Source organism: Camellia sinensis, chromosome 14 (assembly GCF_055761805.1).
Source record: "Camellia sinensis isolate YWXY chromosome 14, ASM5576180v1, whole genome shotgun sequence".
Classification (NCBI taxonomy): Eukaryota; Viridiplantae; Streptophyta; class Magnoliopsida; order Ericales; family Theaceae; genus Camellia; species Camellia sinensis.
The window spans coordinates 89,286,610-89,358,698 of NC_138974.1; the positions used below are offsets into that span (position 1 = coordinate 89,286,610).

The following is a 72,089-nucleotide window of genomic DNA, read 5'->3' on the forward strand; positions in this document are numbered from 1 at the left end:
GTACCCCCATTAATGGCAATGATTTCATCAGCACAGGGTTTAACATACTTCTTGATTAATCAATTTTTTCAAAGCCAGAAGAATTTCTTCCTCTTCGATTTCATTAAAATTTTGAAAGTCCTGGTCAATGCAATAAGTAAGCGGCATAGAGAAGTACTCAGAATCTGCGAAGTTCTCATTCAAAAGTTTCGACTCCTTGGTTACTATAGACTCGAATAAAAAAGAAAAGGAGGACCTAGACAGGACCTTGGCATCTGGGTTACCACCCCCAAGAATGCCAGACTCAAACCCCTTAGACTAACTTGAATCTGATTCCAACCAAACAAACTCAGTAGAATCAGATTCTGGCTCATCACCCGATTCAGAACTAGAAAGATAGCCTTCCTCCAGCTACCAAGTAAGACACGGTGCCTTTGATGCATCCAAAATACCAATGGCTGGGTCCACACCCGGTTCTTCCCCAACCATGGAGATAGTAAAGTTATCCCCCAAGTTCTCTAGGTCAGCCGAGGGATCTGTAAGAAAATTGGCCAATGCTGCTCCTACTTCAGTTTCACTGCTGTCTGAGTCCTTGTCTGTGCCCCGATTAGCTTTGATGCTTGGTTCAGCCATTTCTTCATCACTATCCTGCAGCTGATGGTCAAAGAAAATATCGAACCCAGGAACCCACATCTTCGAGGAATTTATCCACAGCTAAAGAAAGCCACAAAAAGGAAAATCCTCTCCTTCTTGAACAAAACGGCCATTCAGCGTTCCTTGGATTGGCCTATGGACAAGCTCATAACGCTTCCCAGCTCTCTTGGCTTCGGCTCTACCCCTCATTTATTTTCCTTTTTTGATCTAGTCCTCTTTGGTGGGCACATAGCCCAGTCCAAAGGCGTGCGGGTTGTGTGGCACATCCGCTAGTGCTGTAACACCTTTCCGACCACTCGGTTCAAGCCCTATGCTTGGAATGTACCGTAGCTTGTCCATGAAGTAAACAGACCAGGCACTAACATACATGCCTTTGTCCGTGACCAGAATGGTCTGTATAACTCGGGCCTCAGCCAGAGTGAATCCTAAAAGGAATACATCTTCATCCCCATGGTTGATCTCCAGCACTGGCGTAGTTACCTCTGGCGGTGGATGGATGGATGAATTTCCAAATACAGTTGCTACGCCGCCTTCATGAGGATATTTCAACATTTGATGGAGGGTAGAGGACACAACCTTCACATGATGCAACCAAGGCCTCCCTAATAGGAGGTTAAAGGTAGTCGGTACATCCAGGACATGGAACTCGACCTCTTGCTCTGATGGGCCCACCTGAACTCTCACTTTCACTGTATCCATGACCTCCATGCATGTGTTGTCATACGCTCGTATCACCTAGGCGGTGGGGATAAAGTCTGCCAGTTTAAGGCCAACCGTATATGCAATGCGGGAAGGACAGATGTCAATGGCAGAACCAGTGTCTACTAACACCACCGGTACCCACTTCTCTCTGCATTCCACAGATATATACAAAGGTCTGTTGTGAGCCGAGCCTTCCGGTGGCAGCTTTTTGTCAGAGAAAGTGAGCATTGGTTTGGCACCACCCAGAAAGACCAAGCCTACAAGTTGTTTGGGCATAGTATCAATGGACAATTTAGCCTTGTCCATTGCCGACAACACTGCATGTCGGTGTACCAGTGGAGCCATAAGTAGCCCCTAGATGGAGATATCAGCTTGGATTTTCTTGAGCTGCTTCAAAACCGACTCCTCCTCCAGCTACTTCTCATTCTATTTCTCGACCTCCCAGTCCTTTCCTAATGGCTCTGCTTGATCCAGGTGTGGCGGCTTGAAGTACTGTCCACTTCAAGTGAGATGGTCTATTTCCTCAACATACCACGTGTTATCCGAGATCCAAGCTCCCCAGCCTTCGTCAGTATGGACCAGACACAAATCATTGTCATCCCATCACTTGCCATCAGCTGCCAACAAACAGTCGTCGGGCTTTACTTGAATCATTTCTACAGTACAAGTGTCCCCCTCGGGGCGACAGACAATTGCAATTCTGTCTTCAAGTCTTTCTCTCTCAAACTGTCTCAGTGCAGCTTCCTGTTCGGTATCTACAGTTTTCACAACACCCACTTCTTGGGTGTGTTTCCCATACATATGCCCTTCGACAGTTTTCCTTTCTCATCAGCCTTTCCGACTACTGCAGCTACCTCTACTTCATTTCCCTCTAGCTCAATTACAGTTTCTTCTTCCTTGTATGGCTCATCACTCAGCCACCCAGCATTATCAGTTGACCTGCTCAAATCAAACCACCCGACATGTACATCCCCCTGATCTTGCTCGTTAAAGAACTGCAGGTTGTCAAAATCTTCCTCGAGGTCTACCAGATCATCCAACCCTTGGTTCGGGTCGTGTTCTCTGACCACATTAACACCTATCGAGATTGGTAGTGCCACATCAGGCTTGGCTTGATTGGTTGGCACAATATAGCCACTCGGGTCATACACTTTGTCAAACAGGTCCTCAGAGTACTCCTATGACAGATTAGTACCTCCTTCCGAGGCCAAAACTTTCTTTACCACAGGTATTGTCACCACATTGTGAGACTCAGGTTACGGATTAGATGTGTCCATCATGCACAAGTCTTTGCCCTCAAGAATGAACAACATCAGTTTTGATAGGTAGGAAAGAGTAATATATATGTCAGGGTTATAGGAGACAGGCAGTGTATGGATGAGGTGCAAATTTTGGGGTGGGGGGACTTGATTGTGGACTGGCAATGGGTTGGTAGTTGTATTTGGTCTCTACGGTGGCTGGGATGAAGCGATGACCTTGTTGTCGATGAGATCCTGAATCTCATAACGCAAGCGGAAGCACTGGTCGGTGTCATGACCATGCTGTTAGTGAAAAACACAATACTTTGCAGGGTTGTGCTTGGATGGAAGGAGATCCGGAAGTGGGCGGGGTTCTAAAGGCTTTAAGTGCCCTTTTTAACTAGCACTTGCATGGCTTTGGACAGGGTCATGTATAGTTGGTTTAAGGTCCTTGAGGTCAGGTAAAGTTGGATGATGTTTGTGGGCCTAGATGGTTGGACCTAAAAGAGGATAAACTAGTCACATTAAAGAATAAAATGGATCAATATGGTACTTGGGACTTGGAAGATGATGCTAATACTATATGGAACTCAATGCCCAATTATATAAGGAGAATCTCAAGAAAAGTTCTTGGAAAGTCGAAAGGAAAGGGACCCAACTTTAGGAAAACTTGGTGGTGGAGGAAGGAGATCCAAGCAGTAATAAAGACGAAAAAAGAGAGCTTTAAAAAGTGACAGAATAATAGAATTGAGGAAAACCTTAAGTGCTACAGATTGACCAATAAGGAGGACAAAAAAGTAGTGAGGGAGACTAAGTTGAAAGCCTATGACGACCTATACACTAGAATAGATAGTAAGAAGTGAGAAAATATGATATAAAAACTTGCTAAGATGAGATAGATAAAAACATGAGATTTTAATCAGGTTAAGTGCATCAAGGGTGAGGACTCTAAGGTGTTGGCGAATGATGAAGAGATTAAGAAAAGATTGAAAAACTTTTTTGAGAAGTTGTTAAATGAGGAAAATGGAGGTAGGTCAAAAGGGGAGGAAGTAGGTAGTAATAAGGAAAACCAGAACTATAGGTTCTACTGTAGGATTAGGAACTTTGAAGTGGAGTTTGCACTTAAGAAGATAAAATCGAATAAGTCTCTAGGACCTGATGATATACCTATTGAAGCGTGGGAATGTTTGGGTAAGAAGGGGCTGTTTGGTTGACTAGGTTATTTAGCAAGATTTTGTTGACTAGGAAAATGCCAGAAGAGTGGAGGAAGAATATTTTAGTGCCAATATATAAGAATAAAGGAGATGTCCAAAATTACAACAACTATAAAGGAATCAAGTTAATGTGCCACACAATGAAAGTGTGGGAGAAAGCGATGGAACGTCAATTGCGAGATATAACAGAGGTATCAAAGAATCAATTTAGATTTATGCTTGGTAGGTCAACAATGGAAACGATTTATCTTTTAAGAAGAGTACTAGAAAAGTATAGAGAAGAAAACAGACATTCATATGATTTTTATTGATATTGAGAAAGCATATGATAGAGTACCTCAGGATATAATCTGGTGGGTGTTAGAGAAGAAATGGGTGACAAAATGTTACATTAATGTGATTAGGGATATGTATGAAAGTGTAGTGACCACTATTACATCACTTGCTGGAGAGACGAGTGAATTTCCAATTACTGTAGAGTTACACCAAGGATCAATCTTAAGTCCTTATCTTTTCGCTTTAGTTATGGATGAGTTGACACGCAATATTCAAGATGATGTACCATGGTGTATGCTTTTTGCGAATGATATCGTGTCAGTGGATGAGACTAGAGAATGAGTTAACACTAAATTGAAGATTTTGAGAAAAACACTTGACTCTAAAGGATTTAGGATAAGCAGAACTAAAACAGAGTATATGGAATGTAATTTTAGTAACAGTCACAATAGAAGTAGAGGAGAAGTGAAGATTGAGAACCAAAAACTGCCTAAGAGTGAACATTTTTGTTATTTAGGATCGATTATCACAATGACTGGAGAGATTAGAGCGGATGTGGTCCATAGAATTAAGGCGGGGTGGCTTAAGTAGAGGAGTGCGTTTGGAGTACTGTGCGATAAACGAGTACCCATTAGACTAAAAGGAAAATTTTATAAAACGACTATTAGACGAGCGATGTTGTATATGACGGAATGTTGGGTAACTAAAAAATAATATGATGAGTGTTGTTAAGATGAGAATACTTAGGTGGATGTGTGGCAAAACTAGAAAATACGGAATGGGTAGGAGTAGTACTGATAGAAGATAAGTTAAGATAGAATAGATTGAAATAGTTTTGGTCACATACAACTGAGGCAGTAGTGAAGAGATGCGATACAGTGCCGATAAATGGTAGTGTTAGGGAAAGGGTATATCTAGATTGGCGTAGACTAATGTAGTAAATAGAGATATGAATCTCTTTAATTTGACTAAATGAAATGGCCTTATATAGAGTCGAGTAGAGAAAAATATTCATGCAGCTGACTCCATTTGATGGGACTTACGGCTTGATTTAGTTTGATTTGGTTATATAAATTTAAATATATTTATGATATTACGGTTCGATCCGATTTGACCCAATAGTTGAACTAGTGACTCATCCACCCAGCTCATTTTCCAATTTGATCATCGACTCAATTTTCAAAACATTGTACGAAAAGATCAAAAATAAAATCATACTTATTAGCTAAGCTAATTTCTTTAATTTTTCCAGTTATCAAGCCAACTTTCCTTAATTTCAACCAATTGCATTCAATATATGTAAAAATTCATCAAATTTGTTACGAATTCAAGCCTTAGATGACGGGCCAATTGATCGACACACATCAATTGGTCAACCGAGCAATACTATTTGAAAGATCTCGTGGAACAATTTTTGTGACACCTTCATGTGATAGGTATAACATACACATGCATGTAAACATCACTTGATGAGAGGTCGGCTCGTTTGAAAATTAACTATTTTAATTGATTTTTTATTTTTTTACAAAAAATATATAAAGAGTAAAAACAGAACTATGACAACTTATAGGGATTTTTTGACTACAAACCTAACTTTCACTGTAGATAACCAACCACCGAGTAAATATGTTATTACCTTGTTTTGGACTAACCCAGGTTAGTGGAGAACAATAAGTCAAAAATCAAATCAATGGTATGACACTGATTAATTTGTCCTTAGCTAGGTTTTCAATGGAAGTTTCAACATTTCAAGATATGAGATTTTCAAGTCTTTGTTCCATCAAATAGCTTCAAAGACTTGAATCTTTCTTTCGGTTTACTCTTCTTACCATTGGTCAAACTTTTATAGTATGAACAAAAACATAAGCTAACATTTACTAACCTGTTAATGTCTTAACCACAATACATATACAGTCCTAAGAAGAAGGATGTCGTGTCAAATCAGGGATCAACACAGGATTTAATTAAAGCAATGCAGAATTTAGTGAAGAATGTGAGAGGCAGCAAACCAAGTGCAGTGTTGATAAAAAGCTTCATATGCGCTCCAACCACCCATGCCAGATCATTCGAGGGCTACGCCCATACCGGATCATTCAGGTGCCGCCTACACCGAGTTGGGATTGGTGTGACTCAGAAATTGTAATCGATGTTATCCAAGGACAATGTTAGCAAGAGAAGTGATCGAAGTATCAATTCCACAAACACAGAAAAAACAGTGCTGCCATCATCGGCAGTCCAGGTTTGGGAGAGCTGCAAAGCACCCTACAGACCGTATTAACAAGGGTGAACATCCTATTAAAGTCTTTTGAATTTTTCTCCAATGTTATGACAAAACAATTGATGGCTGTTCCTCATAGGTTTATTAGTTATTCTTTAATTGTTTTTTTTCTTTTTTTTTTATTAATGATCAAGGAGCTGAATAAACCCTAAAGCTACAGCTAAACACCACCTATGTTTTTCTCGTCTTTCTAAATGTTCTTCCAATTTCATTCTTCCAATTTCTAAGCACAAACCTTCTGCACATGGCATCTCAAAGTACTTCTATGGTTAACCTGCGCTAGGATTGTGATAAAATGAATGGATTGAAATAATAAATAAAAAAATACATATTGGGTTCCCCACTCCATAAAAAACTTTCGGCATCGATAAAAACAGGACAATAATAGACATGAGATTTTACAAAGATCAGTTCACTAATGGGATTGATAGCCAAATGTATAATATTAACAGCATTCAAATGAACTATGAAGCTTGCAAAGCACTGACTCGAGCAGTCAGTTCTATAACTTGATTCCACAAACACTCAGGATTGCAGAAGTCGACAAATACCCGCCTCTTGTGAATGATGTTTTACGATCTGCATTCCAGAAGCATTTTGGATGAGTTTGCGTACACAAATACATGGCGATCATAAATGTTAGGGTCACGGATTGATGACTAAGGAAAGACATCAATAGCAAATAGCAACGACAATAGTATCAACTTTATGTTGCCAAGCAACCAATTTGCAAACAAATAAGTACAAATTATAACCCCAATCAATGATTGAACATCTTAGAACTTAAAAAGCGATTCAGAACAAGAAACAAACAAGAATGGGTGAGAATTACCTCACACTTCTTGCAATGATCAAGCGTTACTTCTTCAACTGCAGCGGATAGTTTTGCATTGATCTTTTCCAATTCATCCAGCTCTTTCATTAATAGCTATAAGGAACTTGAAACAAGAAGCCCAAAAGATGTCTCAGGGTCGATTAGATGAAAAGGGAGAACATAATAAAAAGACTAAACAGGATGTGAAAGAGGATGTTGGAAAAGAGTAAAGAAAAAACAAAAAATGCATTGGAAAAAGATGAAATGCATACCCAAGGTGTCAGTATTGGTTGACCAGTTGTTGATGACAAAAAAACTAGTTGCTGCAAACTTTGAATAAGAGTGCACCTAGCATATAAGCAAACACAAAATAAGTGCTCACTGTAAATTCTAAGTTTCATACAATATCAGGATTTGATCTGCAACTCAGAAAATGAGAAGTTCCTGATTATCATTTTCTGTAGTAGGCATGATTTTCATGTTGCCACAACCTCATCATTGGTCTCACAGAACGGCAAAATTATATAGTTACAAAAACACATCCTGTTGCTGATATCTGGGATGTCTGGTAAATACACTACTTGCAGAGAATAAATTATTTGCTTTGTGGAATGAAGGATAACTCACAGCTCATTGATACATCTATTTCTGTCCTCAGGAAAGGCATTCTCTAGGTCGGACTAAAGGGTCATCAAGTCTGACTGAAAGCAAGACATCTGTTGAAAAGTGCCTTGTGCCGATTGATACCTATGTTGACAAACCAGCTTGAGCATCTACCAGAATTAAAAGAAGAGCAAGCAACTTTTTATTTTTTCTTCAAGATAGAAGATGAAGAAGAAGAATAATAATATGATTGATTAAGGAGAAGTCAACATGACAGTACCAGCAGCTCCTATGACACGGTAGAGTCTCAGACTGGGGCACATTGAAGAAAATGTACTGTCATTACTTGCATGAATACTCAAGAGGTATCTAAAAGTATCCAATGCTCCTTGTTCTTGTACATCAATGCTAGGCAACGACCCTATAAAAATTACAAGACAAAAATAAAGATAATAACAATTAAAGTAAAAACAAAAATGATAAAAAAATTACTAGGGAAATTCAACTAAATGATCAGATTTTTCTATAATTAAAAGCTCAATGAGTGGTTTCCGAGAACCTTAATAAAGTGCCCACATACCACTCGGCCTTTGGTTGCTGACAGAAATCCCTGCAGCTACTCAATAACTTTAAGCAATGAATAAACTCCAAGCATGGTATTCTCTTCCAACTGACAAGCTATCTTTAAAAACAGATGCCTTGCAAGCTGATTAACCAGATGATTTATGAACTGCAATAACACAAGTAATTAGAACTTGGAAGAAGATGTGAACTACCACCGAATACCACAATAGCATTGGTGCAGCAAAATGGAACTCACTCCACAACCTAGCAATGCCAACATTAGTTTGGTTTTAACAACATATAGTCCTTTGTGAACATGGCTGTTTCACACATTAAAAAAAAAAAAAAAACTATATGCACAGGGTCAAAATATATTAACCAAGAAAAAATAATGGCTAAAACCAATCATGTCTAAAGTACTTGATCTAACTTGTAAAATTCAGATTTGGATGCCATGATCAAACCACTCAAACCAGTAAGGTGTCAAGCAACTAATTAAGGCAATATTAGATTAACAGACCAAGAATCTGGTTTCCAACCTATTGCTAAGAATTACAAAAGTTCCATCTCCAAAAATAGACCATACTAACCTTTCTTGTGAGTAGGCTTTTATTATCATCAACATCTCTCAACAAGAAAACTTTTAATAGAAATGTGCTAAAAATTACATTATCATGTAGCTAAACACACCTCTTTTTGCAGATTAATATATAGTATTCTTGGCAGATGACCTTCAAATCATAATCACCTGCATACTCGAGAATAAAATTTACATATATAAAAAAGAAAAAGAGAAACAAAGATCAAGTTTTTAGCTTTACAAGCCAAAACCATTATTTCCGATACCTTGCAGAATGTATGTGTCTTGAAGCTGAGCCAGCTCCCAACAAAGATCAGGAATAGTCTGGGAAAATAAACGGCACACACTCACAATTAGAATTTATACAAATTATCCTCACCCAAAAGCCTGCAAAGACTAGGTAAAAAAAATTATAATTACAGAAATCAGGGCTTTTTAGAACAAGTATCAAATTTGTTTTATAGTTATTCGTACACCAAAACAACATATAGTTAATAGTCAAAAGATGTCAATGACCATTCCTGAAGATACAAAAAAACATATAAAGGAAAATTCACAATTTATTGCTCAAGAGTACCAGCAACTGAAATGTAATCTGACCATGTGCAAACATCAGCAAAGTGACTAAGTTACCAAGGAATTATAGTGGAAATTCCCATTAAAGATGCCAATAGCAAACATCATGTTTATAATATGGAATAAGTTTATTAACTTAGAAAGAACAAGTATTGATTCTATGCGCCTAACCAATTTATGCTTTAACTTGGAATTAAAAATAAAAACTGATAGCCAACAACAGAATCAACATCCAAGACACATCACTGCAGAGAAAGAATCAAGCATTCATATGTTGCTGATAAGCATGTAATATATTGAAAGCACATCACAAATAAGAAATTAATGGCTACAACCACTAAAGAATGGAGTCATTTAAGCATGAGGAACAACTCATAGAGACTTTAGGTTATAACAAGCAGATCGTAGAAATCAGATACTTGCTGAAGGTTCATACCTCAGATAACAAATTCACTTCTTTGTGATAAAGATTTGAAAGTTCTCCCACAAGTTCAACATGCTTTCTCCTATTCATTAGACAATCAAAAATTTAAACATAATTGCACAAGTAGTTTGTTAATTACCAAAGAAGTTACTGTTCTATTAAAAAGAATTTTATGGTAAATTACATATACAAGTTCTTCCGTAATAGATATTAGAGTCATCAGAGCATTAACTTGATCATATAATACATATACATGTTTTGTTTTGTTATCAAGGCATTATACCAAGTTCACGTTATCCATTTGAGAGGCTAGCTTTTTCTTAGGGCTGCTCTAAAAAAATATACTTCCTCTGTCCCAAAATAATAGTCCCTTTTGGAAAATCTAACTTTTTTTGATAGTACAATTATTGCATTTTGAAAAAATTTATTTTCCAAAATTACGCTTTGATAGTACCTTTTTTGGGAAATATCAATTGTTATGATTGTACTTTTTGGGTTGTTAATAAATTTAAAAGAAGGGCAAAATAGGAAATTCATATTATTTTAATCCTTGGTTTTTGAAAAAGGGACTAATATTTTGGCACAATGAAAAATGGAATAAGGGAATACTATTTTGGGACGGAGGGAGTAAGATTTACTAAAAGAGAGAATAATTTCTTGGGCTTGAAATGGCTAGCCCATGATTCAGCCTCATGACGAAACAATGAAATGTAAGGTTTCAACTTCACTGTTTACTTTGAAAGGAACATTTTAACCTTTAGCATACTAGTCTCACACTCACTATTGCAAACAGTTAACAACATACCATAGAAACAAAGCACTTCCAAAATACAAAAAAATGTTCATAGATCAAACACTGTATGAAAAGGCCAAAGCTGTTTCATGCCAAAACTGAGTTTTTAATAACAACAAACTTTAGAAACCTCATTATCAAGCATGTATAAGCATGGTATTATCATGCCTAATGCATCACACTAACCCAATCACACTATGATCCACGTCCGCTTTAGTATAAAAGTGAACTCTATAGTTGGTATGGTAGGCAATATTGGTGTGGCAGTAGATTATGTCAGTTCTTAAAAATGATGTCACTTGGCAATATAATTGAGAGCTTGATATTTGTACTGTTGATCAAGGACACAAGATAATATATAGGAAATAAGTGCTTTCAAGTAAAAATACAATAAAGTGAAGAGCATGTAGAGGTTGCAAGCGTTCCACCTCTCGAGCATCGTTCTGACCTTTTGAGCTTCACCTAACCAATTACCTTTAGATAAATTAGAAACGTTTTTACTCCACAGATCTATGCAGTATATTGAAAATTACTTTCTGCTCACAGCCACCTCAAATCACATCCATATGAATTTTGCATTGAAGAGCTCCACAAGCCATTGAATGCAATGGCAACTTTTTCATGCATATCATTTCAGCTCAAGTAATACATCTTGCTAACAGGATTGAGAAGGAGCTCAACGAACAACTAGAAATCTAAGTTCAAGAATAACAAATAAAATAGAGATCTTCTACCCAAGAAAATGAAGATCAAGATGTATGTGAGCTTCATCTGACGTTACTTGAGCCTTAAGTGCCATGAGAATAGCTTGCTGCTTAACTTGAGCTTCTACCGTCTTTCACTCGTTCCAAATCTGTCACAGTATTGAACAAGTATAAAGTTCTTTTTTTTTTCTTTTTTTTCTTTTTTTTATAAATATTGGACAGCTAAACATTCAGCACAAAGTCATAAAAGAAGGACGTTAAAAAATGTAGGTCTTGTTTAACAAACAACTTCTAACAAAAAATTATTGAACCTGATTGCATAATATGCTGAAGAACTTGCATATTAGATGTTCTCGTGACAATGTTTCAGAAGTAGGATCAATCTAACACATCTGATTGTCATGTGTATAACAATGACTCATGAGACAGAGAGAGGAGGTGGAGGTCTCTCACAATTTAATTAATAACAGAAAAATCACAACAGAACAAGATATTCAAATTATATCACCCCACAGAAAAAGCATCCACAATAATCAAAATGTGACGAATAGAATATTAGAGACTGTCATAAAAGGACTTATCAAATTCATCATATTCATTTTTTTCTTTATAGAAGATAAACTGCAGAAAGAGAGGGCAGAAGTAGGATAAATATTAAAAGGGAAAAAAAAATAATGGAAAAAAAAAAAAAGTTGGGTTGATGACAGAAGATTGTCACATCTCACAGCACGTACCAAACAAAACCTCTTTAGAGAACCAGATCATAGTTACCATTGACCTTGGCCAATATTTTTTTCTTCTGCAGATTAATACCACCTACACATCTCTTTCCAAACTAAAACTTGAAAAAGCCATCTTCAACTAGATTATAATGTCCTTCAAAATTCCATAACATTGAAACCAAACACTTACGATGCAAAGAACCAAAAACTTCAAAAAGCTGCATAAGTAAAATTACATTCAAAGAGCGAAGCCGTTGCAATTCATATATACATTGATGACGTGACGTCTCTAAATCTGCTGCATCAGCAAAGGGAGAATGATAAGTAAAAAAATTCCTCTTTTTTTTTTTTTTTTGATAAGTAGACTTGATAATACATGCCCTATACAAATCAAAATTGTCTGGACATGTATACGTGGGTTGGTTTGTGTCAATGCCTACAAATTGACAATAGGATTTCTCAAAGTGTGCCAAGCTGCAGAAACAAATATAACCAAATGAAAATATGTTTTTTGTATACTTATTTGGATTAAACTACCTACCCATTGCAGAAGTAAAAAGAGGCGGTGGTTGTGTACAAGAGCAAAGTGGGTGTTTTGAAAAATATTTTTGGTTAAAGTTAACAATTTCCGTTAGTCAACAAATAGTTGACTCATGGATGGGTGGGATTGATAGGTTAAAATCACAAGTGAAGGAGGTCAGTGATATTTCAATGAATAGAGCAGTGACAGTGATTTCAAAAGAATTCAAGTGGTGTCAATGTAGTTTACCCATATATCAAATAGATAAAAAGAACTACAGCGGAACATCAAATGGTAAATATATAAGCATTATAAAATACAAAGAGTTCTTAACATCAACCAAGAGATGGTCGCTGACATGAGAGCATAACATCATTATAGAAAGACTACAAGACAATTTAAGCAATAGAAAAAAGAAAGAAGACTACCTCGTACTACGATATTTGAGATGTCATCAAGACTCACCCATGAACATTTAGCTCTGCCCTCCTCAGCAACTAGTCAACAAGGACCCTGAATCAAATCATAAAAAAGGTTAGGGACCCTGAATAAAATCACAAAAAAGGTCACCAAAACTAACATGATACAACTTCCACGAGGAAATATCTGAAAATTTGCACTCAGTATATGATATATTTCATCATAACTTCCAAGAAATGCAATTCCAAGTAAATACAATAAAATGAACTAACAGTTCAATAATCATACAAACCAATGATTCAGCTCCTTCATACGAGACGCATCCACAATCAAGTATGGATGAAAGTTGGAGTAAGCTAAGTAGATGCCATTCTCTGCATATAAAAGAATTCCAAAACTCATTCAAAAAGGTATAAAAGTAGTTTAACAAAACCATGTTGTTTCATTTGTTTTTCTCATTTTTCTCGAGCAACCCCAAAACTCTCTACTTTTTGTACAGAATGTCAAGCCAACGTAAAGCATAGGTGTTGGAAAATAACATACAACCAAGATTTGTTTGACATAGATGATAATGAGTAAATTGAGGTGTGGTTCGCTGACGTCCAAAGCAACCAACCTCAGACTAGCTCAACAATAATCAGGTCAAGAACCTCAACCAAAACCCAGTATACAAGGTCAACCCTTAACCAATTAATCTAGCAAGTAACCTTATTAATGAAAAAATATTAGAGCATTCAATATTCAAAACCCAACCCATCTATGTTTGGATACAATTCAGATCAGTGTTATTAAAGGCGATAGGCGCACCAATGTGCCAAGGTCTCCTGAGGGCTAGGCTCAAGGCGCAAGGTGAGGCGCAGGCTTCACCGAAGTGAGGCGTACCTTGTACGGAAAAAAAATATATAATTTAATATAATTAAATAATTTAGTGGTCAACATAAACAAAATAAAATGTTAAACATTTAGTGTTTTTTGGAGATTAGGAATTAGGGCTAATTTTTCTTCTATCATTGATTTTGGGTTAAATGCCCAACGTATTGGCATCTTTAATAAGAGTAAGGATCTTCTGTAGCTGCACCATATTAAATCAATAGTCAAATTTTAAACAAAACAAATTAAAGCAACAACAAAAAAAGTCCTCAAGATATAAGCCTTGGGCCAGTCAAGCGCCTTATCACAATCGCCTGGTCTGGAACACAAGAAGGCGCAAACCTTGGGCCTAGACGGGACTTGGGCATAGGCGCACGCCTAGGCGAGCCTTATCGAAGTCGCCTGGCCTGGAACACTACAAGGCGTAAACCTTGGGCCTGGATGGGACTTAGGCCTAGGTGCACACCTAGGCACGCCTTTAATAACACTGATTCAGATAACCATAAGAAATCTTTCAAAGGAAATGATAAAAGTAATTTTATTACATTAAAATTTACATATCACATTAAAATAAATAAATTTGCCAACAGAAATAACCAAAATGATGACGAAAGTGGATGGAAAAGACATGTTACCATCCCCTGAAATAACCAAAATAGGGCACAAATGACAAAAGTGGATGGAAAAGACACGTTACCAACCCTTGAATGATAATGAGCCAACTCTTTAGCCGTAGAAGAAGCCATCCTTCCAAGAACTGCATTCCTCTAAGTTAAAACATAAAACTTCTAAAAACTCATGAAATCAAGCACCAAATAAAGTGCATATACGTTCCCACCAAATTAGAATGTAGGCATCAAAGCCAAAAAAATTACCCAATAGAGATTATTCAAAGGTGAAATATTCATATGAAAATCCATACACTATCATGCAACTAAACAAAAAAAGACACTATAGTTGGATAATCAGTGTTGAGTTCCCTCCAGCATTTACCCTTGCTATCATTCTTATTTGTTATGAAAAATATCATAAAAGATATATAAAAACATAAATCATTATTGCAGCTTCTGATCCAGGAACCAAACCTATTCAAAGGCCTCTAAAAAGTCCAAAAATTGATCCAAAGATGAGTTAACCGCCCCCAAAAACCAACTATACTATACTATACGGAGACAAAACTTCTCTTCAATTTCAAAATTCATACCTCTTTGCCCTCAATAGTTATATTATTTTCTCCCCACAAAAGCCATATAATTGCCAAAGGGGCCAAACACCAAGCCTTCTTCCTCCGCCCTACACAAGCACCTCTTCAAAGGCTAAAAAGTTCCCCCAAATTCCTAGGGAACTTCCTCTTTTCCATTTAAATGTAAATATTCTACCTTTTGGGGTTTTGAAAGAGTGGCAAATCAAAAGGAGAGGTGGTTGGTTACAAACAGGTACACTGGGGTAGTTAACAATGAAGAGTGGATATTTAAATAAAATTAAAATAAATTATATGATAAGGTAAAGTACAAGCGCATCACATGTGACATCATTCTTGTTTGGTCATATTTCTTGCCTACTTTTTGCTTAAAAAAAGTAGATCAACAGCAAACTTGCAAATCCACATACTGGATGTAATCCAACTTGAGATTATTTTTGTCATGTGTACAGTATAAAACCATAGTTTGGTTTTATAAAAGCATATATTCATTAATGATGTTATAAATACCATGTTATAAATGATGTATTATTGATTTGTTTGTATTAATTACAAAGAGTAATGAACTCTCTCTTTATAGAGAGAAGAATGGTACATTGGATACCAAATGACCCACTACCACCGAAAGCATAAAGGAAAAGAGAAAGCTATACAATTAACAATTAACAGCCCCCCTCAAACTCAAGGAGGATAGGTACTAGCCAACTTGAGTTTGGAGAGAGTAACAAAACAGAAAAATAAGCTGACAAATAAAATTAAAAATGGGATAGGAGACACTGTATGGTCGTGTCAGACAGTTTACGGGGTCATGTCGGACCGTTGTAGAAGCTGACCGGAATCAATGTCGGGACAGTTTACGGGGTCATGTCGGACCAATGTAGCAGGACAGTTTATGGGGTCATGTCGGACCGTTGGAGAAGACACTGTGTGGTCGTGTCAGACCGATGTAGCAGACAGTTTATGGGGTCATGTCGGACCGTTGGAGAAGACAGTTTACGGGGTCATGTCGGACCGTTGTAGCAGGACAGTTTACGGGGTCATGTCGGACCAATGTAGCAGGACAGTTTACGGGGTCATGTCGGACCGATGTAGCAGGACAGTTTACGGGGTCATGTCGGACCGATGTAGCAGGACAGTTTACGGGGTCATGTCGGACCGTTGTAGCAGGACAGTTTACGGGGTCATGTCGGACCGTTGTAAAAGACAATGTTGTGACAGTTTACGGGGTCATGCCGGACCGATGTAAAAGCTGACCGGTGTAGAAGACACTGTATGAGTGTGGAGATAGGCTGCCCAAAAAATATACATGGAGATATATATCGAGCCCTCAAAAGTCGTGCCCTCAAAAGGTGTGGCATCAAAAGGCGTGCCCACTTTATCAAAAGATGTGCCATGAAAAGGCGTGCCAATTTGTCGGCGTCAAGAGGCGCGCGATACGCGTGGCTGCCTCGGCTATATAACCAAGACTGAACCTGAGGCTGAGGCAGACAAAAAAAACTTCTGAAAATTCCCTGAAAAACTCTTCCGGTGCTGAGAGAGAGAGTCTGGAACACTCTGTTGCGAGAGATAGTCTGTAATACTCTGTTGCCCAGAAAATGGCTTCGTCTTCCCGCGGGCTGCTTACCCTGTTTCCCGACCTCAACGAGTCCACAGGAGAGAGAACTGGTGCGGTGGCCAGTGAACCTCAACCAAACACCGCTGGGTTTGCTCCGCTGAACTTTCCGATGCGGTCTGTGGAGCAAAAAATGGCGGTGCAGACGGATGTGGAGGCCAATCAGTATACTTTGAAGGCATGTGTGGAGTCCATGACGGCGGTCACAAACCTGTCGCACCGGCTGCAGAGTAGGACAAATGAGGTGCAGCAGTTAAACTCCCAGCTGGCTCTGCTCCAACGCATGTATAAGGATGCGCGAGCAGAGATAAGCGTGCTAAGGGCAGAAAACAAGGAGCTGAAGCGGAAGGCCACCGTGATGTTCCGATTTGGAGGTCCTCCATATGCTGCAGTGGAGGAGTATGGTGGGGTGAACGTGCCCAGTGGAGTGGGAAACACGGAGGCAACACCGTCAAGGGCCGCTCAGGACGGAGGCAAAAAGAAGAGACCGGCGGCAGAGTAGAGAAGAAAAATCCCACCTGTGGATGTGGTTATGTGTTGGTTTGTTTGTTTGTTTTTTTTTTTTTTTTTTTTTTTTTTTTTTTTTTTTTGGTGTAAGATGGTGATCGGGATGAGTCCCGACATGAATAAAATAAGTTCATCGTCTTCCTCTGTGTTGTTGTTGTTGTTGTTTTTTTTTTTTTTTTTTTTTTTTTTTTTTTTTAAGTAAAATGGAAGATAAAATAAAATAAAAAAAAAGGTAAAATGGTGTGGTGGGAACGTGGTGTGGTTTGTTGAGTTCTACGAAAAAGCAAAAAAAAACAAAGAAAGTGGTGTACTCTCTGGCCCACGAAAAAGCAAAGAAAGAAAAATAATTAGAGAGTGGTACAGTGGGAACTTCTTTTTTTTTTTTTTAGGGTTTCACATTTTGATGAGACTTGCCCCCTCCACGTTAGGCACACTAATCCTCACCGAATAAATTTCTAGAGAGAGAGAGCATTCGGGCAGAAAGAGAGATTTTTTTTTTTTTTTTTTTTTTTTTTTTTTTTTTTTTGGAAAAATGAAGAGAAAATAAAAGAAATAAAGTGGTAATGGGACGCACGTTGTGGTTCAAACCAACACATGATGTGCCAGCCATTATACTGAAAGTGGGTAAGGACAGCGGAAACAAATATATTGTAAACAAAAAATAAAATGGAGGTGGGTGGATAAAAAAGGGGCAAAGATCACATGGATGTTGGATTCTGAGGGTGGGCATAAGAATAATAAGAAAATGAATGAGGGGAGAGAGGGTTTAATGTTTAAATAAAAGAAGAGTGTGTAGATAAGAGGAAAATAAAAAGAAACGAAAAGAGGGGGACAAAAGTTGGTGGGTGTGAGTGGGGAGAAGATGCTTCCTGTTGCCTGGGAGAGAGAGAGAGCTTGGTTGAGATTACCATAGACAGGAGTGATGGTAGAAGAATATTATCAGACCAGACTGGAACGGTCTCAATGTATTGCTTCTAAATGCTGCCCAAGCTGCTTTGCTAGACCTTTGAGATATCTGTGCTTCTAAACACAGTATTGAATCTGCAAAGTTTGTGGTAGAAGAATTTGAACTTTCGTAGATGGGTCTTCGTACTCGCCGCGGAGGTTGATGTTGGCCACTCGGCGTGTGGTGTAGGACAGCTCTCAAGTCCATCAAGGCTGCTCGATCCGACGGTAGGCACGAGAACACGGCGGAGCTCATAGACAGCAAGAGAGCTGGGATGAAGATGAGGCTTCCCATTTCTCTCTCTCTCTCTCTCTCGCTCTCTCTACCAGCCCTCGAACCTCTGACCTGAGGCTTGAACAAATCATGATTTAGCCAAACAGATTCAACGAGGGCCAGTACATGGCTGGCAGTTTGATGTACAGAGGTGATGTGGTGCCCAAGGATGTCAACGCTGCTCCATCCCGAGAGAGAGAGAGATGTTGTGGTTGTTTTTGTGTTGGCCAAAATCTGCAACGAGAGCTCGCACGGAAGGACCGAGAGAGAGAGAGATGTCCCTCTGTCTGTGTAATTTTCTCAAGAAAACACAGATATCTCAAACGTCTTCTTTAGGCCACCATTTCAAATCTCACTTTGTACTTTGTATTACACCGTAGACAGAGAGACCGAGAGCCCATGTGTCTTGTGTGTCTGTTTGTATGGCAGTGTGTGGATCAATATGTGATGCTTCTGCTAACTCCGAATCAAAACAGCGGGAGAGAAGGTATGTGTAGAGGTCCGGCGGGCGGCCAAGGCGAGACTGCCGCCCGCCGGTGAAGCAGAATGACTAGGTTGTTAACCTAGCTCTGATACCATGTTATAAATACCATGTTATAAATGATGTATTATTGATTTGTTTGTATTAATTACAAAGAGTAATGAACTCTCTCTTTATAGAGAGAAGAATGGTACATTGGATACCAAATGACCCACTACCACCGAAAGCATAAAGGAAAAGAGAAAGCTATACAATTAACAATTAACAAATGAAATGTATTCTAACAACCACTGAGATTATTACAAATTGACACCATTGCTTAAAAACTTGCTTTTTCTACCTCCTAAAGAAACTGAGATAGGCATTCCACCATGATTGACCAATTTTCATAGAATATATTCGAACTGCTAAAGCTAATAACATAACAACGTTGATTTGTACTGCACACCTCTAAATTTCTTGCTGACAGGCTATCATCTATAGTAGTAAGCTGTCCATTGACAGTAGATGTTGCTGCAACTCATGCCCTTTTTCCTTGGATCAATGCTGAAGCCTGTCCAGTAAGCATATCATACTGAGTCTGCAGTTGCCTAAGCTGTCTCTACAATTCCAAAGTCTCAGCTTTATGTGCTAAAGTAGCATCCCTGGAGAAGAAAGTTAATGCATCAACAGAAGCAAAGAACAAGTATGCATCATCATGACTTATTTCAAAGGAAACAAGGAAGCAAAAATTTAACTCTGCATGTCAAAGGAAATTTACAGGCATTGAATTGAGTGGTGAGAAAAATCATACGCCGTATTGAACAGGGTACAAACCTTACCATTAGCATTATTCACACAAATGCCTGCCCTTAAACTCAAACTTGAATCATTATGTTGGCAGGCCACTTAACTGGTTGGAGGCCAATTATCAAATTTGGAAGCCTAGGGTGAAGCCCGTGGACCCGAAGTCTTTTTGGTCCCATAAATGTAATAGGTTGTTTTTCTTTTAATTATTATTATTATTATTATTATTATTATTATTATTATTATTTAATTAAAAAAAAAATTAGTAAGAGATATTAGTTGAATAGGTTTCCTGCTTTGATTAAGTTTCTTTTTGCTTACAACTATTAGGATTTACATTGTAGTATTCAGTTTTTTAATAATATTATTGATAGTTTTTGGCTGTGGCCGTTCTCGAGTTCTCCTCCCTCTCTTCTCCTATCTCGTTCTACATCAATGAGCTCATTGCAACAACCAATGCTGCCCTCTCTTGACAAAGCTTAGTAAAACAATTTTCAAAATCCATATAACCATACAAAAAATAAAGAGACAGAGTGGAGTATACTAAAGAGAAAAGAATAAGCCTAAATTGATTCCATGAAGTTCTTGTTGGAAAGCTTCATCTGCATTGTTGGGCCCCTTTCCTGAATACTTGCACTCCATTTGGATTGTGAGGAGAGGTGAGAAAAAAAATGATTATGGTTTCTCACCATTATGTTTGGATGAATAAAAGAGAAGATAATGTCACCTATCTTGCTTGGATGGAATAAATAAAAGAAAAGAAAGGAAAGTGTTTTATTTCATTTTACCAAAATAATCTTCCATATTGATAATCTATGTTTGTTCAAAGTGTTAAGCTTCTAGGACTGGTGGTGATCTAATATGGTGTCAAAGCTTAACTTAGGAGAGGTCTTGGGTTCAAGGCTCCCCATTTGCATTATGTTTCTTCACTTGCTTGGACGTTTGCATCTCCAAGTGCAAGATAGGATTACACATGACAGAGGGTGTTGAAGAACTTTATATGTATCATTCGGTCCTTTCCTAAGAGCTTAAACTTTTCGGGGTAGTGGTGATCTAATATTTCTTGCTCCTAAACCACTGTTTAACTCGGTTGTGTTGTGAAAATATTTGTACGCATTCTAGCAAAATGTTAAAAAGTACTAAATGCCAGCGTAACGCAACATCATGAGCTAAAAGTACTCATTTAGAGGCACAAATGCTACTCCGAAAACAAAGGTTACATTAAAAAGTTAAGAACCATTTTCTGCCAAAATTTAACTTAAATATACTTCCAAATAAACAATCATATTACTATACCCACCCAAGCAATAGTCCAGTAACAAAAGTTTGAAAAATATGAAGCAACAAACACAAACTTCCCACATAAAAACAACTCTGACATTATCAAAATAAGCTGTAGAATAAATTAATTAATCACCATCTACTACTGATAGAAAAAGTCGTCAATTAAACACAAGAAAAAACAAAAATGTCGAGTTCGCAAATATGTGAAAAAAAAGCTGTACAAAAAACTGCCTCCTGGTTGTCTCTCCTAGTTGAAAAGGTAGATATGCTATCATAAGCAAAATCTAAGTCTTCCCCCTGTTAAGTCATCACATCATATGCACATGTAATAAGTGAATTTAATCCAATGTAGTTGGAGAAAATGCAGCCAAATGGACATCAATAAATGTTCGATGCAAGTATTCATAGACAAAAAATTTCACTCTTAATTTATCTAAACAGAAAAAGGCAAACAAAGGGCACAAAAAGGTACACAAAAAGTTCACAAAGCAACAAGGTTTCGAGAGAGAGCCTGGTATGGTGACCCCAATATATGTTGTGTACCACCAAACTCCCACTACTTGGCCTCCTGAAAGACTGACCAGTGTCAATATCTTTTTACTATGAATAGAAAAGCAATAGAGATAAGTAACCATGGAAAAAGAATAGTCTAATTCTATTGTCCTTGATACTTCACATTTTCATAGGCCCCATGAGGAAGTTTTCATCCAGCAGATAGAACTTCATAAAGAAACATGAAAGAAGTAAAAAGCATTCATCAATCCATAGAATACAATTCAGAAGAACACTAAAGATGTTGATACCTCCAATAGCTGCCCTTCTCGTATATATTGCTCACACCTAGCAAATGCAAGATAGTTATTAACAAGGGAAACACTGACTTCTTGTTGATAATATAAATAATAGTTATCCCTCTCTCTCTAACAGTTTAAACTTTAGATGAGAACGGTTAACAATTTAATGTGGTATCAAAGCATACAACAGATAATTTTTTCAAACCTCAACCTATTAAATACCAATAAACCTGCATAAAAAATTTGAATTCTGATCTTTACAGTGTAGACAGCAAGTCAACCATGGAGACAGAAATTTCACAGATGACATGACCTTACTAGAGAGAGAGAGAGAGACAGACAGACAGAGACAGAGGACATGACCTTAGCATAGTGTTCTTACTTCTTAGCAAACCAGTCAACGAAGAGAAAGTTTAGTATGGCTCAGTACATCTTGCTCCTAATCCCTTTCCTTTTCATTTTCACAAAATTTTGCGTGATTTGAATAAAAAAACATATGAATCAGCCAAGCACTAAATATACATGTCCCAAAAAATCAAGATTCAAAATACATGAGTTATTTGATTTGATTTCAACAATTCTATGTTAAGGCTTATGCTCCATTTGAGGGGTTTTTTTTTTTTTTTTACCCTCTCATTTTTTGGGGTGACATTTTGTAACGCCCCACTACTTGCTGGCCCAAATAACTTGTGGGTCGACCAACAATACCCAAAAGCTTAAGTCCAAGTTATTTAGTAGCAAGGTAGTGGTGCTATATATGCCCAAGATCACCCATGCAAACTTCCGATGTGGGACAGGGTGTTACAAACTCGATCACCCATGCAAACTTCCGATGTGGGACAGGGTGTTACAAACTCCCCCACTTATAAATCCTCGCGTCCTCGCGAGGGTCTATAATCAATCAGAATACCACGACAAGCTCGTGGCCAGCCCAGAATAAGTGGCCCACATGGTTGTGTGGGACAGGGTGTTACAAACTCCCCCACTTATAAATCCTCGCGTCCTCGCGAGGGTCTATAATCAATCAGAATACCACGACAAGCTCGTGGCCAGCCCAGAATAAGTGGCCCACATGGTTGTGTGCATGGGTCGGCTCTGATACCATTTGTAACGCCCCACTACTTGCTGGCCCAAATAACTTGTGGGTCGACCAACAATACCCAAAAGCTTAAGTCCAAGTTATTTAGTAGCAAGGTAGTGGTGCTATATATGCCCAAGATCACCCATGCAAACTTCCGATGTGGGACAGGGTGTTACACATTTTAAGGAAATAATGTACCTAAAAACACCAAGAATTGGAAGTCCCTTCTGCATAGCAAGACTTCTCTTCATGAGCAGGACCGCTCTAGCACCATCACTCACCTGGGTAGCATTCCCTAGAAAATGCAGCAGTGATAATTCAGGTCAAAGTTCAAATTTATGGCATCAAACAAATGCATGAACTCCAAAGTAAATCATTTTAGAAACACAAAATTATTTGAATACCAGCAATCGTGGATCCATCCTTCTTGAATGCAGGCTTCATTTTTGCCAAATAGTCATATTTGTGTTTGGACAAATTCCATCATCCATGGAAATTGTAACAGCCTTCTCCTCACCAATTTTGGTGTCCACGATCTTTGAAAAATATTTAACAGTCAGAAATGTTCATAGAAAAGATATTAATTATACAAGTGAATTGAAGCTCCTTCAAAAGCCACTATAAGAAAAGATATTAATAATACAGTCAAAAATGTTTATAGAAAAGATATTAATTCACATTTCATCTTGATGCTCCTTCATAAAGAACTATAAGATCACCTCACACATCATTGAATCAGCCTAGTAGGGCGGGGCAACAGTACTTTATGTAAAGTACTTTCCATTGTAATAGCTTGTCTCCTCAATTCGCTTATGTGGCGTGGGAAAGTATACTCAAACAGAATTTGCAACTACTCCTCACAGTCGAGATCCTGCACAATTAAAAACAAAAACTTTTAAAGAAAGAGATAAATACTAAATCATTAAGTGAATATTAAAAACAAAAACTTTTAAAGAAAGAGATAAATATTAAATTATTAAGTGAATATTCAAATTCGTTTTACTGGGTCTTGAAGACGCTGCTTCACCTCATCAATGTGTGCATAGCTCTTCTGTATAAGACCTAAGCAATCTCTTGTTGCATTCTCCTTTTGGACCATTGCACTATAATTATGTTTCCCCTTACCACTACCCTTTTGATGCGTGCCCATTTTCATCTTATATGCTGTTTCAGCAGCTTCAATCCCTTTCTTCAATTTCGATAACTTATTGTGCCTTCGAAATTCATCTTCCCACCTTAATGGATCTTTAGTAAAAATTTGAACTTCATGGTAAATCGGAAGTGGAAAGGTATTCAAGCATTCACAAAGGTCGCATGTGAATGATCTCCTCTCGTCCAATGTCCACAAGACAGGCTGTTTATATAACTCGGCAAAGAAACTACAAAGAAAATACTTTTGCAAGTATTAACATAAATAAGCACAAAAAAAAAATGCAATTATTTGAGAGTAAATTCCTTACTTCTCGTAAGCCGTCTTCAAACAACCCACGAATGTGTGCATTTCTAGACTTCCACACGGTTCATAGTCACAAGCATCATTAATTTGCTCAACTAGCGTTGCCAACAGAACACAATCCATGTTGGGACCATCTATTCACAATCAAGTTTCCGTTAAAAAATAATCTTGCAAATAACTGTCAATTTATTTGTGGTTTAAATATATATATTTTACCTCTAAAATCAAAATCTACTACGGTAAGATGCAGAGAATCATTGTCATTGCTATTGCGCAAGACAAAAATGTTTGTCAAGCTCAATAGAGGTTTCACTTCCACTGTCTTTAGATGCTGACATAATCGGATTAAATCACTACATTTAAAAGAAAATGTTAAAAAATCATAAAAGAAACAAAATAACAGCTTAATTATTTAAGACATAAAATTGCACCACTTACATAAGAATATTCTGATATAGACTGGAAATCAAATGTCTATTATTACAAAACAATTTTTTGTGTTCATTGACAAAATCCTCCAAACTCGTCCCAAGCTTCTCAAAAGCCAGGAAGTAATCATCTTGGCCTTCCACCTGAAATGATTTTTAACCCAATAAACAAAACAAGTAACATAGGTACGGCCTAAAAGAAAATAATCACTCCTCCTGCTTGTGCATCATCTATGGAGGTAAAATATATTATATATTTTACAGAGTACTCAAAATCTCATAATGTTGTTTACCGGTAATGATTGACTACTCGAGCCATTGCAGGTTCAGGCTTACATCCTAGATATAGTCTCAAACTTAACTTCAACTCAATATAGTACATATAATTAATAAGTTTAAACAATTTGAAACTTCCACATAACCAACATTTCCATTTTTTTTCCTTTTCAAAAGCCACACTAGACACCTTTTACTATCAAACAGATGTCACTTGGATTTCCGTTAACCTTTTTCATTCTCATTACAATGCTTTAAGTCACAACATAACCTTAATCCAACATTTTTTAAAATGTTTCACATTAAGTTTTACCCAAAGTACCAATTCTTACTATTTCCACGATAACACTAACATATATGCCCCAAATTATTCATAACCAATACAGATACTTAAATAATTCACTTCACTCAAACTTGACTTTTTATCCAATTTTAAAACAAGAACCAACATTGTCCTTAGAAATTAATCTTGTTCCCAATCAAGCTACAAACTTCTATCTTTTACAAATGCTCCCAGTTTTCCTAGATGTGATCCAAATAATAATTGGATAAATTACAAATACATCCCTAAGGTTTGTCAATAATATGAATTCCAAATACCCTCTAATACTAAAATGAAATTATTATACTACTCTCATTTTCATCCACCCACCACTAAATTCCTCTCTTTACACTATCACAATATTCTCTAATCCTCCTCGACGACACACTAAATGCTTGTAGACAATGACGGTGGTTCTAATCGAGAGTGGGAGATGGTGCGATATTGTTACATTTCCAATGCAATGGCGTTCTTGGACTACCAATAGGTTTGCTAGATTAGCATTCCTCTGAATAAGGCCAACTTTCAAAATATTTTCGACCTTGGCCAAATCAGTGTTCTCAAAATGTTTTCAAAAAGGTAAAAGAGGGGTGTGATTGCAAGCTAATCAATTCCAAATTGCCCGTTCTTCAATAAGAATACCCAAAATCAAATTTTTCTCTAAAAGGTCAATTAGGAATTGATTAAATACACGAGGGGTAGACAAAACACTTAGAAATTGAACTACAGCACAAAGCAAAGTGGGGCCCATTGATCAAAAGGTGCAGCCACATTCCATGGCCAAACCACAAGTCAACACCTACAACCACAAAAACGAGTTCGCAAACATGTGGTCGCATTGACGATGTGCAGCCGCATGTTTTGACCTGAACGCGTGTAGATCAAGTTTTGCAAAATTTTGTATTCCATTCTGTTTATGGCAAGGCGGCACACAGTGCAGCTATGTATATACAACATTAGGATTTTGACCTAATGTGTATATGCTTTTCCCCCAAGTCCCTCGGCAATACACCCTCCTCTTTTAACGAGGATGAATAACTGAGGCAAAAACACCATACTAATCTAACTTCATCTATACACACTAACTCCAAACATCCAACCCTAATTCCAGAAACCTAAAGGTGTCCTTGAGCTGCCAAAAAGTAAAGACATGTTGTACCAAGAACCTTAAATCTGAGGGGAGCAATCCTAAGCCCATCTCTTGATAGTTTACGCTGCATCCTTCAATTTGTTCGACAAACCATAGCTAAACTTCTATTTACCCACTGTTTCCATGTACTTTCATCGTGATTTCATATCTAATAATGGTTAGATAGAAGTCATGCATGTTTCATGATGCTAGAGTAGTTTATCATTTCTTTTTGCTACTTTTGCACTCTTTTGCATTTTGTATAGTTGTTTTAAGATTCATAACATGCACATCATGTATATAGGTCGGGTAACCCACCATTTTTACATGTCAGTTGTTGCGTTTAATTTTGTTTAATTAATTTGTATGGATAAAATCATGTTATAATGCATATTCATCATGGTATAGTGCTTACAGAGTCACTAGAATCTTATATTGTGAGCTTTTGTATCAGTTTCATATCTAGGGTCATATGTACATAATACTAATCATGTTTTCATGGCTTTGGTGCTGAGAATTTTAGTAAGTCTCCCTCTCTTGTTTTTCCATCTATTGTGTGAGATTGCATCACTTCCCATGAATGGCATGTTTTTCTCTTGTTCCATTTGTTATACTTGCTTATCTGTGTCATTTGCATGTTTGAGCAAGTTTCTATTGCCTAGGTTGTTTCCATCTCACTGTCAGAAAAGAGAAAAAAAAAAAATTGTTTTTAGAAACTCTTGGTACAAAGTATTAGGCATCGCGTCATGAAGGATCCAAGCAGCCTTTTTTACGTGTTGGTTGTCGGCTGCCTAACACACAACCCTCCTCCTTTACCCGAGCTTGGGACTGGCGGAGTTGTTAAGCAGCCCCGGCGGAGTTGTTAAGCAACCCCAGCAGAGTAGTCTTAGAGGAAGGGATAGACCTAGACGTGGACAAGTATAGTAAATATACATATGAATCTCCTTAATTTGACAAACGAAATGACCTTGGATATAGTCGAATGGAGAAGAAGGATTCATACAGCCGACCTAATTTGATGGGACTTAAGGCTTGGCTTGGCTTGGCTTGGTTTAAAACTCTTGGTCTCTGTAGGTTTCCATTTTCAAAAAAATTTCATTTTTTGAAACCTTCCTAAAACGATTTTTGGAAGGAAAAAGGGATATACATAGTTGATAGGTTAGTCTAAGGGCATAGGTAATTAAAATCAATTTATAAATTAAATACAAAAATACATCTCTAAGAAAGAAATTAGTATAGACCAATATTTTAGATTGGGCGAAAGGAGTACTCAATCAATGACATTCCCTTTTCGTACCTAAACTGTCAAACCAAGATTTTTAGTAATGACGTATCAATAGCCTAAATTAACATGAAGTTAGGGTTTCCCAGTTTTCCCCATAAAAAGTCGGTGGTGACTCCAATCTTTGTGAATCAATCTATATTTGCCAATTATCCCTTGATATGTCCCTCAGAAAATGAGATGGAATCCAATGACTTGGGAGAAAAACGATGTATTGCCATTTTTAAACCTCAACAATTCACACTCGATTTAAAATAATAATAATAAATAAATAAAAAATAGTGGAAAATCAAATTCAACACATGGGATGGTGCACCCCATGAAAATAGGTGTGGTGCCCACACTTACATCATACACTATTAGTTTAACTTAACGGTTGATTAATGGAGGGGCCATTTGTTATGTGATTGAAAACCTCAAGAGGCGGGATGTAATTTCTCAAACGTGAAGGAAAAATTTGTATTTTAATAAACCTTAAGGGGTGTATTTGCAATTAATCCAATATAATTTTAATACCCAATCTTGATTTTCGTTAGGTAACGTCACAGCAAATTTAAAATTGATGCTTAAAGCTCATACTCTTATAACATGACATACACTTTGACCATAAAATTCCCATTTTTGTCAAGAGACGTCTAAACTCATTGTATGCTTCAGGTTTCACATTTCCAAGTTTCATACACTACTTTAAAATCACAAAACAATTAAAATCAAGCTTAAACCTAAGCCTCAAGATTCATATTCTTTTCAAGGACTCAAAACTTTCACTCTTTCTTTTAAAATTCAGATTCTTAGTAAGAAGAGCTCTAACCTAAGCATGACATTTAAATCAAATCAACTATTCAAGAGGTAAAATACCAACTTCTAAACCTCAAGTAAGACATTCTCAAGGCATGCAAATATGTAGAGACAAGTTTTGAATCATACACTTGATGCTCAAATACTAAAATTTTATAACCTTCACATGTTATCAAATCATGTTAAAAAGCATATAAAATTTATCAAGTATAAATTACAACTTTATCAAATTTACCTAGAATATGACTCCAAAGTTCCCATTCTAATGAACTTATAAAATACACCCAAACTTGCTTAGAATACACCACCATTATAACAAAATTTCCCCTTTTTTATAGTGATTCAAGAAATTCCCCTAACATGGCATCTAATCGAAATTTAATCCCAATAAATATTCACGATTCAAATCATTCAAGCAATTATTTATTACAATAAGATCTTTGTAATTAGAAACTTAAAACACGCTTTCTTAATTAAAATCCCCCAACATACTGTCATATTAGAAATCCCTCCAACATGCATTCTTAATTAAAAAATTCCTCAACATGTTCTTGGAAATTCAAAGCATACTCTTGAGACTATGAACATCCAAAACATGCTTTCTAATATATTGAATCAAGAGTTAGAAATCACAGGCAAAGAGAAAGAGAAATCACCCAACAAGCATCCAAAACCAAGAGGGAAAAGTGAATTGCGAGATGATGTGTACTAGAAAAAACTATGATGGGCAGATAGAAACTCCCCACAAGAAGTATAAGTTGTTTAGAAAGAGAGAACCTCAAAAATCGGAGATAGACGGGGAAAAGTGTAATGCCAATTTCTTTTCAAAACTTTGAGTAATTGGGCTGCACTTTCTTTTGATTTAAATCGTCGGAGGTGAAATTCATTTCCTCTATCTTCAATAAAATAAATTGCTTTATATTGTTCAGACTCAATGGGGCCTTCTGTCTGACACCTACCTCGGAAGGATGCCTTAAAATATTTTTTTTTAAAAAAACAAAAAACAAAAAAGAAGAATAAGAAATTCATTGTATAACATTCTCGAGAGAATATATATATATACATGAAACTCACCATCTTATTCTTCCTGTCATTCGCCATAGCCTTCAAAAAGAAACCACCAAACCTAAATAGAGTAAAAATAAAAGGCGAAACAATTAGCATAAAGAAAGCAACAAAATTAATTGCAACCAATACAAACTCTCATTTCTCACTGTTGATTTTTTAGGATTGAAAATTTGCGCACACACACAAAAAAGAGCAATGAGTCAAGACATACAAGCAAAAACAAAAGAATAAGTCAACACATCACAAAATCACATAATCTATTTCAATCCATCATTGACAATCATTTCACCTTCATTTAACCCTAACACACAAAATTTCATCAAATACGACCGATTCTAGGTCTCCAAATCAAGTCAAAAGTAACAAAAAAAAAAAAAGAAACCACAGATCCAAAAAAAACACATGAGAAGAGAGAGAGAGAGAGAGAAAGAATCGAACCTCAAGTCTGAGAGTCGTGAGGCGGAGATTCTTTCGGCGAGGCCTCAGGAGACGAAGCGTAACCAAGGGTTGATTTCAACAAAAATCAGAATATTAGAGTAGAAGAAGAGAAGATAAGATAAGAGAACAATATACTCAGTCGCTGCCGCCGATCGAAGGATGGAGACAACAATATACTCAGTCGCTGCCGCCGATCGAAGGATGGAGACAGTGCCGGCCGGCGGGGTTTGGAGAGAGAGGGAGAGGTGTGAGAATAGTGTTTGGAATCGCAACTCAAGTTGAGAAAATGAATTGAGGGGGTCTGCTGGCGGATAAACTACGGGCGGCAGGGGTGAGCAGCGGATACACCGATCCGTCAAAACCGACCGAACCGAACCGATCCGTCGCATTTTGGACGGATGCGTGATGACGAGCGGACGGTTGCGGATTGATTTTCTCCAATCCGCCAATTTGGCGGACGGATGGCGGATTTGAGATTCCTTTGGCCGTAACCGAACCGCCTAACCGCGAGCACCCCTAATAATTTATAAGACTTTATGTTTTCAATTTGTTTAAATATTTTGTTTGTATTTTCAATTGAAAAAGAGTTTAAATATTCTGTTGAAAAAAAGTTTTCAACTTGAATATATTTTTTGAATTGAAAAAAATAAACGTATTATTTATCTATATTTTTTGATTTTTAAATTTAACTCTAAAAATAATAAATAGAAAATATGATATATGCTAGTTGGTTTTTGTTTTCAAAAACATATATAGATGTAACAATACAAAGACATACAATCTCTACTACTACCCTGTTCATGGTTTTGGTGGTTTGAATTGTTATTATATTTTAAGAACCAAATATTGTAATACTTTATGTGGATGAATCATGCTGTGATTGTAATATGTGGATGAGCCATACAGTGATTGTGATATTCTAAAGTTTCAAACTTTCTCTTTTTGGATGAGACATACACTAATTGTAATAGTTTTTTAAGTCATTGACTGTATTACTTTCTCTTTTTCTTTTTTTCTTTTTTTTTGAGGAAGTGCACAAGTTGAATTATGTTAAAAATTTATAAAATCTTAAACCGCCAAACCGATTCGCATCCATCCGCCAAACTGCCAAACCGCTCAATCCACATCCGCCGGATTGGCGGACGGATGCGGATTGATTTTCTCCAATCCGCCAATTTGGCGGACGGATGGCGGATTGAAAGTTCCGTGGCCGCAACCGACCCGCGCCCACCCCTAACGGGTGGGTCGAATCTATGTGGTTCATGGGCGGTCCACCTGTCATCCGATTGGTACCCGCTCAATATCGCACATTCATCCATCTAGGACTGCAAATGAATTGAGTTGTTCATGAACAAGCTCGAACTCGGCTCGTTAAGGCTCGTTTAAGCTCGGTTCACTTATTAAATAAATGAGCTTGAGCTTAAATTAAACTCGTTTAACAAACGAGCCGAGCTCAAATTTAGTAATACTCGGCTCGATAGGCTCGCGAGCCCAAATATATATATATAATTATATTGTATATTATTTATATATAATTATATAATATATACATAAATATGATTAACAAAATATTAAACTTTTCAATTTTATAATATTAAACTCTTCAATTTATTTTTTCTATTATATTTGTATAAATTTAATTAATAAAATTTAATCTGTACAAGTTCATAATATATAAACGTACATACACATACATTTTGGAAGTATTTGCTTTTCTTGAGTGGAGATATATTGGGCCATGTCGGGGAGTTTTATAGGCACTCATCCTTGACCACACTTCTCTTGAACCGATGTGGGACTTTCTTGTGCAAGTCCTCTCAACAACAAAACAAGTGTATCAAATGTCAAACAAATTTGTCTCACATCGTCTCCACACAATGGTCTTCAGGTAAAGGGATTCTATTTATGTCTAGTGTAGTAAGCATAATGCCTTCGATTAGTTTGACTTGGCTAACGAGCCGAGCTCGAGTTAGACAAATTTTGTGCGAGCCGAGCTCGAGCCAATACATTTGGGCTCGTTTCGAGCTCAAGCCGAGCTCGAACATTGATAAACTCAACTCGGCTCGATTACACCCCTACATCCATCCAAAACTTGTTGGGTTGGGTAGGGTGGGGCAAGTTGGGTAGGTGGGTCGTCAAGTCCGCTTGGCACCCTATTCATATTGGAAAATATTTAATTTTGAGTGATATTATTAGGTAGCGTTTGGTAACGTTTACGTTTTTTTGTTTATGTTTACAAATATTTTATAAATTAGTTTTTATTTATTCTTAAAAAAACATAAATTACAAACGTGTTTGGTTTGAACAAAATATTTTAAAAAATTTAAAAACATAAAATAAAAAATATGTTTATTCAAGCCTAAAATATTTATATTTATTATTATTATTTATGACAATAGGATCACACACATTATAATTGAAAAAAAATAATTGAAAAAATATTTAATTGGGAAAAAAAATTAATTGAGAAAAAATTAATTAAAAAAATAATTGAAAAAAAATTAATTAAAAAAATAATTGAACAAAAAATTTAATTCGGAAAAAAATTAATTGATAAAAAAATTATTTGAAAAAAAATTAATTGAAATTTTTAAAATTTCTTTTTGCTCTCAAATAATATTAAAATTATGTTGATAAAAATATTTCACTCATTGAATGTACACCCCCCATATCCCCATACCCAAAAAACCCCTCTTCAAAAAAATCCTAACAAAACCCATCAAGAAGAAGAAGAGTTAATGTGATTACTGTCTCTACTGCGTCATCCACCATTGTTACAGTTGGTATGCTCTCTCTCTCTATATATATATATACACACATAATTTCTTAGTTTTCTCGTAATAATTTCCTATTTTGCGAAAAAAAATTATAAAATTGTGAGTTCAACAGAGAACTACACAGTAATATTATCAAAGTTACGCGATGAAGGAATAACTTTTGAACTTGATAATGGATTTGTGCTACTTCCAATAACTTCTGCAAATATTAAAAAAATTTAACCATGTAATGTGTTAAGAAATTTTCATATTTGGACTTATATTCTTGAACATTACTTATTTGTTCGGGAATGTCTTCCTGACCAAATAAGTAATGTTCGAGCCTATATTCCCGAACTTGAAAAAATAAAAACATCTACAAGCGTTAACAATTTTGATCGTTTAATGTGTTAAGAAATTTTTATATTTGGACTTACATTTTCGAACATTACTTATCTGTTCGCCTGTATTCCCGAACTTGAAAAAATGAAAACTTCTACAAGCGTTAACAATTTTGACTGTTCAATGTGTTAAGGACTCGCATTCCTAAATATTACTTATTGGTTCGGGAACGCCATTCCGAACAAATAAGTAATGTTTGGGCCTTTATTCCGCCAAAGGGTTGCCACTGTTACCACTGAAATACTGCCGTCAAAGTGTTTTCAAGGTTTTGAGGGTGGGTAGGGTTTGAAGATGGGATTTGGGGAAGATGGATGGGTGGTGATGGAGGTAGGTGCTCTCATAAACCCTAATTCATGATGTAATAGATGTGTAGATTTAATTGTGAGATTGGGTGTCTCAATATTAATGATGTCCTTTTTAATATTTTTATTTGAGGTTATTATTGTAATAAAAAAAAGTTAAAAATTGGGGGGTCCAAAAAAATTTATGGGGTGCTAATAGCAGCATTTTTAATTTTAACTTGTTAATTTTGTGTACGGTTCAAATTGTATTATCGTATCGTGTCAAAATTCTCACCTCTAGTATAAGATATGCAGTGTACGTTATACACTTTCTTCTTTTTTTTTCCTCTTCTTTTTTTTTTTTTTAAATTACACTAATCTCTCTTGAAGTTTATGATAATAACAAGAACCTCCCCTCAAGTTTTGAAAATTACGTTAATTTCCGTTCTAGTTGCCTAACATATAGCAAATACTTAGTGGTGCAACTTGGGTGGGCTCAACCCGAGTAACCCCAGTGCAGCCCGAATTTTTTTAAGATTTGGACAAACTATTTTAAATTTGGTATGTGGTAGGGACTAGCTTTGGACCCAACATTGGTGCATCACCCACCTCAGCCCAACACACAAGGGATCTATATGGTCGGCCATATAAGGCCTTAAACGGTGTCATACCAATACTCAACTGGAAGCTGTTCTTAAAGGAAAACTCCATTAAGGGCAAGTGCCACTCTTACGACCCCTTAAAGTCAATGACACAACCTCGAAGCATATCCTCAAGGATCTAAATAGTACGCTCGGACTGCTCGTCGGTCTGAAGATGGTAGGCGGTACTGAAAGTCAACCTAGTGCCCAAGGAGTTCTGCAGGCTTTGCCACAACCGAGTCATAAAACGCGGATCTCTATCCGAGACAATAGTCACAGGGACCCCATGAAGTCGAACAATGTCCCTAATTTAAAGGTCGGCTAGAAGGTCTACCGAGTCATTCGTGCGCATAGGTACAAAGTGCGCTAACTTGGTCAATCGGTCAACTACCACCCAAACGGTGTCATTACCCCATTAAGTCCTCAGAAGACCCACAACAAATCCATCGTAACATGCTCCAACTTCTACTTAGCTATAGGCAGGGGTTGCAACAAATCCGCTAGCCTCTAATGCTCGACCTTCACTTGTTGACAAGTAAGGCACCTTGACACAAACACAGCTACATCATTTTTTATCCCCTTCCACCAAAACTGATGACTAAGATTGTGATACATCTTTGTGCCTTCCAGATGCACCGCAAGGCGTGAATGGTAAACTCTCGGAGTACTTTCTCTCGGCAAGACTCTGGTACGAAAAGATGGTCAAGGTATCTAACACTCGAGTCAAAATACACATTCAAGCCCTTCTCTACCTTTCCACTAGAGACCTTCTCCCGGAGAGATTCTATCTTAAGGTCACTCCTCTATGCTTCTATAACTCGGCTCACAAGTGTAGATTGTGCAATTACCAAAAACAAAGAAGCAGACTCAACGGACTCGCCAAGATACAAGTCAAACTCACCAATAGCACCCAATATTTCCCATTCTCGGATGGCAATACAAGCTACACTACTAATCGATTTCCTACTCAAGGCATAGGCTACTTCATTGGCCTTTCCCGAATGATAATGTAACTCAAAATCATAGTCTTCCATAAACTTCATCCACCTTCTCTGCCTCAAATTCAGATCTTTCTGTGAAAATAGGTACTTTAGACTCTTGTGATCAAAAACCACCTCAAACTTCTCACCATAAAGGTAATGTCTCAAAATCTTCAAGGCAAAGATCATAGCTGCTAATTCTAAATCATGGGTAGGGTAGTTTCTCTCATGTGTTTTCAACTGACGTGAGCCACAGGCTACTACATTCTCCTCTTGCATAAGGATACAACCCAAACCTTCCCGTGAAGTATCGCAATACACAGAATAGCCCAAACCCCTCTTTGGAATAATTAACACTAGAGCAGTGGTAAGTCTAACCTTAAGCTCCTGAAATGACTTTTCACAAGTCTCACTCCACACAAATTTGATTCCCTTCTACGTCAATCTAGTCAAAAGTGAGGGTAACTTAGAGAAATCTTTCACAAACAGACGGTAATACCAGGCCAACCCCAAGAAACTACTGATCTCAAAAGCATTCTTAGGTTGATCATAATCTTGTACTGCTTCTATTTTGGATGAATCTATAGCCACCTGTAGCTCGACTTTTTCGCACCCCCTTTTGGAGAGCTCGAATTGGTCCTACAGTTCGGACTCCTATCACGGTTCTGAATCTAATCTCACAAAGTGCAATGTGAAACTGATAAACACCAAAGAGTTCAATCCGGCAAATCATTTTGGAAAATTGATTTTGAATCAAATAATGCCAAAACTGGACTACCTTGCCAAATTATAGAGTCGCCACCTAAATATTTTTGTTTTTGAGAAATTTAGGAAACCCTAACTCGTGCCAAAGGCCACGTGTCCGTCATCACAAAAGTTGCATCGGCTCGGGACCTTGGGTACGAGGGGGGAAGGTCATGAATTGAGCACCCTTACTCGCCCGATCGAAGAATCGGCCTCTACTAATTATGATATGTTCTTTTATAAACATTATATGTTCTTATTCCGGTTATTAAACTAGTTTTACTATGTGACGCACACAATCAAGTATAAACTAAGTCGCAAGACTTGGAACGAATTCAACTCATGTTTGTTTTTGACAAATGGTTTGAATTTGCCACCCTCAAATAGGCTAAAACGCGGATTTGCCATCAAGCATGATGGGCTTAAAACATGATTTGCCGCTTCACAAAGTGGGCTTAAAAATTCACATTCGTTGAATTGTTCCAATTCAAGCAATAAAGCCTTCATCCATAGGCATTCATGCAGTTAAGAAAATATGCACATAGCCTCATGGTAAGTATGCAAAACATGGCAATATGGCAATCGCACTCATGCAAGTATGCTAAAGCATAAAACTCACCGAGTACTCCAAGCCAGAACAAAAGCTAGTTAGAAAAATGCATGATCCTAAACAAAAGCTAGTTAGAAAAATGCATGATCCTAATTATGTAATATGCCTAATGCAACACATGCAATATGAAATTAGTAGGCTCGGCTACTAATATGGTATATGATTTGCAACACTTTGATAACATGCTTTGAAGCACGTATTTAAAGAAGTGTATTGAAATAACAATGCAGTTTGAATGATGCGCCAAGCCTCGGTGCATGCAAGACAAATGAATGATGCAAACAAACAAGCATAAGATAATTGAAAATGTCCCTAAACTAACCATCGAAAGCAGTTAGGTAAAAGGGAGAAAGACGCGGGGTTGGAAGATATGCACACACACATGCACACTTATTACAACATTGAGCCCTTGCGAAGGAGGGTCTGAATGAATAAGAGCTAAGCTAACTAATCTAATTAAGCTAATTAGACTAATTATTACAAATCAAATGAATAACTAGTAAACTAATTACTAATTATTACAACACTTAACTAATTAGCGAACTAGTTAATTAAATTACAACACAAATGTACATAAACTAATCATGAAAAATGTTTAAACTACACCACTTCAGCTCTGCTTTGGGAAGTGGAGGATGCATGCACTCGGTTCTCACCTCGAAAAGCCCTTCGGTTTGCTCTTGAGAGGCTCTGTTTACAGGGTTGACCACACTCCAGGAACTTTCTGCTCTACCTTACTAAATCAATGTTGAGGATTGCACCAGTGGCCTGCCAGCCCTGAATGGTGGTTATCGGCCCCCTGCCGGCCAACAATGGGATGAAGCACTGCCAACCATCAGTGAGCCACTGTCGGCCACTGGTGCTCTGAGTCACCACACTGCAACAGGGCAAAAACAGAGAAAAATTGAGGGTTTTCCAGGGGTTTGTTTGTACTGTACCCCTCCTTTTCATCTCAAAACCTCAAAGGAGTGGCACTCTTGGGTCCAAAACCATCAATCAAGCATTTTCAATGCATGATGGGCAAAGATCCAAGTTGTACAATTTCATTGGATGCGCAAATAAGACTCAAAGGACCACAACCCTATCATACATGATCAAGGGTAATGGAGACTAGGGGGATTGGCTCATTTTCATCACTTTGAGTATGAAATGCTCCAATCTTCCTTGTGTTCAATATAATGTCCGCTTGAACACATGCAATGCAACACAAAATGCTTAACTTGCTCAAGTTTTACTTAACATTTTTTATTTACTCATTTTAATTACCAAATCATTCTTTAATTGATTAAGTCCAAGGTGAGTGTCCTCTAATGGAAGAGGTGTTAACCAAGGGAGGATTTAAGTTAAGAAAGAGATCATGCCTTTGGTTAGTAGAAACCCTTAAAAGATGATTAAAACCATTAAGCACGATTCTCAATCTCAAGCTTAAACACAACCCAAAGGTTAACCAACCCTCAAAGTAAATGAAAAAGTGATAAAATGAGGGAGGTTGCAGAGATTATATGTGCTAAAATGACACTACAACACGCAAACAACCCAAGCAAATCATGTTCAAAAGCTTGAAACACCAAACTAGTGAAGATCACTACACTATAGGAATGCAATACAAGCTCACAAGGTACAAACACTTCAAAATAGTCCTAAAACAGCCTAAATGGAGTCCTAAAACATGCTTGAAGTAAGCCAAAAATAGCTAGAATAAGAGGTCAAAACATAGCATAGGCAAAACTAGTAAGCACATTTGCACTACAAGCACACAAAGCAAGCATCAAGTGCCCCAAGTAGCCCAAAACAAAGCTGAAACATGCCACAATAAGGCCTAAAACATGCTTGAATTAAGCTAAGATAAGCTAGAAAATCAAGCTAATATGTGGAGCAACCTAGGCATGGAAGCAAGACACAAGGAGGGTAGGCCAACTAATATGTGCTAACTAATATGTGCTAACTAACTTAAAATATTAATCTAAATGGAAAACTTAATGGGGCTTCGATCACATGAGTATTGCTATGAGATAAAGTTATGTTCAAATTAAATTGATTGGTGGGACATGTTCTCTTTTGAAAGTTAAAGTCTTGCGTATGTGGTTGTTTGAAACCCTTGAACGGAGCGGTTGTATTCGAACCCTAGGCGGTTTGGTGTGAACTGGGAATGGACTATGCCCTATTTTACCGTCTCTTTTGAGGTCCTCGGTTGGCACTACGCGGTATGTAACTGTCAGTAAGCATCTGGAGTAAGGTCTGCAAAGCAACAAAAGAGTGGGCATACTGAATAATCTGTATCCGATTCTTGTGGTTGGGAGGATGAGATCTCTTTGAGGGATTTCTAGACTACTAACAACTAACCTTGTAACCCTTGTTATTTACTTGAATATCATGTTTCTTTCCCTATTGTTGTAATTGCTATTGTGTATTGGAATGGGAAAAAGAGACGAGGTGTGTGTGTGTGTGTGTGTGTTTACGGGGCATTCAAAGCTCATGGTGTTTCATGTCAGGTATCGAAGAAACATACGAGGCCGACGAAGAGCCAGAGAAATTTAAAGACTTGTGTATGTTTTAGAGAAAGTTAGTAGCCATTTTGCTTATGAGTCTATTCGTGCTTTTATTTTTAGATTGTAATAGTGATAGAACTCGTTTTGTAATTTAATATTTGAGCACTGTAATTATTTGCATTTGTAATCCTATGTCTATCTCCGCGTTACTTGTGAGACCTTCTGTTAATACCTCTTAAGATCTGTCAAAAAAATAGCTTGCTATTTAAGGTGGTTGGACTTAGAAGGGAGGCTATACTGACTCCTTCAACCTTCATAGGATCTTACTTGGCTATCGACAAAAGGACTCTTTAATGATGTTACCTTAACCCTTAAAATAGAATTTGGGATGTCATAACTTGGTATCAAAGCCTAGGTTCAACCCATAGCCCACGCAATCCAATACGTAACTCTAGAATCCTTTACCCTTGTACACTAGTGTATTTTACTGTCACACTATTATATCTATTAAAAGAGAATAACAATTAAAACTTTTACCTCCACCATAGGATGTCATCAGAAAGCCGTCAAACAACTGACATTAGCCTCGACACATGGGGAGCCTTTTGCATGCAAGGTAGGAGAACCCTGTTCGTCAATACCTACTTTAGCCGTTGACGATGTAAATTTTCCACTGAAGAGATGATCATCAAGGAGGTACGGAACTAGAGACAGACTACTCTTACTATAAAAAGGAGCAAAAGAGATCCTTGGTTCAATGTCGGATGCAGTACCTAAGTCGCGCAGTAAAGAGCGCAATCCGTAAGGAGCAGAATGACCAAAAGATGGACACCCTGATATGCCAAGCCTTAGCAAATGAAACACCACCCTGACACCCGGTGCCAGTTGAGAGTGGCGAGTCTCACTACCCTGGGCAAGACAACAGTCAACCAATAGAGGTGGAGCAACAACCAGTGCAGCCAGGAACGACCCTAGCATTTCCAATTGAGGTGTCATCTAGGCACCTTCCCCCTTCACCGATGTATACACCCTGCTCTCCTAGCCAGGCAACTGACTCAGTAGATAAGGATCCTAAGGAAGATTTTGACTGGTCTGGGAATGAAAGTTAATTTAAAGGTAGTAAGCTACGCTTTTGTAAGATCCACTTATAATAAGGATCTTTAAGACATGTGTAGTAACTTGTGACTATGCTGTGTGTAGTGCCTTTTGAATGAAACTTTGATCTGAAAGCCTTTTGTACTGATGTCTATTATAAATATATGAAGTGATAATTTGATCTATATCTGTTACCTGTTACTTTCTTTAATATTTTGCCACACCCTAAAAAAACTAAACCTTAATTTCAAGTATAGTAGAAAGATTACCTCCAACTAGAAATCTAGAAACCAACTTATCCTATACCATGAATAGAATGGTGGATACAAGAGCTAATGACTACTCAAAGATTAGCAACAATGCTAGGAACCACCCCAGAAATCAGCATGGGCCCATAATCGCGGGAGCCAATATCCCTAATAATCTTAGGCATCAATTTCTAGAAGAATTAGGACAACCAAGGAACAATCGACAAAACGAGAGGACTCGACTCTTTTTGTTTCACCATCTTCTTGTTTTTCTTCTTGCTCATCATTATAACTCATTGTAATAAAAATATTTTGATAAGTAAAAGTTTGAGGCGATATCATATTGTTATCAATTTCAAAATCCATTTTTCCTCAATAATGTGATTTTTTCTGTGAGGAAGAAAAAGTATAATTATTGTCATGATGAAGATGTTTTGCAAAATCTTCGTTTGTTATTAAAAGTGTTTGTTATGAACACTTATTTGTATGACATGTGTGTATAATACATGTAACGATGAGAACTTAATTATTCATAATTAAATAGTTGGTTACAATTTAGATATTTAGTCTTATATTTTTGTGTGTATACACTATTTTTTAATTAGATTATTAAATTCACAAAAAAAATTGAAATGAATTTATGAATAATTTGTGTAAAATTAGAGATTAGTGAATAAATATTTTTTGAATATATATATATATTATAGTGCTTGGTTTGATTTATTTTTTCAAATTTTTGTTTTGAATTTTTTTGTTTTCAATGTATTTTTGTCTTGGACACCAATTTTTTTAATAACCTTTTTTTTTAGATTCACTTAATTTAATACTTTTTATTTTTTAATTTTACTTTTAGATTTAGATTCACTTAATCTAAATAGACTTAGAAAATAATTTGTTGTATATTCTTTTTGAAAAAAATTAATAATAATAATAATAATAATAATAATAATAATAATAATAATAATAATAATAATAATAAAATAGTACACGTTTGAGTTTATAAATTTTTTTTACCAATATTTTACTTTTAATTTTATTTAGATTATTAGATATTAGATTTTCATGTAAAATTATAATTTAAATATAAAATATGAACAAATTCTAGTATCTTTAATTACCAAAACTGAGAAAACATGAAAAATCAAAAACTAAAAAAACAGATATAAAAAATAAACCAACGAAAGTGATTCTTGTTTAAAATTTGACATTATACATTGGTTATTAAAGTAACATGTAAAATATTACAGTTCATAAAATATAATTTAAACAAAAAGGAAGTGTATGAAGATAACCTGTTTTTATGGGAGCTGCTATTTCCATTCCATTTTACTTTAAATGTACTCCCTTCTTTATTCTTATTACATATAATTAGTATTCTCACACCACTTTGCTCCAAATACCATACAATAAAGAGAAGGAAGGAAATATATTTAGAGTAAAGTAAAGTAGGAATAACGACTGCTTTTTTATTAGTTAAGTTAAAAAAACAAAAAATTCGATCATAAAAGCAAACATAATATATATATATGAACAAATAAAAAAAAATTAGTGGACCCTATTAACAAATTTTGTAAAATTTTACTCATTCATATGTATTTTAATTGAATTTTTTTTAACTATAATTCATGAAATAGTACTATATTTTTATGGTGATTAATAAAGTAGACGGGTAAATAATGAAAGAATAAGAAAAGTAGATAATAATAAAATAAAAAAGTAACCCTGAGGTAATTACCAAAAAAAAAAAGAGGGGGAGGAGGAGGAGGAAAGAAAGAGAAATAAAATGGTATTTTGATCCCATCAGAAAAGAAAAAATCTTTAATACAATACATTAATAATCTTTACTACAGTCTATAATAGTGGGAGTAAGAAGAATCATTTAATACATTTTTGACAAGTGTCCTAATAAATAAATAAATAAAATAAAATAAAAAATCATTTTCTCAATATATATATATATATATATATATAACAATAGCCTATATTGGATACTGCAACTTCAGATCAGGCATCAAAATATTAAGAGCAATATTGGAGACACAATTATTGAGCACTCACATGGGTATAGGTAACAATTGGGCAAGTTTGAACAAGTCAAAATAGATTATACATTTAAAATAATTCAATCCAATACTACCCATTTAGTAAATAGGTTTATACGGGTTGGGTGAATTGGATATACGTTGGACAAATGAACTCAACTAGCTCATTTACTTCATCTCTTATTATTATTATTTTAAAAATAATAATTTTATTATTTTTTAAAAAATATCTTTGTTCTTTATTTTTTCTAAAAAATATATTTTTTATTTTTTATTTTTTTATTTTTTAAAAAAACTATTTTTATTTTTTAAAAAATATTTAAATTTATTTAAGCAGACTTAAATACGTACCCATGTCTAATCTATGTAAATCCAATTTCAATTGTCGATCCAACCTATCAATTTTAATTGGATTGACAATGAGCAATCCCTTTAAACTTATTTATTGATTTGGATGGGTTAACATGAATTTTAAATAAGTATAATTGGAAAGGGTTCATAAGTTTGGATCAAATTTGGATTAAGTGGGTATTCAGATTCACTTTTTCTACTACTGCAACAAATCAATATGTGCAGATATATACAAATATATACATACATATAAATTATACAATCAAGGAGATAAAGTGAAAGCAACACGGTAAAATCCCCAATAAAGTGAAAGCAACAAGACAAAGTGAAAGCAGCAATGGATAAAAAAAGGATACCTTGAGAGGATGTTGGAGTTGATGGAGCTTTACACCCACTTTTGTTTTTTGTAACCAAGTATAATCTTTGAAACATGTAGCCAAAAAGGCATGAATTAGATATTATTGCTTATTGATCACATGCTATAGATTCAGGTCTTAAAATCAATAAATGTATTAATGCATGTGATACGATTTTGTAACATTAACAATGTTGTTATGATTATAGAATGCTTGGAATTTACTTAAACTTCCGCTTATTGAATGCATGTAGTATATATGTGGAATGTGTTGTAACCAAGGATAATCTTGGAAACATGTAGCCAAAAAGGTATGAATTTGCAATAATTTAGATATTATTGCTTATCGATCACATGCTATAGATTCAGGTCTTAAAATCAATGAATGCATTAATGCATGTGATATGATTAACAATGTTGCTATGATTATAGAATGCTTGGAATGTACTTAAACTTCCGCTTATTGAATGTATGTAGTATATATGTGGAATGTGGAATGTATAGTCCAATTCTCTATGTTTTCGGGGTGTTACATAGCCACATTGTCACGTCCCGCCAAATTACCTAGACAAAATTGCCTACCAAGGGGAAGGCTCAAGGAAGGGAGCCTAATGGAAGATTACAAAAGCTTCTAGAAGACTTGAAAGAATATGATAATGTTGTACATAATTCTAGAACGTACATAGATAGTTCTAAAGTAGGAAATATTCTTGTAATGTGGTAGAAGCCTCCATGACGTATTCTAGAATGTACATAGATAGTTCCAAAGTAGGAAATATTCTTGTAATGTGGTAGAAGCCTCCATGATGTTTCTACACACCCTAATTAATAAGGGCTTTAGAATGTTTCTAGGAATACTAGGTTGCCCTATAAAAGGAGTGAGAGCTCATTTGCCTCACATCCATCCAAAGTGTAAGAGTTCTCTCTATAGTGAATATACAAGCATTCTCTCAACTAATTTGTGTGTTATGCCTAGTCTGTGTGTGTTTGTGTTAGAGCATCTCCAGTAGTGTAGTTAAAAAAAGTGTGTTAAAATGTTTGTTATATGACAAAATGTGTAAAAAGTTAGCATCACCGACTATGTAGTGTGGCTATAGCTCGCAAAAACAATGACCAAACTCCTGCTATTCCCTGTTGCTATAAGACGTTTCAAAAAAAATGATTACAAGTTAGTTTTAATTTTAGTTTTAGTTCTTTTTCTTTCTTTTTTTTTTTTTTTTGGTAACTCGTAACTTCTTTTGTTTTGTTTTTTTTTTCTTTCTAAACAGTCCACCTCATTTTTAAGAAAGACACGAAATAGCCTTTACTATGGTGTGCTATAAGTGTTTTTGAGATTGATGGTATCTAATATAGACTAATTCACAATTATTAGAATCACCACCAACTTTTTATGGGGAAACTAGGAAACCTAACTTCATGTTAATTTAGGCAATCTGATATGTCTTTACTCAAAATCTTGGTTTGATAGTTTAGGTATGAAAGTAGAAGGTCATTGATTGAGCACTCCTTTTGCTCAACCTAAAATAATAGTCTCTACTAATACCTTTTTTAGAGACTTATTTCCGCATTTAATTTATAAACTGATTTTAATCACCTACCTATGCCCTTAGACTAACCTGTCGACCATGTATATCCCCTTTTCTTTCCATAAATCATTTTAGGGTTTCAAATAATGAAAAGTTTCTGAAAATGGAAACCTATCAAAGACAGAGTTTCTAAAAACAAATGGAAACACTCTAACCTAGGCAATACAAACTTGCTCAAACATGGAAATAACACAGATAATCAATTATAACAAATAGGACAAGAGAAAAGCATGTAGTTCATGGAAAGTGATGCAATCACACACAATAGATGGGAAAGAACAGAGGGAGACTTACTGAAATTCTAAGCACCAAAGCCATGAAAACTTAATTAGTATTATGTACATATGACCCTAGATATGAAACTGATGCCAAAACTCACAATATACGATTCTAGAGACTGAGTAGGCACTATAGCATGATGAATATGCATTATAACATGATTTTATCCATACAAATCAATTAAAGAAAGTAAACACAACAGTTGACATGTAAAAATGGTGAGTTACCCAACCTATCTACATAATGTGCATGTTATGAATCTTAAAACAACTACACAAAATTCAAAAGAGTGCAAAAGTAGCAAAAGGAAAAGGAAATTCTATTTCCACACACCGACTTACCTCTATACACATCATTTCTCAGTATATACATTTATTAATTTAATTATAGATTATTGTTCTTATTCCACACACATCATATTCCAATTATACACTAAGTTGTATCCTTATACACACACCACATAAATCCTCCTTCCATACACCTGTACCTATTTTCAATTCAAACCCTCCTTCACACACCTGATATTCAAACTTATGCTTCAAGAAAAACAAAACCCAGAAAATAGTGTATGTACAATGAGATGATTATTTATTGTTTAGTATGAACATAATGAACCGCGACATGTAGATTGAACAATTTGTATTCATAAGAAAGCCCAGTGGAGGGCTTCAAGTGCATATATGTGCCAAGACCAAGAGATGAAGCATTGGAGGATCCTAAGCAGGAAGCACTCTTAGTAGGAAAGTTAAAAGGAACACTTCGTAATATAGTTCCTTCTTTAATAGCATCCATCCATACTGAAAATGATGTTTTTAAGGAGTTTTCTGAGATAGTTCATACAAAAGCTAGTCAGTTCTTAAAAAGAAGTCCCAGGATAAATTTTTGAATAAACTTGTGTTGACAAAGATTCTCGGTAATATTCAAGAGTTCTTAGAAGAAATCGTCAAGTTTAACTCTCCAAAGAGCTTTACGAGTAAGTGCTAAATTGTCATTTTGATTTAGGATATAATTTTCATTAAAATAATATTTCATTAAGTGTGTAGACAGAGGTAAGTAGGTGTGTGGAAATAGAATTTTCCAAAAAGAAATGATAAACAACTCTATCATCATGAAACATGCGTGACTTCTATCTAACCATTATCAGATATGAAAATCATGAAGAAAGTACATGCAAACGGTGGGTAAATAGAAGTTTAGCTATGGTTTGTCGAACAAATCAAAGGATGCAACGTAAACTAGCAAGAGATGGTTTAAGGTTCTTGGTACCGCATGCCTTTACTTTTTGGCAGCTCAGGAACACCTCTAGGTTAATAGAATTAGGGTTGGATGTTTGGAGTTGGTGTGGATAGATGAAGTTAGATTAGTATGGTGTTTTGGCCTCAGTTATTCATCCCCATTAAAAGAGGAGGGTGTATATATAGGCCTAGGAGACTTGGGGGAGAAGCATATACATATTAGGTCAAAATCCTAATGTTGTATATACATAGCTGCACGGTGTGTCTCCTTGCCTTAAATAGAATGGAAAACAAAATCTTGCAAAACTTGATTACGGCTGCACATCATGAATGTGACCACATGTTTTTTCTAATCTGCGAACTGTTTTTGCAGCAGCAGGTGTTGACCTATGGTTTGACCACGGAATGTGGCCTCACCTTTTGATCAATGGGTCCCACTTTGCTTCGCTAGTTCAATTTCTGAGTGTTTTGTGTACCCTCATGTATTTAATCAATTCACAATTAACCTTTTAGAGAAAAACTTGATTTTGAATATTCTTATTGAAGAACGGGCAATTTGGAATTGATTAGCATGCGATCACACACCTCTTTTACCTTTTTGAAAATATTTTGAAACACTATTTTTTGCCAAGGTCGAAAATATTTTTGAAAGTTGGCCTTAATTAGAGGACTCTCTCGATTAGTACTACCGTCATTATTGTCTAGAAGCATTTAGTGTGTCACTGAGGAGGATTAGAAAATATTTTGATAGTGTAAAGAGAAGAATTTGGTAGTGGGTGGGTAGATGAAAATGAGAGTAGTATGATAATTTCATTTTAATATTAGAGGGTTTTGGCAGGGTATTGGGGAATTTGTACTTACTAGAATGTGAGGAGAATTCCTATTTTTGACAAACCTCAAGGGTGTACTTGTAATTTATTCAATTACTATTTGGATCACATCCAGGAAAACTAGGAGCATATGTAAAAGATAGAAGTTTGTAGCTTGATTGGGAACAAAATTAATTTCTAAGTACAATGTTGGTTCTTGATTTAAAATTGGATAAAAAATTAAATTTAAGCGAAATGAATGATTTGTAGTATCTGTATTAGATTTGAATTTCGGACTCTTGGTGACATTTTGACATAGTAACTCGCACCTTATATATCCTTGTAAATTTGTGAGATTTATGTCAAGTTTGCTTGCCGGTTGAATTTGAGTTAGTTTACCAAAATATGATATGTTAGTGTTATCATGGAAATATAGTAAGAATAGCTACTTTGGAAAAAACTTGAAATGTGAAACATTTTCTTGATTGATTATGAATTTCGGGATCTTGGTGACATTTTGACATAGTAACTCACACCTTACATTTCCTTGTAAATTTGTGAGATTTATGTCAAGTTTCCTTGCCGGTTGAGTTTGAGTTAGTTTACTAAAATATGATATGTTAGTGTTATCATGGAAATATAGTAAGAATAGGTACTTTGGCAAAAACTTGAAATGTGAAACATTTTCAAAAAGGTTGGATTAAGGTTATGTGACTTGAGGAATCGTAATGGAAATGAAAGGGTTAATGGAAATCCAATTGAGGTATGTTTGATAGTGAAAGGTGCCTAGTGTGGATTTTGAAAAGGAAAAAAGATGGAAATGTTTGTTATTGTGGAATTTTCAAATTGTTTAAACTTATTAATTCTATGTACTATATTGAGTTGAATATATAATATAGGATGTAAGCCTGTAAACCTGTGATAGCTCATGTAGTTAGTCATTATAGGCAAACAACATTATGACATTTTGAGTATTCTGTAAAATATATAATATATTTTACCTCTATTAATGATGCGCAAGCACGATGAGGGTAGACAAATGCTTAACCAATGCTTATTTTGTTTTAGGCCATGCCTATGTTACTTGTTTTGTTTTTTGGTTAAAAAATCATTTAGGTGGAAGGCTAAGATGATTACTTCTTGGCTTTCGAGAAGCTAGTGACAAGTTTGGACGATTTTGTCAATGAACACAAAATTATTTTGTAATAATAGATATTGATTTCTAGTCTATATCAAAATATTCTTATGTAAGTGGTATAATTTTATGTCATGAATAAATTAAGCTGTTATTTCGTTTCTTTAACAATTTTTTAGCATTTTCTTTTAAATGTATTGATTTAATCTGATTATGTTAGCATCTAAAGATAGTGGAACTACCCATACTCAGCTTAAAAAATATTTTTGTCTTGCGCAATAGCTATGGCAATGACAATGATCGCCTGCATCTTACCGTATTAGATTTTGATTTTAGAGGTAATATATATATATATATATATATTTAAACCACAAATAAATTGGCAATTATTTGTAAGATTATTTTTTAACTAAAACTTGATTGTGAACCTACAACGTGGATTGTGTTGTGTTGGCAACTCTAGTTGAGAAAATTAATGAGGCTTGTGACTATGAACTATATGGAAGTCTGGAAATGCACACATTTTGTTTGAAGATGGCTTACAAGAAGTAAGCAATTTACTCTCAGATAATTGCATTTTTTTTTTTGTGTGTGGTTATTTATATTAATACTTGCAAAAGTATTTTCTTTGTAGTTTTCTCGCCGAGTTATATAAACAACCTTTCTTGTGGACATTGAATGAGAGGAGAGATCATTCACATGTGACCTTTGGGAATGCGTGTAGACCTTAATGCCTTCGATTTACAATGATATTCAAATTTTTACTGAATATCCATTAAGGCGTGAAGAGGAATATCTAAGGCACAATAGGTTATTGAAATTGAAGAAAGGGATTGAAGTTACTGAAGCTGCATATAAGACGAAAAAGGGCATGCATCAAAAGGTAGTGGTAGGGGATGTCAGACGAAACGAAACAGAAGGATAATGCAACAAGAGATTGCTTGTCTTATACAGAAGAGCTGTGTACACATTGATGAGGTGAAGCAACGTCTTCAAGACCCGGTAAAACAAATTTGAATATTCACTTATGACTTAATATTTATCTATTTCTTTAAATATTTTTAATTGTGCAGGATCTTGAATGTGAGGAACAGTTACAAATTCTGTTTGACTATACTTTCCCATGCCACATAGGGGAGCAGAGGAGTCAAGCTACTACAATGGAAAGAACTTCCCATAAAGTACTGTTGTCACGCCCGACTAGGTTAATTCAACAAAAATGATATCCCAGAGCATTAATGATGTGTGAGGTGATCTTATAGTGGCTTTTGAAAGATTATCAAGATGTGTGAGGTGATCTTATAGCATCAACAGATTTCATCTGATGCTCCTTCAAAAGCCATTATAAGATTACCTCACACATCATTGACGCTTTGGGATATCATTTTTGTTGAATTAACCTAGTTGGGCACGACAACAATACTTTATGGAAAGTACTTTCCATTGTAATAGCTTGACTCCTCAATTCCCCTATGTAGCATGGGAAAGTATAGTCAAACAGAATTTGTAATTGTTCCTCACATTCAAGATCCTGCACAATTAAAAATATTTAAAGAAATAGATAAATATCAAGTCATTAAGTGAATATTCAAATTTGTTTTATCAGGTCTTGAAGATGCTGCTTCACCTCATCAATGTGTGCATAGCTCTTCCGTATAAGACAAGCAATCTCAGGTTGCATTATCCTTCTATTTCGTTTCGTCCGACATCCCCTACCACTACCTTTTGATGCATGCCCTTTTTCGTCTTATATGCAGTTTTAGCAGCTTCAATCCCTTTCTTCAATTTCAATAACTTATTGTACCTTCAATATTCCTCTTCCCACATTAATGGATCTTCAGTAAAAATATGAACATCATTGTAAATCGGAAGCATTAAGGTCTGCGCGCATTCCCAAAGGTTGCATGTGAATGATCTCTTCTCTTATTCAATGTCCACAAGAGAGGCTATTTATATAACTCAGCAAGGAAACTACAAAGAAAATACTTTTGCAAGTATTAACATAAATAACTACACAAAAAAAATGTAATTATTTGAGAATAAATTGCTTATTTCTTTAAGTCGTCTTCAAACAAAATGTGTGCATTTCTAGACTTCCATATAGTTCATAGTCACAAGCCTCATTAATTTTCTCAACTAGAGTTGCCAACACAACACAATCCACGTAGTAGGTTCACAATCAAGTTTCAGTTAAAAAATAATCTTACATATAACTGCCAATTTATTTGTGGTTTAAATATATATATATATATATATTTAACCTCTAAAATCAAAATCTACTACGGTAAGATGCAGATTATCATTGCCATTGCCATACCTATTGTGTAAGACAAAAATATTTTTCAAGCTCAATATGGGTTTTACTTCCACTGTCTTTAGATACTAACATAATTTGATTAAATCATTACATTTAAAAGAAAATGCTAAAAAATTATTAAAGAGACGAAATAACAGCTTAATTTATTCAAGACATAAAATTATACCACTTACATAATGTAGGCACCCCATTTTTGATCGTCCTCAAGACTTGGACGCCATCATTTGTGCACTTGATGATTATGTGTTTGTGTTCGTTTTGAGCGCCCGAAGTCCTCGGCAGAGTGTCCTGTCTTTGAGCCCTTGAACCTTGTTCTTTCTGCGCCTTGTGTTGGACCAAAACTTGGTGTTTGGACCTCTTGGTGACCTGTCAGCCACCCCCTAAGGCTGTCGGCCATGGGTTGTGCCTGTCGGCCATGGATGTGGCCGGTCGACCATGGATGTGGCCGGTCGGCCACCAATGGTGGCCAGTCGGCTATCAGTGGTGGCCGACAGCCACCAGTGCCTTTTTCCAGATATTTGTTGACAGTTATGCCAACTGTTGCACACTGAGCTGCATCTTCATACACGTGTATGGTAGGATGTATCTAAGCTTAAGGGGTGTTTTTCTATAAATAGGGGGGTTCCTCCCCCATTTTGGAGGGTTAGAAGATTTAGACCAAAAATCTCTCTCTCTCTCTCTCTCTCTCTCTCTCTATCTCTCTCTCTTGATATTTTGTGCCTTGTAGCTTAGTTTCTCTTAGCTTTTGCACATCCACCCTTAACCAAATATTCTCACCTTTGGGGTAAGATCCCTTGGAGCCTTGTTTGAGCTTTAGAAGGAGGTTTGAACTTGGATTGTTGCCTATTTTGTGCCTTAGCTTCAAGAGGTATAACACTTTTTAGTTAAGCTTGCTTTCAATACTTGCTTTGCTATCTTTTTTTACTATTTTGGGACTGGTTTTGACATGCAAAAAGTTCTATTTTTGAGGCCCAAAAGTGATGGTTTGAGCCCTTTTGAGTTAGGGGGTTGTCCATCTCTTTTGCTTCTTAGCTTATTAAGCTTTTATGCCATCTTTTCATCACTTCCAAAACAAATTTTTTGGACCTTTTAACCACTAAATCTCAGAGGTTTTTCAGTGGTAAAAACCTTGTTTTGAAGTCCAAAATTGGAGGGGTTAGCCTCCCCTCCTTATGTCTTGTTTGCTTCATGAGTTAGCATGTTTTTCTAGCTTACTTTAGCTTAAGTCCAGCATGTTTTTGCCTCTATTTTGACCTGTTTTGGCTCTGTTTCGGGCTGGTTAATTCAGTTAAGGCTTGTATTGCATAGTTGTAGGGTTAATTCCTTCACTAGTTTAGTGTTTTAATGCTTTGATCACCATTGTTTTGAGTTGAAAGCATGTTTTAGTGTTGTTTTGCACTTCATTTCAGCACTTAAAATCTCTGCAACCTCCCTTCATTCTTCACTCTTTTGTTTGCTTTGAAAGTGGTTTCAAACCACTTGTTTGCCTAAGTGTGGAATTGAGGTGTTGCACCTAATGGTTTAATTCCTTAGGGGGATCATTACCAGCAGTGTAATGCCTCTTTCATGCCCAAAGTAACTTGTGATTTGAGCCATCTTTCCATTAGAGAACACTCACATTTGGACTTAATCGATTAAAAGATGAATCGGTAACTAAAATGAGTAAACAAAAATGGCAAGTAAAAGAACCAAGATAAGCATCTTTCGTGTTGTGTGGCATGTGTTCGAATCGGACGTTAATTCGAACACGAGGAAAATGGGACATTTCATACTCAAAGTGATGAAATGTGCCACTTTCCTTGGTCACCATCACCCTTGATCATGCATGATAGGGTGGTGCTCTTTTGAGTCTTGTTTTGCACTCATTAAATTTGTACAAACTTGGTTCTTTGGCCATCATGCATGGAAATTACTTGATTGATGGTTTGAGAGCCAAGAGTTTCACTCATTTGAGCTTGTTTGATGATAAAGAGTGTAAACAGTACAAACAAACCTGTGAGAATACATTGTTTTGCTTTGTCTGCTCTCCGTTGCAGCAAAAAGAGGTGTTCATGTCATTAGTGGCTGACCGACCACCATTGGTAGCCGACATGCCCCCTGTTAGCCACCAGTGAAAATTGCACAGTGTGTTGGTAAGGTGGAGCAGAGGCATTCTGGGAGTTAGCAACACTGTTGGTGTTCAAATGTGCAAACAAAGGCGTTCAGTGGCAACGTGGTGGCTTTTTCGGGTGGAGGAACCGAGCATGCATGCATCCCTCGCTTTCCGAGGCCATTTAATTGCTTTGTTTAGTTAATTAGTGGTAGCTAATTAATTAGTTTAATTGCTTTGTACTTAATTAGCTTAGTATTTAGCTAGTTACTTCGATTTGTAATATTTAATTAGCTTAGAATAAGTTAGTTAATTCGTTTCAACTATGTTATAATAATTAGCTTAGCTTAATTAGCGTAGGTAGTTGGTTAGCTTTTATTCATTTGGACCCTCCTTCGCGAGGGCGTAATGTTGTAATAAGTGTGCGTGCGTGTGTGCATGTTTTCCAACCCCATGTCTTTCTCCCTTTTATTTATCCGCTTTCGATGGTTAGATTAGGGACATGTTTCAATTAGCATACCTTATGCTTGCATCCATTCATTTGTCTTGCATACAATGAGGTTCGGCGCATCATTCAAACCGCATTACAATTTCAAATACTTCTTTGAATGCGTGTTTAATTGCATGTTGTTATTAAATCGATCCATATGCCATATTGGTAGCCGAGCCTATTAATTGCATTATTGCATGTGCTGCATTAGACACTTAACATAGTTAGGATCATGCATCTTTCTAACTAGTTTCTGTTTGGCATAGAGTACTCGGTAAGTTTTTCGCTTTAGCATACTTGCATGAGTGTGATTGCCATATTGCCATGATTAGCATACTTGCCATGAGGCTATGTGCTTAAATGCTAAACTGCTTGAATGCCTGTGGATGAAGACTTGTTGTTTGAATTGGAATGATTCAACAAATGTATGTTTAAGCCCACTTTGTTGAGTGGAAAATCATGTTTTAAGCCCACTGTGTTTGGTGGCAAATTCGTATGTTTAAGCCCACTTGAGGTGGCAAATTCAAACCATTTTCACAAACAAACATGAGTTGAATTGTTCCAAGTCTTGCAAACTAGTCTATACTTGATTGTGTGTGTCACATAGTAAAGCTAGTTTAATAACTGGAATAAGAACACATAATGTTTACAAACATCATATTGATTAGTAGAAGCCGATCTTTGATAGGGCGAGCGGGGGTGCTCATTTCAAGACCTTCCCCTCTCGTACCCAAGTTCCCGAGCCGACGCAACTTTGGTGATGATGGACATGTGGTCTTTGGCACAAGTCAAGGTTTCCTTAATTTTCCCAAAATAAAATATTTAGGTGGCGACTCTGTATCTGGCAAAGCAATCTAATTTTGGCATTATTTGATTTAAAATCAGTTTTCCAAAAGGTTTGCCGGATTTGGACTCTTTGGTGTTTATCAGTTTCACATTGCACTTGTGAGACTAGATTCAGAACCGTGGGAGTCCAAACTATGAAGCCTTCTTTTCAAACCCTTTCCGAAAGGCGGGGCACGAGAAAAAGGCGAGTCCACACATAAGAATATTTTGATATAGACAAGAAATCAAATGTCTATTATTACAAAATAATTTTGTGTTCATTGACAAAATCGTCCAAACTCGTCTCTAGCTTCTTGAAAGCCAATAAGTAATCATATTGGGCATCAACCTAAAATGATTTTTAACCCAAAAAATAAAACAAGTAACATAGGTATGGCCTAAAATAAAATAAACATTGGTTAAGCATTTGCCTACCCTCCTCCTGCTTGCAAATCATTAATAGGGGTAAAATATATAATATATTTTACAGAGTACTCAAAATGTCATAATGTTGTTTAGCTATAATGACTGACTACTCGAGCTATGCACAGGTTTACATCCTATATTATATATTCAACTCAATATAGTACATAGAATTAATAAGTTTAAATAATTTGAAATTTCCACGATAACAAACATTTCTATCTTTTTTTCCTTTTCAAAATCCACACAAGGCACCTTTTACTATCAAACATATCTCACTTGGATCTCCGTTAACCTTCTCATTTCAATTACGATACCTTAAGTCACATAACCTTAATCCAACCTTTTTGCAAATGTTTCACATTTCAAGTTTTGCCTAAAGTACCAATTCTTACTATTTCCATGATGATAACACTAACATATCATATTTTAGTAAACTAACTCAAATTCATTGAACCCATGATGAAATTAATTGCACAATTACATAATTTTGTTTAATAGTTCATCTCATAATACAAACTCATTGAACCCATTATTGCATAATATTTACATATTATTGGTGTAAGAATGCGTTAATATCAACATGTAATATATTTTTTATACATCAAAAGTTGTTGAATCTCGTTTCTTGTGTGACACCCCAAAATCAACACTAACGGTTGTAATCAAGGGAAAGTCACTAATGAGTCCTATAGCTAATGACCAAGTCAGATCCCAGATCATCGGAGGAGTCAAATTAGCCTCCCTTCTAAGTCAAGCTTTCTTAGGTAGTGCACTACCCTTTTGACAGATCTTAAAAGGTATTAATGCAAGGTCTCATAAGCAACGTAAGAAACTAAACTGCTTTAAAAAATAATAATTAAAAATTAAAAAAAAAACATATAATAATAAGAGAATAGTTACAAATATTCATAGTTACAAAAGTTAGTTCTATCAATATTACATCCCAAAAATAAAATTTGCAGATGGACTATACAAAACACAAAAAGAATTCTAACTTCTCTAGGATAGCCAAAAGTCTTCGAAAGTTTCTGGCTCGTCGTTTTCTGCGGCAAGATCCTCTTCGGTATCTGGCATGAAATGCCATGAGCTTTGAACGCCTAGTAAATGGAAAACACACCCCGTCCCTTTTTCCCAATCTAATACACAATAGCAATTACAACAATAGAGGAAAGGAACATGACATTCAGGTAAATAACAAAGATTACAAGGTTAGTTGTTAGTAGCCTAGAAAACTCCCAAATAGATTTCATCCTCCCAACCACAAGAATCGGACGCGGATTATTCGATATGCCCCCTCTTTTGTTGCTTTGCAGACCTAACTTTGGATGCCTACCAATGGTTACATACCGTGTAATGCCAACCTATGACCTCAAAAGAGACAATAAAATAAGGCCTTGCCCATTCCCTCCTCACACCAAACCACCCAGGGTCTGAATACAACCGCTCCGTTCAAAGGTTCCGAACAACCACTTGCGCAAGACTTTTACTTTCAAAAGGGAACACGTCCCGTTAGCCAATTCAATTTGAACATAACTTTATCTCATAACAATAATCATGTGATCGAAACCCCATTAGCCACCCCAGTAAGTTTTCCGTTTAGATTAACGTTTAATTTAGTTTGTACGAGCAACTAACAAAAGAATAAATTTGCATAAATGTGAGCATCATCGAAGGACTAAAATAAAGGTATATAACCATGACATATGTAATATCATACCAAGACATGATCATATATTCATAAGCACATTCATGAACCCAAGAGCATAAAACACCAATGCAAACAGAATTTCCATATTCCGTAACACTTAAAGATTAAAATCAAAAGGACTATTTCAGATTTTTCCCGAACCTGACCTTCCTATGGTTCGTTAAGAATTTTATCTAGTTTTCAAAACATGTTTTAGAAATGGAATACCTTTTCTAGATTTTTAGTTATTTGAGAAATACTCCAGCGCTGTCCAGATTTGTCAACCATTACGAAAATCGGATTTTCTTACAAACCGCTCACTCTTTTTCAATGAAACCAATTTTCCTTAAAAGTTAACTCTATAAGGAAGTTTTTTACGTAAAACTTAGGCCCAGAAAATTTTTCTACAATTTTTTAGAATTTTCGAAAGTTGGCTGTAAAATAGGTTTTTCATGCACAATACTCGAAATAAGAAGGTTGGTGAGAAAAGAGGCCAACTAAGGGAAATTTTTCATTTCTTTTGCGATGAAAAAATACTAAATAATGTATCGATAACTCATATTTTTTCAGAGTGATGGTATGCCTTTGGAAATAATGTGAGATATGGGAAGAAAAAGGTAGGTTTGCATCTATTAAGAGGAAATATGAATAAAAGAAGGATCAAAGCCCAATTCATCAACTTTGAGCACATGAACACCATTAGAACACATCTGAAAAGGTGATTTTAAATCTCTAATAACATGTATTTGAAAAAGGAAATAGAATGAGAGATGGTGATGTGGCTTACTTCAGGCATGGTCGGTTAGCTAACAAGACCTTTCCTTTCTTTCCTTTCCTCCACCAAGCTCAGTCTCTTGCCCTCTCTTGCTCAGCCGAATAAGGTGTTTGTATATGAGTTCTTGTGTGTAAATTGCTAAGGGAGGGGTTTTATTTATACCAAAATTGGTGCAAAAAGTCCAAAGTATCCATTGGTTGGAAATGGATTGGATATTTTGGATTAACTTGGAACTTAATGGAATAGTGAATGATTAGAGGCCTTAATTATGCAATTAATCATGATCTAGTTAGGCTTGAGTTAGGATTGAACTTAGGGTGGAAGCATGGTTCTACGTTTTGGGAGTACTAGCAAACTTTTTCCATGAATTCATGGATTTTGTTTGAAAAGTTTATGCATTTCACTTCCCTAGGGTGGCTGGCCATGTGGGGGTGATTTTAGGGAATTTTTTTTTCTTGTGTACAATTGTTGGAAATTTCAAAATATAGCGTATAAAATAGGTTTAAAGGTACAAGTATATATATATTAGTACTACTTTGGGTTCAATTAGTGATTTAATAAAAATGTGAGGGCTCTGGGTTTAATTTATGAATTTGAACATTTATTTGTGTAGAATTAAACTAAATTAGGGATAGAGAATCTAATTCGGTTTGGATTTCTTGTTTCGAATAAAAAGGCTATCAACCGACGAACATGATGAAAATTGGAAAAATTTAGGGTTTTAAGTGGTAATTCCATATTTAGGGACTCAATTAATCAGTATTAGGGTACTAGAAATGAATCCTAAGTTACTGAAATTGATTAGGGTATTGCGAGTTTTCAGTTGGCGCACGTATTTTAATCCTAGGATTAAAATTGTAATTAATTAAGAAATTAAGAAATTAAGAAATTAAGGAACTTCAAAGAAACAATTTAAAAGTAAGAGAGTCTTTGGAAGAAAAAAAATTTCAGGGGCCTCACAACCTATCCCCCTTAAAATAATTTTGTCCTCGAAATTTAACTATACATCGCTTTCAAATAGTTAGGGGTACTTTGCCTTCATCCAGTCTTTATGTTCCCGAGTAGACTCTTCAATCCCTCGGTGACACTAAAGAACTTTCACTAAATGAACCGTCTTGCCCCTAAGATTATTCTCTCAGCTATCTTGTATTGCTACAGGTCCTTCTTCAAAGGTAACACCCTTGTCAAGACTAATTTCTTCCCAGTTGATGACGTGCGATGAATCGGCAAGGTATTTTTGCAACATAGATACATGAAAGACGTTATGTATCCCTACTAACTGCGGGGGTAGAGCTAGTCGATATGCCACTTCACCCACCTTCTCCAATATTTCGAAGGGTCTGATATACTGTGGTGATAGCTTCCATTTCCTTCCAAAACGCACGATCATGCACCTAGGTTGCACCTTTAGGAACACATGGTCGCCTACTTCAAACATCAGTGGTCTTCTCCTCCTATCCGCATAATTATTTTGACGGTCTTGAGCAGTCTTTAACCGTTGTCGGATAAGTTTGACTTTCTCAATAGTCTTTAGGACAAGTTCGGGTCCTATTAGATTTGTTTCACCTACTTCAGTCCAACAAATTGGCGATCTACAATGTCGTCCATACAATGCTTCAAAAGGCACCATACCAATGCTGGCTTAAAAGCTGTAGTTATAGGAGAATTCAATTAATGGTAGGTCTCACTCCTAACTTCCTTGAAAATCCATTACACAAGCTTTCAGCATATCTTTGAGTGTCTAGATGGTGCACTCAGATTGTCCATCTGTTTGTGGATGAAAAACGGTGCTGAAACATAACTTGGTACCCAAGACTTCTTGCAGACTTCCCAAAAAATAAGAGGTGAATCGTGGATCACGATCTGATACAATGGATACCGAAACTCCGTGTAGTCGAATGATTTCCCCAACGTAGAGCTTGCAGATGGACTCTAAAGTGTCGGTTATCTTATAGGGTAAGAAATGTGCTATCTTTGTGTAGTGATTCACTATTACCCATATAGCATCACGCCCTTTGGGTGTCCTGGGTAACCCGGTCACAAAGTCCATTCTCACATGCTCCCATTTCCATTCAGCTATTCGTAGGGGCAGCAATGTTCCTCCTGGTTTCTAATGTTCTGTCTTCACTTGCTGGCATATTAGACATCTTGCTACAAATTTAGCCACATCGTTCTTCATTCTACTCCACCAATACTTCATTTCCAAATCTTGGTACATTTTAGTCCCTCGTAAATGTACCGTAAATATAGAGTGATGACATTCCTTAAGTACTTTTTATCTGAGCAACACATCATTTGGCACAAACAGTCTACCTTGATATCTTAAACTCCCATTAGGGTGAATTGCCAATTGAGCATTGGTTCTCCTAATTCTAGACGTGCCTTAACATAGGCTACTTCTTGATCCTTCTTCTGGGCCTCCATGATCTGAATTATTAACTTAGGCAACACATTCTGTGCACCAAGGTATACCTTCGTGTCTTGAGCATATTAACCATATCATATTCCCTTACGGCTAATTTTGCTATCATTCCCTTACTCTTGCGACTCAGTGCGTCTACCACTACATTGGCTTTACTGGGGTGATATAAGAGAGTGAACTGGTAATCCTCAAGATACTCCATCCACCATCGCTGTCTCAAGTTAAGGTACTTCTGTGTAAATAGATACTTCAAGCTTTTATGATCTGTGAAAATCTCAGATTGTTGCCCATACTGGTAATGCCTCCATTGCTTCTGAGCAAAAACTATGGCCGCCAATTCCAATTCATGTGTTGGGTAGTTTCGTTCATGTGGTTTCAACTACCTAGAACCATACGCAACTACCTTTCCATTTTGCATGAGCACACAGCCTAACAATTCCTTAGACGCATCGCAATACACAGTGTACCGTACTTCTCGTTTCAGAATGATAAAAATTGGCACACTAGTTAATCTTTTCTTTAGCTCTTGGAAGGATTTTTCGCAAGCATCGTCCAATTCATATTTTACTCCCTTCTACGTCAAGCAAGTCATTGGTCTGGCTAGTTTGGAGAAATCTTGAATGAACCTTCGGTAGTAACCAACCAATCCCAAGAAACTACGAATTTCTGACATAGTTTTCAGTTGTCTCCAATCTAAGACTGTTTCTACCTTGGTTGGATCCACCGCAATCCCATCCTCAGACACTACATGTCCTAAGAATTTTACTTCTTTTAACCAAAACTCACATTTGCTTGAATTGTCATACAACTGATTGTCTCTAAGAACTTGAAGAACAATCCTTAAATGTTGCTCATGCTCTTCTTCAGACCTTGAATATTCCAAAACATCATCAATGAACACCACTACAAACTTGTCAAGATATGGTGCAAAGATTTTGTTCATTAGGCTCATAAATACTGCTGACGCATTAGTTAGTCTGAAAGGCATTATTACAAACTCGTAGTGACCATATCTGGTTCGAAAGGCAGTCATTGGTATATCCGCATCCTTGACTCGTAGTTGATGGTAACCTGACCTAAGATCGATCTTTGAATAATACTTTGAGCCTCTAAGTTGATCAAAAAAATCATCAATCTTTGGGAACGGGTATCAGTTCTTGATCGTGACTCGGTTGAGTTGACGGTAATCGATACATAGTCTTAGCGACCCATCCTTCTTTTTAGCAAACAGAATGGCCACTCCCCGGTGAAGTACTTGGCCTAATAAATCCTTTTTCGAGCAACTCCTATAGTTGTGTCTTTAATTCTTGTAGTTCTGTCGGTGCCATTTGATATGGGGCCATAGATATTGTCGTTCCAGGTTGTAGCTCAATACTAAAGTCTACCTCCTGGGTTGGTGGCAATCCTGGTAATTCCTCAGGAAATAGATCTACATATTCGCTATAACTGACAGAAGTTCTAATTTTATTTGGTTCTCCTCATTTACAATCAAACTTGCTACCCTACCCGCAAGTTGATTGTGCGACCCCATCCTATATTTTGTTGAAGTCAGGAAATCTTGCATATCCCCTTTAAACTGGAAATGTGTTCTGTTAGGCTCGTGAGCCACTACCTTCTTTAATGGCAATCGATCACCACTCGATAGGCGGACAACCACTCCATGCCCAAAATGATATCGAAGTCCGACATCTCCATGACGCGAAGGTCGCAAGTTAGGCGTAGGTCCAAGACTCATATCTTACAATCCTTATAGATCAACCATATCTGAACGCACCCTCTTATAGGTGATATTACACTTAAGGCAATTTCTAAGGGATCAGATACAAGTTCTAATGACTAAACACAAGCAGAGAATATAAAAGAATGCGATGCACCAGTATCAAATGAAACACGCACCTAAGAATTATATAGTACTAAATTACCCTCAATTACGTCAGGTCCCCCTCATCTTCTTGCAAGGCAAAGAGACTGAGCATGTTGCCTTCTGGTTGCCACTGGTCCTAGCATTCTGAGTTCCTTTCCTCTTCTAGTGTTGCTGCCCAGTAGATCTAGTCTTGTTTAACTAGGGCTTCTGTCCACCCACTGCCTAGGCATTTGCTCTGAAACCTCCTCCCTGATGAAGGGAGCTGGGGGCATTCGCACTTTTTGTGCCCTAACTGCTGACAATGAAAGCACTGGATTTATCATGTCGGTCTTGATGGATAACCTCCTTTATGGATTTGTTGTTGCGATTGTTGTCATTGCTATTGTGGTTATCGCCTTGAGTAGGGCTTTGGGGCCATATTTCCCTTCTGGTTCCCTCTAAGGTCTTACAGATGTCTAACCCCCTTTCCGCTTGTTCTAAATTTTCCTAGCATCGGCTACTTCCCTTTCAAATTCTAATGTCGTCTCTAATACCTTGGCATATGAGTGGAGCCGTTACGGTCAAACTCTCTCCCGATTGTAGGGTCCAGCTCTCATTCGAACATCCTTGCTTTCTCTTCATCATTTGCTACATACCTAGTTGCGTTGGGCCAACTCTTCAAATTTTACTGCGTATTGAGTAACGATCATATTTCCCTGCTCAAGGTTTTGGAATACCTTGACTCACTCTCGATGAACTGTTCTTGGAAAATATTTATTCAGAAACAATTCCTTAAACTGGTTCCATGACATGTTTGTAATGTCACAGGTATTTTCGATTAGTTCCCACCAATGATTGGTCTCATTATCTAGCTCGAATACTGCCAAGGCTATCTATTGACATCTTCAGTTATCCCTATAGTGTCCAGCATTTTCTCTATTTGCCGAAGCCAGTTTTCAGCCACTCTCGAGTCTGGTATACCTGTGAACTTTGGTGGCCTTTGTTTTTAGAACTCCTAAAAAAGTCGAGTCCTCTCGTTTTTCCGATTGTTCCTTAGTTATCCTAGTTCTTCCAGAATTTGATGCCCAAGATTATTAGGGATATTGGCTCCCGCATGTATGGGCCCATGCTAATTTCTGGGACGGTTCCGGGCATTATTTCTAGACTATGAGTAGTCATTAGGTCGCGCATCTACCATTTTGTTCATGGTATGAGATAAGTTGGTTTCTAGATTTCTAGCTGGAGGTAATCTTTCTACTAAATTTGAAATTAAGGTTTAGTTTTCTTAGGGTGCGGCAAAATATTAAAGCAAATAATAGTCAACAAATATAGATCAAATCGTCACTTCATATATTTATAATAGGCATCAGTACAAAAGGCTTCCAAATCAGAGTTTCATTCAAAAGGCACTACACACATCATAGTGACAAAAGTTACTACATATATCTTAAGGATCCCTACTATAAGTGGATCTTGCAAAAGCCTAACTTACTACGCTTAGATTAACTCTCATTCCCAGACCAGTCGAAACGTTCTTCAGGATCCTCATTTGCCGAGTCGGTTGCCTGGCCAAGAGAGCGGGGTGTATATATGGTGAATGGGGAATGTGCTCAGATGACACCTCGATTAGAAATGCTAGGGTTGTTCCTAGCTGCACCGGTTGTTGCTCCACCTCAATTGGCTGACTGTTGTCCTGCCCAGGGTAGAAAGACTTGCCACTCTTAACTTGCACCGGGTGTCGGGGTAGTGCTTCGTCTGCCAGGGCTCGGCGTATCAGGGTGTCCATCTTCCAATCATCTTACTCTTTATAGACTGTGCTCTTTGCTGCACGTGTCATGTCACGCCCCCAAACCGCCCCTAGTAGAATGGTGCCGTGATGGCCAGTAATCCAAGATTACCGAAGGCCAACTGACAAGGATCACACACAATCAGAGTATAAAATATGGGGCTTACAAGTGCGGAAGCAAAATATATTGAATCTAAGTAGTCCATGAGAGCCGTGCATAAGTCCAATGAAATGACATACAACTTTACAAAGTCTTACACCTTAAATACAATAAGGAAATGAGATACAAAATACATCTTGATCAAAAGGCTTCTCAAGCCGGCATATACAAATACACATGAAATATAAGCTAAGAAGCATGATCTTCAAGATGTTACAAAAATGCGAATCCAAAACACGTCGGCAATGCACCCATAAACATATTGGCAACACACCTAGGCCTCATTGCCTTCTTGCTCGTCACCTACATATATATAGAGAGGGTGAGCTTAGATACTCAGTGAATGATATTAGAAATAAAGGTTTTGCATGATTGATATCCAAGATCTCTTTCAAAACAATACATAGCATACTTTATAAACAAGGGGGCAAATCAAGTTCGTTTGCCGATCTTTCAAGTTCCTTGGATGTTAATAACATCTACATAATACAAGGGGCGATGACATTCCAAGACAAGGGTGCAGTTGCATTATAGTCCCCTGGCACTAAGGACTTTCAAGAAATGTCATCAAAACAAGATAGTGCTTGATATACAAATAAGGATAACCATTCATGCTAAATCAAATACTTTTCAAAACCAAGCAAAGCAAAGCTTATCAAAACGTATAACATAACTTTATTAAAAATACCACTCACATAGTTCTTCCAACGTCGGGGTCGAGACAAGCCCAAGTCCTACAAACACATGGCAAAACCTATTGAATGCACTTTCAAACAAGCTTCATATGTATACAAATGATCTCGGAAAACATGCTGGGCACCACCAGGTCTAGGCCGAGGTTCCACACCTCCTCGCCGAGGTGTGTTCCCGAGGGCCACATTCAAGGAAAAGAAGTCGGGGAAAATCTGGGTTTCCCTCTGTTGATGAACATGAACACGAAGAACATGAAAAATATGAATGCTCAATCACAACCTGTTACCACAAAATCTGGGATTTTCATGCTACGAGTTCGAAAACATGGACCTGGGTACCCATACTTGAAGTTCTTGCGGAAATGAACACAAAAACATGATTCTCAATTCAAGCTTTCGGATCAAAACAAGACTTTTTCTTCAAGAACACATGAATACTATATTTTTTTTCCTCTTTCTAAAAACCAGCTTCAAATCAGTGCATGTCATGCAGAACAGGTTCGATCGTGCAATGCAGCTAGATAAACACAAGGAACAACAAGAGTAAGCCAAGGATCTAACCTCAATACACGAATCTAACGGCTCGATCTCTTGGAATCAAGCTCGAAGATTTACTTTCTCACTCTAAAACTTCTTCTTCCTCCTAGAGCTTCTCTCTCTAAAAGGCAAGGATATGATGCCAAATGATAGGTTCTCTCACTCGGTTCTGGGCTTAACCCTCTGCTGGGACACGTGGCGGCGACTGGTTGGGTTTTCCCTCAAAAGGTGGCTGACAGACCAGACAAAAGCATGGTGAAAGGGTGTTCAACAAGTAAAGCGGTATGGGCTCTCTGGCGAGGCAATGACATCGGCTAAGTACAAGGCGTCGGCAAGTAGGGTGACAGTGATCTCGGCTAGAAAGGACAACACTTGACCTAGCTGTGCCACACCTTGGCCTAGATGTGCCACACCTCGGTCTAGGTCGTACCAATCTAGGAATAAGATCACTTGGGTTCAAGGATAACATCTCGGCCTAGATGATACACATCTCGGCCTTGGTGATGCACACCTCGGCCTAGATGATGACATCTTGGCCAATATGCCAGGACGAAGGTAGAGGTCAACCAAAGTGGTTCCAAGATGGTTCTAGGCTTAGGATGACCTCGGCTTGGAATAACCTAGGCTTAACATGACTTAGGCTTGAGACGGTAAGGAAGGAACAAAGCATGCACATAACACTTAGGCAAAACAAGATAAGATTCATGAATGTAAACTTAATAAGACAAGGTTATGCAAGTGCACATGATCATGACTAAGACATGAATGTGGGTTATTACATGTCAGGTACTGTAGGCGGCATCAAACCAAAGATCTCTTTTGCTCATTTGTATAGTAAGAGTAGTCTGTCTCCACTTTCCGTATCTCTCTGATGATCATCTCTTCAGTGGCAAATTCACACGGCCAGCGACTAAAGTAGGTATTCAAGGATAGGGCCCTCATACCTTGCATGCAAAAGGCTCCCTATGTGTTGAGGCTAATGTCGGTCGTCTGATGGCTTCCCGATGACATCCTATGGTGGAGGAAAAAGTTTTAATTGTTAGTCTCTTTTAAATAGATAAAATAGTGTGATAGTAAAATACACTTGTGGACAAAGGTAAGGCATTCTAGAGTTACGTATTGGGTTTCGCGGGCTAAGGGTTGAACCTAAACTCTAATACCAAGTTATGGCCCCCCAAAATCTACACAAGGGTTGTAGTCAAAGGAAAGTCACTAATGAGTACTATGGCCAATGACCAAGTAAGATCCCAAATCATCGGATGAGTCAAATTAGCCTCCTTTCTAAGTCCAACTTTCGTAGGTAGTGCACTACCCTTTTAACAAATCTTAAAAGACATTGATGCAAGGTCTCATAAGCAATGTAAGAACCTATACTGGTTGAAAAAAAAAAAAAGGTCTCATAAGCAACATAGGAAACTATACTGGTTAGGAAAAAAAAAAAGAAAAAAGAGAGAGAATAGTTACAAATATCCATAGTTACAAAAGTCAGTTCCATCAATATTACATCCCACAAATAAAATTTGCAAATGGACTATACAAAACACAAAAAGAATTCTGACTTCTCTAAGATAGCCAAAAGTCTTCGAAAGTTCCCGGCTCGTCATTTTTTGCTACAAGATCCTCTTCAGTACCTGGCATGAAATACCATAAACTTTGAACGCCCAGTAAGCGCACGCACACACACCCCGTCTCTTTTTCCCAATCTAATACACAATAGCAGAAATGAACACGACTTTCAAGTAAATAACAAAGGTCACAAGTTTAGTTGTGTAGCGATCTCGGTTTCGATCCTCCATTTATGTTTTGCCACTTCGACTGGGCCAGTCAGGGGTCGAGCTGCCCGGTCAGCTCGCGGGGGTCTAGGGGGTAGTGCCCCTCAAAATAAAAATGCAAAACGCATTCGAAGTTGCTTGTCCGTTCGGTCGGTCTGGAGTGTCGGGAGTAGAACCGAGAAAATTCCGGGCTGAGGGCCAAGGCCGCACGTGCGGGGCCTTGGGCCGCACGTGCAGAAAACAGGGCAGGGGGTTGAAGCACACTGCTAAAAAGGTAGGTGTGGGGTGAGGTGCGGGAGAAGGAGGCCGCACGTACGGGGGTGAGGGTCGCACGTGTGGGAACACGCGCCGCACGTGCGGGAAGAGGCTCTGCACGTGCAGGAAGTTAGGTGAGATTCGAAATTTCTCATTTTCTCATCTCTTTGGGCTGATTGTGTATCACTTTTTGTATCTCTCTCTCTCTCTCTAAAAGCATTTCCTCTCCTTTCTCTCTACATTTCCTACCAAAAACCTCACAAGATCTTTGATTTCTCCAAATCCATTGGGATTTAGATCCAAGTTCTTCATCAAAGTTGGTTTTCTAGGCGAGAGCTACGTTGTGTGCGGTGGAGATCGAGTTTCATCGTCGTTGATTTTGGGATTTTCAATTCATTTCTTCTTCATACTTGAGGTAGGGATTTTCTTTGAGTTATATATATGTTTTTGCAAGATCTAGATGATTTTGAAATCATCCTTTGATTTGCTTTGAAAATGGGTAGTTGATTCAAGAAGATGAGTAATTTTTGAAAGTGGACTTACTTTCTTGTTTCCTTAAAAATAGAAATTGAGGGTTTTGAACTATGTTGATTGAAGAAAGAAGATTTTGGTGAGATTTTTCTCAAATGTTTGAAGATGGATGGTTTTGGTGAGAAAACCTAGAAATTGGAGATTTTTTTAAAAGAAGTTGAAAATCCATAGTTGATATTGTTATATTTATTTTGAATGCCCAAAATAAGTGATGTTTGGAAAATTTCTTGTTTATATTGTATAAATGATAAATTTTGAGAAATATGAGAGTTGTTGTTCATTTTGAAAATTGTTATTTAAAATGTTGATTTAGTCTTGAAATGACTAATTTGTTGAAAATGCTCGAAATATGGAAGACGTGTTATTCCTCGGATGCATTGAAATAAATGTATATTTATTCATCTTGTGAAATTGCATGGAAAGGAGAAATGGGAATTTCGATCACAATGGTAGAATTGTGTGGAAGAATTGGAAATTGAAGAATTGTTGTATTGTATTGATTATTGTTACATTGGCATATCAATTCATTTGGTTACATTGAGCTTTGAATGTTGATTTGAAAACCTTGCATTGAGAAAAGAATGTTTGGAAACGGGTTTTCATGAAATGGTTTTGGGGTAAATACGGTGGTGAGTCTCGATAGGTGGTGTAGACGAAATTGATTAAGTTGGCCTCAGTGTCCTTGGTAAAAGACCAAAAAGTCGCGCGAATAGGTGTCGAGCCTTCCGGTTAATACCGGTAAAAATGACAATTTGGTAGTACTTGTATAGTCTACTTGCAGACACTGACCTAAGGATTACCAGAGTTGTATTTACCGCCCCTTGAATGAAATTGTTAAGTTTTGAACAATGGAATTACATCGCATCATTGAGCATGATGATTTTCAAAAGAGGAAGATGTAATTTATTTGCAAAAAGACATAGCATGGCATATGCATACATCTTTTGAGACTTGTATAAAATATATATACTTTGTTAAGAATTTCCTACTGGGCTTTATGCTCACCCTACAGGATTATTGTGCAGGAAAAGACGTGGTGATTCCGCCCAACTGAGGATGTGGAAATGTGTGTGTTGGGAGTACAATGCTCTCACTTTGCGTGACTCTGTTTTGTAAGCCAAGGGCTATATTTGTATGGTTTGAATAACCGATTTGTGTAACCGGGCCTAAGCCTTGGAAACTTGTAAACCCATGAGGGTATTTATTTGTTTATGTCATCTTGATTTGAGGTGAATGTATTATTGCATGAGGATTATTTGTATCACGTATTGCAAGCGTGAAGATTTACTTTCAGTTTTACTTTAAAGAACCATGATTCTGGTATTATCATTTGGGCATGAAAAATTGGGGCGTTACAACTTGGTATCAGAGCTACTGGGTTCAAATACTTGGAGCTCGTGGGAAGTGGTGGTTTTACCACATTCGGTTCATGTTGCATGATAGGAGCATGATAGGAAGATGTTAAGTTTTTCATGATTTTGTGATAACATGCTTATGTGGCTATATGGGTATGGGATTGAACTTTTGGGATGTAGTTTGCGCCTATTAAATTCCTTTAGGTCTTTTTAGAAAGGTCCTTGATCAACACTCGTTCTACTAAGAATTCTTGGTTTTTCATGGGACGAATTCCATCATAAAAGGATAATCTGTATGTGTTTACATGACTAAGTGCTTATGTGGAGTGAACTTAACTTGTCTATAGAGTGGAAGAAAAATATAAAGTTTTTGTGGTTAAGCATGTAAGGCAAATTACAGGCACATATGGTTAAAGTGCTAAATTATTTCTATTGTCCTTTATAGGATGCCAGGAAAAGGTTAGAACCGGGGTGCTAGAGGCGGGAGACGTGGTAGGGCTCGCCGGGGTGTGCATGAAGTACCAGTCCAAGAGGTTCCGGTGCAAGAGGAAGGGTCAAGCCAAGTGAATATTGCCGAACAAGTAGAACAAGCGAGTCAAACCGCAATGAGGACCCCAGCCCAAGAGATAGCTAGGGCTATGAACATGTTGAGGACTGATAACCAAGCCCAAGAGAATACCGTAGAGGCAAGGTCTAGTTTCCTTACTCGGGAATTTTTGCGGGCCAAACCGAATGAGTTCCTCGGTGGTCCCGAGCCCAAGAAAGCAGATGAGTGGCTCGAGCAAACAGTGAAGACATTCAAGATGCTTCACATTGAGGATAGTGAACTAAAGGTGACCCTAGCTAGTTACCACCTAAAAGCGGATGCGGGGCAATGGTGGAAGTACGCCAAAGGTAGCATAGAGCCAACATGGGAAGCATTTGTGATTGCTTTCCAGGATAAGTATTTACCTCCCACTGCTAGGGAGAGATTGAGGCAAGAGTTTCTGGACCTTAAGCAACATAACATGTATGTGGCCGAGTTTGAGGAGGCCTTTTCAAGTTTGTCCCGGTTTGCACCAAAATTAGTGGCAACGGAAGAACGCCGTTGTATAGAGTTTGAGAAAAAGTTGAGAACGAAGATCTTGTTCAAAGTTGTCGGAAACATGGTCCGGAAGTGTACCTGTCTTGTGGAGGCGGCGGCACATGTAAAGACTACGGTGCAGGTTGAGGAGGAGAGACTGCGGGGTTCAAGGTCTAGGGGCCAGGAACCACAGGTAGATTTAGGCAGAATAAGAGGAGTAGGGGCAACTTTCCATCCCAGTCCCAACCACAACAGTCTAGATCTACTTTTCCTTTGCCTAGTTCGGGCCCGGGAAAGAGCACACAAAGTGGCTTTTCTTGTTTCAAGTGTGGCCAACCGTGTCACAAAGCCTTTGCATGCCCATAGAAGGGAGGAGGGCATTTGACGTTACCACCACCATCTAGCCGATCTCAGAGTCAGTCCCAAAATAGGGGAGAGGGATTTAATTGTTTTCAGTGTGGTCAGCTAGGCACATGAAAAAGACTTGCCCACAATTGGGAGGCACATCTGGTGCATCGGGGTCGAGGTAGACTCAGAGCCACCAGCAGGCTCATTCAGTTTAGACTTCACGAACCAATCAGGGACTGTTTCAGCTCAGTCAGTACATCAGGCCTATGCTCCAAGGGAGGAGCAAGTTCACTAAGGGCCACAAGGGCGTGTGTATGTTGTTACCGCGCCAGAGCAGTTACCGAGAACCTCAGTTATGTGAGGTATTTTTGTTGTGTGCAATACTTTGGCTAATGTATTGATAGACACAGGTGCATCTCATTCATTTATATCTACTGCATTTGTTTCTGCATTGGGGTTAGAGGTGGCACAGTCAGCGTCTCCGCTCAAAGCAGAGTCACTTGTTGGGGGTATGATTGATTTAGACCAGGGGTGTCATGATTGTGAGATAGAAGTTGCTGGGCGTCGACTTCCATTTGCTTTTGTATTACTAGACATGTCAAGTTTTGATGTCATTCTAGGCATGGATTGGTTATGTTCGTACCGAGCTATGATAGATTGTTACCGTCAGAGAGTTACAGTTTGCACCTCAGGTGGTGATTGTTTTTACTTTATGGGGAACTGAGTTGATAGGGTCTTGTCGCCAGTCTTTGACCCTCATAGTAGGAGGAAGCTTAGTGGCCTTCTTGCAACACTCTTGAATGGTGAGAGTGACGGGACCCGTGTTGAATTACCAAGGGTAGTTCGTGAATATTCGAAGGTCTTTCCTGAGGATCTTACTAGTTTGCCACCCCACCGGGAGATAGAGTTCTCCATTGACTTAGTGCCTAGCACGGTATCAATTTCTATGGCACCATATAGATTTACACCAGCCGAATTGCATGAGTTGAAGATTCAACTCCAAGAACTTTTAGACAAGGGCTTCATTCACCCTAGTACATCGCCTTGGGGAGCACCGGCTCTCTTTGCGAAGAAGAATGATGGATCGTTGCGGTTGTGTATTGATTACCGCAAGTTAAATCAAGTTACCATTAAGAACAATTATCCTCTACCTAGAATAGATGATTTGTTTGACCAACTTAGAGGGCCTCGTTGCTTCTCAAAGATAAATTTGAGGTCGGGGCATCATCAGTTGAGAGTTCGGGAGGAGGACATCCAGAAGACGGCCTTTCGTACGCGTTATGGCCACTATGAATTCCTTGTAATGCCTTTTGGGTTGACTAATGCACCTGCTTCCTTTATGGATTTAATGAACAGAATTTTTCGAGAATACTTAGACCGTTTTGTGGTCGTCTTTGTGGACGACATATTGATTATTCAACCTCTGAGGAGGAACACGAGACTCACTTGTGGGTAGTGCTGGGTTTACTTAGTAAGCACCAATTGTATGCCAAATTTGAAAAATACGAGTTTTGGTTAACTGAGGTGAAGTTTTTGGGGCATGTAGTGTCTAGAGAGGGAGTGACTGTGGACTCCTCAAAGATAGATGCCGTACAGGATTGGGAACAACCCAAGAATGTTTTTGAGATCCAGAGTTTCTTGGGGTTAGCAGGGTAAGGGACTTCTCTAGACTAGCTGCACCTTTGACTAAGTTGACTAGGAAGGGCATCAAGTTTGTGTGGAATGAGGCTTGTGAAAAGTCTTTCCAAGAACTTAAGACTAGATTGACTACAGCACCGGTCTTGATAATTCCGGAAAGGGGTTTGGATTACACTGTCTATTGTGATGCGTCCGGGGATGGACTGGGTTGTGTCTTGATGCAAGAGGGAAAAGTTGTGGCCTACGGATCGCGACAATTGAAAACTCACGAGAAGAATTACCCCACCAATGATTTAGAATTAGCGGCAGTAATTTTTGCCTTGAAAATTTGGAGGCATTACTTGTATGGTGAGAAATTCGAGGTCTTCTCCGATCATAAGAATCTTAAGTATTTGTTTTCTCAGAAAGATTTGAACTTATGTCAATGGAGGTGGATGGAATTTATGGAGGATTATGACTTTGAGTTACACTATCATCTGGGGAAAGCCAATGTGGTTGCCGATGCTTTGAGTCGGAAAAGTGTGAGTAGTTTGGCAAGTGTAGCCATTCGGGAATGGGTTATGCTAGGTGAAATTGGCAAGTTTGATTTGCACTTGGGTGAGTCCAGCGAGAGTGCTACATTATTTACTTTGAATGCTCAACCTACCTTGGTTAGTAAGGTCATAGAGGCACAACGAGGAGACCATGATGTGGAATCAATCCGTGTAAAGATTTTTGATGGGAAGGAAGTGAAAGGTTTGAACATTCACTCGGATCTGAGTGTATGTTACCTAAATTGTTTGTTTGTACCAGAATCTTATAGAGAGAAAGTACTCCGGTTTGTTGGGTTGAAGTGGGTAACGCACCGTTGCTGGGCCCTGAACTTGTTAGAGAGACAACCGAGAAAGTTGTTCTCATTCGGAAGACGTTAGCTACGGCCCAAAGCCGACAAAAGAGTTATGCCAATA

The 72,089-nt window shown here is 37.2% G+C and overlaps 2 protein-coding genes and 1 long non-coding RNA gene across 4 annotated transcripts; all 3 read right to left on the minus strand.

Annotated features, from left to right (window-relative positions):
• Nucleotides 1–6,626: 6,626 nt before the first annotated feature.
• On the minus strand, nucleotides 6,627–11,574 carry LOC114299371 (AUGMIN subunit 3-like). Its single transcript, XM_082905918.1, has 10 exons — nucleotides 11,430–11,574; nucleotides 9,915–9,984; nucleotides 9,169–9,226; nucleotides 9,013–9,070; nucleotides 8,339–8,488; nucleotides 8,039–8,179; nucleotides 7,783–7,928; nucleotides 7,428–7,503; nucleotides 7,174–7,269; nucleotides 6,627–6,920 (listed from the first exon to the last, which is right to left on the minus strand). The coding sequence occupies exons 1-5, from the start codon at nucleotides 11,492–11,494 to the stop codon at nucleotides 8,482–8,484; spliced, it is 258 nt and encodes an 85-aa protein (XP_082762044.1). The 5' UTR covers nucleotides 11,495–11,574; the 3' UTR covers nucleotides 6,627–6,920; nucleotides 7,174–7,269; nucleotides 7,428–7,503; nucleotides 7,783–7,928; nucleotides 8,039–8,179; nucleotides 8,339–8,481.
• A 1,759-nt stretch (nucleotides 11,575–13,333) lies between these two features.
• On the minus strand, nucleotides 13,334–23,767 carry LOC114299373 (uncharacterized). Of its 2 annotated transcripts, none has more exons than XR_003642289.2 (7): nucleotides 23,616–23,767; nucleotides 23,301–23,432; nucleotides 23,095–23,191; nucleotides 21,825–21,861; nucleotides 19,400–19,595; nucleotides 13,869–14,688; nucleotides 13,334–13,435 (listed from the first exon to the last, which is right to left on the minus strand). It is a non-coding gene; the product is annotated as an uncharacterized LOC114299373 (long non-coding RNA). The 2 variants fall into 2 exon arrangements; XR_014350670.1 differs by having other exon boundaries at nucleotides 13,354–13,435; nucleotides 13,869–14,696.
• Nucleotides 23,768–23,884: 117 nt separating this feature from the next.
• On the minus strand, nucleotides 23,885–30,409 carry LOC114299374 (uncharacterized). The gene is made up of 7 exons (XM_082905096.1): nucleotides 30,094–30,409; nucleotides 29,662–29,713; nucleotides 29,365–29,559; nucleotides 24,791–24,924; nucleotides 24,569–24,705; nucleotides 24,357–24,486; nucleotides 23,885–24,275 (listed from the first exon to the last, which is right to left on the minus strand). Exons 2-7 carry the CDS (start codon nucleotides 29,686–29,688, stop codon nucleotides 23,885–23,887), a joined length of 1,014 nt encoding a protein of 337 aa, XP_082761222.1. The 5' UTR covers nucleotides 29,689–29,713; nucleotides 30,094–30,409.
• Between the last annotated feature and the right edge of the window lie 41,680 nt (nucleotides 30,410–72,089).

What these genes read in the sequence shown, in the direction of transcription:
- LOC114299371 (XM_082905918.1), bottom strand. Translation starts at nt 11,494, where the DNA reads ATGGCACTTAAGGCTCAAGTAACGTCAGATGAAGCTCACATACATCTT. An exon ending in CTTGATCTTCATTTTCTTGG is followed by an intron (nt 9,985 to 11,429) that starts GTAGAAGATCTC and finishes TCTAATGAATAG; the next exon opens with GAGAAAGCATGTTGAACTTG. An exon ending in AGACACATACATTCTGCAAG is followed by an intron (nt 9,071 to 9,168) that starts GTATCGGAAATA and finishes TCGAGTATGCAG; the next exon opens with GTGATTATGATTTGAAGGTC.
- LOC114299374 (XM_082905096.1), bottom strand. Translation starts at nt 29,688, where the DNA reads ATGGCGAATGACAGGAAGAATAAGATG. An exon ending in GTCTATCTCCGATTTTTGAG is followed by an intron (nt 24,925 to 29,364) that starts GTTCTCTCTTTC and finishes AAATCATTTCAG; the next exon opens with GTGGAAGGCCAAGATGATTA. An exon ending in TTGAAGACGGCTTACGAGAA is followed by an intron (nt 24,276 to 24,356) that starts GTAAGGAATTTA and finishes TTTTCTTTGTAG; the next exon opens with TTTCTTTGCCGAGTTATATA.